This window comes from Amblyraja radiata, chromosome 2, assembly GCF_010909765.2.
Source record: "Amblyraja radiata isolate CabotCenter1 chromosome 2, sAmbRad1.1.pri, whole genome shotgun sequence".
Taxonomy (NCBI): Eukaryota; Metazoa; Chordata; class Chondrichthyes; order Rajiformes; family Rajidae; genus Amblyraja; species Amblyraja radiata.
In genome coordinates this window covers 74501664-74573752 of record NC_045957.1, presented here as the reverse complement: position 1 = coordinate 74573752, position 72089 = coordinate 74501664, and the positions used below count along the sequence as shown (strand labels likewise).

Below are 72089 nucleotides of genomic sequence, written 5' to 3'. Positions count from 1 at the left end.
TGCGATCTTCGGTTTCCTCCCACACTCCAAAGACGTGCAGGTTTGTAAGTTAATTGGCATGGTGTAAATGTAAAATTGTCCCTAGTATGTGTAGGGTTGTGTTAATATGCGGGGATAGTTGGTTGATGTGAACTCAGTGGGCCGAAGGGCCTGTTTCCGTGCCGCATCACTAAAACTGATTCCTGGGATGTCAGGACTTTCATATGAAGAAAGACTGGATAGACTCGGCTTGTACTCGCTAGAATTTAGAAGATTGAGGGGGGATCTTATAGAAACTCATAAAATTCTTAAGGAAGATTGTTCCCGATGTTGGGGAAGTCCAGGACAAGGGGTCACAGTTTAAGGATAAAGGGGAAATCCTTTAGGACCGAGATGAGAAAAACATTTTTCACACAGAGAGTGGTGAATCTCTGGAACTCTCTGCCACAGAAGGTAGTTGAGGCCAGCTCATTGGCTATATTTAAGAGGGAGTTAGATGTGGCCCTTGTGGCTAAAGGGATCAGTGGGTATGGAAAGAAGGCAGGTACAGGATATTGAGTTGGATGATCAGCCGTGATCATAGTGAATGGCGGTGCAGGCTTGAAGGGACGAATGGCCTACTCATGCATCTATTTTCTATGTTTCTATGTTTCTAAAACTAAAAAGCACTAGAACAAACTGGGAAAGTCCAATATAAAATGGATAGATTGGGGTAGGTGACAGTGAGGGAGATGTTATCAATTTAATTCAAATAGTTGGCAATTGCAAAGGCAACAGGTGAGGGTGATGAGTGGTAGAGATTGGTATGGAAGAAGAGTGTTGTTGTTTATTAGATTGGTGAGGATGGTGGGTAGCTTTACCGGCCCCAGGCTTGTGCAGGTATTAATTGCCTTACTATTGAATTATCCTTTAGTGGAGAGGTAACATGGCAAACCTGACATTTTGTATGTCCTTTTTTATTTTAGATTAAAATAGCCTAAGAAGATTTGCCATTATCATTGTAATTTTCAAAGAAGTCATCCAAAATTGAATAACTCTTTGTATCTTGTACAGCTTCCATTTTACAGTAACGTAGTCAAGGAAACTGAGTTAATGCAAGCCAAGTATATTAGATCAGAGACCTGAACATGCACGTCATTTATTTTAACACAGGAATGTTGGAGAGGTTGAGGGGTGAGTGGAGGCGTTTAATGAAGATAATGACATGATGTTGTAATGTTTGCTGTTTTTGGGCTCCTATGTGCAATCTATACCCAGTAGCCAGAGTTTAGAGACCTAATCAGTGATTCTCCTTCACGTTCTTCAGAAGTGCTTCCAATCTCAGTTCAAACTCTCTTTTTGATGACATGTTCTACGAGAGCTCCTACTGCTTGTTTATGTTCCTGTGGAAAAACCCCTTTATGCTAATTTGAAGAGCAGAGTATTATTACAAATTATCTGATTGGTATCTCATTGAGAATCAAGAGAGGTTGCAGTAAACAAATTGGTTGTTTCCTATACTAAAATGTGACTACATCAATGCCTTCCAGAGCATTAAAGTCGACATAACCCCAGGGTCTGTTGGGATCTATCCTAGGTTATTGAGAGAGACAAGAGAGGAGATTGCAGAGGCCTTGATAAATAATGTTTGCATCTTGTCTAGCCGCAGGTGAGGTCCTGGATGACTGGAGAGTACCTAATGTTGTTCATTTGTTTAAGAAGGGAAGTAAATATAATCCATAATATTATAGGCTGGTGAACCTCACTTCAGCAATAGGGAAGCAATTGGAGAGGATTATTTGGAGAAGGATTTATTTCTATTTGGAAGAGATATGGACAAGGTAAATTGTGTCTTATTAATGATCACATTTTTGGAGGAGGTGACCAAGGTGAACGATAGGGATATGGCGGTGGATGTTGACTTAATTGATATTAGTAAGACATTTGATAAAGTCCCCCATGGAAGGCTGATCCAGAAGATTAAATGCATGGGATTAAAAGTGATTAATGGATTTATAATTGGCTTACTGATAGAAGACAGAGGGTTCTGTTGGAAAGACAATATTCAGGCTGGAGGTGTGTGACTACTGGAGTTCTGGAGGGCTCTGTGCTGGGACCTCTGTTGTTCGGACATAGAAATGACTTGGTTGTAAACATAATGTTTAAGAATGAACTGCAGATGCTGGAAAATCGAAGGTAGACAAAAATGCTGGAGGAATTCAGTGGGTGAGGCAGCATCTATGGAGAGAAGGAATAGTTTGCAGATGATGCCAAGATTGCTGGAGCTGCACACTGTGTGGAAAGTGTACAGCAAGATATAGGCCACTACAGAAATGGATGGAGAAATGGCAGATTAAGTTTAATCCGAGCAAGTGTGAGGTGTTACGCTACGGGAGATTGAAAAGAAGGGGCAAACATACAATTATTGGAAAAATCCTCAACAGCATTTGGAGGATTTGGGGTCCAATGCCATAACTCTCTGAAGGTGGCAACAACAAGTAGTGGTAAAGAGGGTATATGGCATGCTTGCCTTCATAGGTAGACCTTTGAGTATAAGAGTCAGGAAGTCATGATGTTACTTTAGGGGTGTTTGGTAGGTGGCTTTGGAGAATTGCATACCAAGGATATGGAGGCCTTGGAAATGGTCATTAATATCTAGTTATTAAGGTATTTTGTACAAGGAGAGGTTGGGCAGACTTGGATTGTTTTCTCTGGGATGCTGGAGACCTGATAGACATAAATAAAATGATGAGAGGCATAGATAGGCTAGACAGGCAGAATATTTTTTTTAGGATGGAAATGGAAAGCACAAGCAGGCATAGCTTTAAGGTGAGAGGGACAAAGTTAAAGGAGATGTGTGGTGCAAGTGTTTTACACAGAAGGTGGTGAATGCCTGGAACACAGTGCCAGGGGAATGGTGGCTGAAGAAGATATGATAGTGCCATTTAGCGCAATGGATATACAGAGAAAGGATTATGTTCAGGCAAACAAATGTTGGTCTTAGCATCATATTCTGCACAGAATTTGTGGGCCGAAGGACCTGTTCCCATACCTGCTATATGTTCTATGATAGACACAAAATGCTGAAGTAGCTGGAGGATGGAGGAGGGAGAGGTTGAGTTGGCTGGCTCTCTATTCCATGGAGAGCAGGAGAATGAGGGGTGATCTTATAGAGGTATACAAAATCTTGAGAGGAATAGATCAGGTAAATGCACAGTCTCTTGCCCAAAGTATGGGAATCGATGACCCGAGGAAAATATTTAATAGGAATCCGAGGGGTAACTTTTTCACACAAAGTTTGGTGGGTATGGAACACGCTGCCAGATGAGGTAGTTGAGGCTGGGACTATCCCATCATTTTAGAAACAGTTAGACGGGTGCATGGATAGGACAGGCTTGGAGGGATATGGACCAAGCGCAAGCAAGCTGGGACATTGTAGGCCAGTGTGGGCCGAAGTAAGTTGGGCCGAAGGACCTGTTTCCACGCTGTATCACCCTTGACTAACTCAATGGGACAGGCAGCATCTCTGGAGAGAAGGAATGGGTGATGTTTCGGGTCGAGACCTTATGTTCTATGTTCTGTCACATATCATTTCAGGGATCATGACACAGCTTGGAGTTATCTAAGGTCATGAAAAGAACTGTGGAAATGCAAATCTTATACTTTTCGTCTGGGGAAGGGTGTTGAGTACTACATAACACAATGGTAAATTTCAATTGCTCTCCAGTCCTGACAATAAATTAAGAGGCTGATAATGAACAAGTAGACGTAAGACTATTTTCCCGGCCTTCAGGGAAAGACTGGTGAGTGGAACCAGTTGAACTGCTGATGGCATTGAATCAGCACGGACTCAAAAGGCCTATGGCTCTATGTTTCTACAAAGTCATTAACTTCTCATTATGGTATTAAAATGATTCTTTATTTTTCCTCCCACCACATCATCCCACCTTTTCTGAGAATCAAGGAAATGCATTCTCACATTTAAATGCAGAGGAATACCAGGGAGAAACCATGCAGAGAAAACCTCAAAAGTACATTTTCACAAACCAAATATAGTAATTTATGTTCACGTGAATTTAAATTCCTGAGGTTGCTTAGAATGTTGTTGAAGAGATTAACCACAATTGCATCAACAGTAGAGGCTGGAAATCCTAAACAAAAAACAGAAAATATTATCAGCCAAGCAACATCAGAGAGAAGAGAATCAGAGCCAGGTCAAGGATTCCACATCATAACTGGAAATTGATGCGGAGAGAACCGAAAGAATATCTATCATAGGAATTGGGAAAAAGTTGTCAAGGTACTTCCATTAAAGAGCGTTACGGGTGACAGAGAAGGAAAACGGAGGGGGCGGGTGAGCATTAAAAAAAGACAGTGCTGCCACATCTGTGGAGAAAATTTTTTAAGGTGAAAATCTAAAATGGTTACATTTAATATGAAGTACATAGAGCTGCAATATATGAAAGATTCAGTGCCATTTTGCAATGCACAACAATGGGAATGTTGGAGCAATGAAGAAGGTTAAAGACAGAGAGATCATAATGGGAATGGGATGCAAAGTTTCAGAGTAGGTGTTTGAATGCTGCTGATTTCTGACTAAATGGAGATGGTTTATGGAATGCTCACCCAAGCTTTGGTTTCCTCAATGTAGAAGAGGCCACATAATGACCACTGAATCTCTACCTAGCAATACGGAAATCAGATCAATTTGGTTCACTTGCTTTCATTTTAATATAAGATTTCATTTGTTTTGCACTGTTTTTTGTCTTTTTTTTTAAAGTTACAAATTTGTCCAGAGGAACTGAAAATTATTATTTAACACAGGCTAATTTATCCTAACAAATATTTTTGACTGTCAGCAGATTTGAACTAATATTTAATTGACTATGCAAAGTATTTTGGAACGACCAACAGGTACAAAAAATGTATTATTTTTAATACCATAGGTTGATGAAAGGACACCACCATTTTTTTAGATCCATGCATTACTCGTTGATCAAAATGTAAGTATCTTAGAAATGAAAAGAATGGACTCTCAGAAAGTGTTTGAACCTGATGGTATATGTGGTCACATTCTTAAAACCAATTTTGACCAACTGGCTGGGTTTTTTGTGGATTTTTGTGGATTTTTGTGGATATCTCCAACCTCTCGTTACTGAGTTCTGAGGTTCCCGCCTGCTTTAAAAGGGCCCAAGAAGAGTAAGATGTCGTGCCTCAATAACTACCCACCAGTGGCATTAACATCCATAGTGAACAAGTGCTTTGAGAGGTTGGTTATGATGCATATTTATTCCTACGTCAACAGGGAGGCAGGGTGGTGTAGTAGTAGAGTTGCTGCCTTACAGATCCAAAGCCCTGGGTTCGATCCTGACTATGGGCGCTGTCTGTCCGGAGTTTGTACGTTCTCCCCATGACCTGTGTGAATTTTCTCCAAGATCTTTGGTTCCTCCCATATTCCAAAGCCAACAGGTTTATAGGTTAATTAGCTTGGTGTCAATGTAAAAATTGTCCCTAGTGTGTGCATGTGCGGGGATCACTGCTCAGTGCGGTTTCCCCACTGTATCTCTAAAACTAAAAACTAAAACAGGTCAGCAGAGGATGCAATCTCACTGATTCACCACTTGCACTGGACCATTTGAACAATAAATACACATACTTCAGGCTGTTGTTCATAGACTACAGCTCAATGTTAAATGCCATCATCTCTATACTCATGATTGCGTAGCCAAACAAAGTTCCCACTACATCTTCAAAATCGCCGATGACACCACCACTGTTGGATGAATTACAGAGGACAATGAGTCAGAGTGCTGGAGGGAGATCGATAGGTTGACTAAATGGCGCCAGAATAACAACCTCACTCTCAATGTCAGCAAAATCAAGGATTTGTAGATTTTGTTGCTAATTGTTGACTTTGTAAGAGGAAAACTGTGGATCCACAACCTGTCTTCATTGCTGGGATGGTGGTACAAAGATTCAAAAGCTTCAATTCTCTGGGCATGCATTTCTCTGAAGACCTGTCCTGGACCCAGCACATTGATGCAATCATAAAGGAAGCTCATTAATGCCTCTACTTCCTTAGAAGATTGAGGAGATTCAGTATGTCAATGAATACTCTATTAAACTTTTGCAGGTGTGCACTAGAGAGTATATTGACTGGTTGCATCATGGTCTGGTTTGGCAACTCGAACACCCAGCAATTAAGAAGATTGGAAAAAGTGGTGAACATTGCCCAGTCCATCTTGGGTACTGGCCTCCCCACCATTTATAGGATCTACAGGAGTTGCTGTCTCAAAAAGGCAACTAACATCATCAGAGACACACACCACCCTGGCCACTCTCTCATTTTTCTCTTGCCATCTGGAGTAAGGTATCTGAAACAACAGCCTGAAAACTGTAACATCTAGGTTCAAGGGCAGCTTTTACTCAACAACCCTCAGTCTATTCAACTCTACAACTGCAAAAGAAGCTCCGAACTACATAGACTTGGGGGCGTTATTTTTGTATTTGCACTATTATTGTTTGTTTGTGTTATATGCAAATTGAGAGATGTTCACATGAGCCCTGATGTTTATGATAACAGGAAGGCCAAAAGTAAGCAATATTTGCACTGATGTTGGAGATGGGGTGGCCCTGCTGCGTTTGATGACAAAACCTTTGTTTGTTAACCCTCTCCCAAACAGTAAGATGACAAACATTGCCAATGGGAGATTCCTTATCCTACAATAAGGTTGTGGGGGACAGGGGTGTGTGATGCAGCTGAGTAACTCAGAAAACCAGCAATCTATATGCAATCCTGAACTCCGGTGTCATTTGTGTGCAGTTTCTACATTCTCCCCACAACCATGTTGTTTTCCCCCCATATTTCAAAGATGTGTGGATCGATAGGTTAAAGACAGGTGATGATAGGTGACAACACTGTAATATTACCCAAATGTGTAGGTGAGTGCGTGGTAGTAATTAGAATCCAGAGGAAGTTGAGGTGGGTGTGGGGAGAATAAAATGTGATAAATGTAGGATTAGTGCAAAAATTGTTGGTGCACATTTAGTGGGCTGAAGAACCTGTTTCCATGTGTTGGGAAGAGTAGCCCTTGTGAATCCATGAGCCATTCAATATGATTATGACAGATCCTTTACTTTGTTCATTTTGCAAACACTCTGGTTGTATTCAGGCTCACTATCTATTGAATTCAATTGCTTATGTATACTCAATGAATGAATATTCTCATTCCTTGGCTGAGAACTCACAAGATTTACAGTCCTCTGCCTAAAGTAATTTGCGTGATCTCCTTGCCCTTAGTCTGAGATTATACACTTCAAAGGCCTGTTTGAGTAGGGTGTTGATGTGTTAGTTTAATTAAAAAGAGTTAAGGAGTGCATGTCAAAGTCTGATTCACATTTTGAATATTCAGAAAATAATGCCTTAATTTCTACTGCTGAATCTGACCAATCAAGCATGACATTTAAATAGCAGTAAAATTATACATTTATTGTCATATGCATTTGAAAGCAATGTCTCTTCATCATTAGGTTTATACCAGAGGCAAAAACTGACTTTATAACCTTGATTAAGCGATAAATATGTCGAGAATTGAAAATTTAACTCTGCAGAGGGTAAAACCCTCAATAAACACACATCTTTCGAGGTGAAAAGGCAGCCTTGCTCATCATAAAACTAATAGGGTAATTTAAGAAGAAACATTTACCATTTTTATGCTTTCACAAAATTTAAATTTAATGTACTTTCATTCTTTATGCAGCTTGACTTAAAGAACCTATTTCAGACAATCTTTTCCACTTTCTCTCCCAAAGTCATGCTTGGGCATAAAGTGATGATGTAGAAACATGGAAACATAGAACATAGAAACATAGAAAATAGGTGCAGGAGGAGTCCATTTGCCCCATCTAGCCTGCACCGCCATTCATTCTGATTATGGCTGATCATCCGCAATCAGTAACCCGTGTCTGCCTTCTCCCCATATCCCTTGATTCCGCTGGCCCCTAGGGCTCTATCTAACTCTCTTTTAAATTCATCCAGTGAATTGGCCTCTACGGCCTTCTGTGGCAGAGAATTCCACAAATTCACAACTCTCTGGGTGAAAAGGTTTTTTCTTATCTCAGTTTTAAATGGCCTCCCCTTTATTCTGAGACTGTGCCCCTGGTTCTGGACTCCCCCAAAATTGGGAATATTTTTCCTGCATCTAGCTTGTCTAGTCCTTTTATAATGTTAGACATTTCTATAAGATTTCCTCTCATCCTTCTAAATTCCAGTGAATACAAGCACAGTCTTTCCAATCTTTCCTCATATAACAGTCCCGCCATCCCGGGGATTAACCTCGTGGGTACCCGGACGTGGCGTCAAAGGACGAGAAGTCGAAGCGAAGAAGCTGAAGCTAAATAACTGAACGGAAACGGCGCCGAAAAGTCAAATAACTGAAAGGGCGCAACGCCGAAGAGCCAACTAACTGAACGGATGCAACATCTAAAGGCCAAATAACCGAAAGGGCACTTCGCCAAATAGCCAAATAACCGAAAGGTCGCAACGCCGAAAAGCCAAATAACGGAGATGACGTCACGGGGGTGGGGATATGTCAGCGATTGGTCCAGATCCCTGTGTCCATCACATCATTGGCCGTGGGAGATGGGATGGTGGGGGTAATTTTCCCACACAAGACCGCCCAGGGCTGGAGAGTGACTGGGCACTCTGAACCTGAGCACCAAGGTGTAAGCGGCCGAAGGATCCAGGAAGCATCCCTCGGGACAGCCCCCACTCTCCCCCCGGGGTCAGCGATGTCTGGCCACGGCTGCCCTCCGTCTCGTCTCCACCGTGCGGCTGCACTGTGATGGGTTGTGGGTTGACAGCGCAAACACACAGGGAGCCGCGTGGAGCGGGTCCGCGTCTCCGGGCAGCGGACACACGGGGACGAAAACCCGGCAACGTCCACATTAGCTGCAGCAGAGTTGGGGATGGTCTGGTCCCTCCGCCCACCCAGAGTCACTGACCGCGATGCAATGCCACCGGCACCCAACCCCCACACTGAGCTGATTCACCCTGGGGGGGGGGGAATCACCCTGTGTGTGGGTCGGGGTCCGCGGGTCAGGGGGGTTGGTGAATCACCCTGGTGTGGGGATCGGGGGGGGGGGGGGGCATGAATGAGCCCAGTGTGGGGGTCGGGTGCAATTGGCAGTCTGAGCTGTGACTCTGGGTGGGCTGAAGGACCAGACTGTCCCCAAATCTGCTGCAGCTGACGGGGGCGTTGCCAGGTTTCCGTCCCCATATGTCCGCTGCCCCGCTCCACCTGGCCCGTGTGTGTGTGCGATGCCGACCCACAGCCCGACACAGTGCGGCTGCATGGGAGAGATGAGGCGGAGGGTGGCCGTGGCTGGACAGAGCCAACCCCGGGGGGAGAGTGGGGGCTGTCCTGAGGGATGCGTTCCTTCGGCCACTTACACCTTCGTGCTCAGGTTTAGAGTGCCCAGTCACCCTCCAGCGCTGGGCAGTCCTGTGTGGGACAATTACCTCCAACCTCCCGCCTCCCCCAGCCAGTGATGTGATGGACGCAGGGGTCCGGACCAATCGCTGACAAGTCCCGCCCCCCGGCCACGTCATGTCCGTTATTTGGCTTTTTGGCGTTGCGTCCATTCGGTTATTTGGCTTTTCGATGACGTACCCTTTCGGTTATTTGGCTTTTAGGCGTCTCGCACTTTCGGTTATTTGGTTTTTCAGCATTGCGTTCATTCAGTTATTTGGCTATCGGCATTGCGTCCATTCAGTTAGTTGGCTTTTCGGCGTCATTTCCGTTCGGTTATTTGGCTTCCACTTCATCACTTTGGCTTCTCGTCCTTCGACGCCACGTCCGCACACAAACCTCATGAACCTATATTGGCTCAATAGCAAGGATGTCCTTCCACAAATTAGGAGACCAAAACTGCACACAATACTCCAGATGTGGTCTCACCAGGGACCTGTACAGCTGCAGAAGGATCTCTTTAGCCCTATACTCAAATCCTCTCGTTATGAAGGCCAACATGTCATTTGCTTTCTTCACTGCCTGCTGGACCAGCGTGTTTACTTTCAGAGACACCCAGGTCTCGTTGCACTTCACTTTTCCCTAATCTGACACCATTGAGATAATAAATTGCCTCCTTGCTCTTGTCGCCAAAGTGGATAACCTCACATTTATCCACATTATACTGCATCTGCCATGCATCTGCCCACTCACTCAACCTATCCAAGTCACCCTGCAACCTCCTTCGCAGTTCACACTGCCACCATGCTTTGTGTCATCTGCAAATTTGCTAGTGTTACTTTTAATCCAATCATCTAAATCATTAATATCTATATTACTAAAAGCCTGATCGTGACCACTTCCTGTTCTGTATATTGATTTTAGAAAAAATGCTGCCAATCATGGCTGTGATTTTTGGCTATCCTACTCAGAGTCCCCCTCCGCTGCACAGGACAAAAGGATTTTTCCCATCAATGAAAAATAAAAGAGTTATCAGTGTTTAAAAAATGTTGAGATTCTCTCTCCGGAGGAACTGTAAAACCCGGAAGTGTCGAGTGCCTCAGTCAGTATCTGCAAGATGGGGGAAGCGAGAGGGTCATGTCTCTCAGTCTGAGCTGTGAATAAGACTGAACACATGTCCACTAAATTGTTAGTGTGGTTTTACTGACCTTGAGTGCCCTTAATTGAAAATGAAGGTTGGTTTGAACTAAAGCACAGCAAATGGTTGGTGGTGGTTGAGGTTTGAACTAAAGCACAGCAAATGGTTGGTGGTGGTTGAGGTTTGAACTAAAGCACGAATAAAATTCTAAACTTGACAACTTCCTGTTTGCACTGTATATTAATTTTAGATAAAACGCTACCACTTACGGCTGTGATTTTTGGCCATCTTACTCAGTCCTCCACTGCTCATCAGGTGCAGAAGATTATTCTCATCAATGAAATATAAGTGTTATTAGTGTTTAAAAAATGTTGAGAATCTCTCTCCTGTCAATCATGCAATGAATGCCACGCCCCTTCTGGTGGGAGGGGGGAGGGATTATAAAATCTAAATTGTGGGTGTGGCTCACTCTCTGCAAGATGGGGGAGCGAGAGGTCACGACTGTCTGAGCTGTGAATCAACTGACACACTGAATGTCTACTGAACTGTGAGTGTGGTCTTTATGTGGTGTTTATGTGGGTGGTTTCACCCTGCTTGAAATGGTATGAAACTGCATTTGAATGTGGTGGCCTTGCACCCTGCTTGAAGTGGTATGAAACTGCACTCGAATCTGGTGGCCTTGCACCCTGCTTGAATTGTCGGAAACTGCACTTGAGTTCGGTGGCCTTGCACCCTGCTTGAAATGGAATTTCAAGGAATAGCCGTGAGTGAGCTGCCTGCACATCAGGCTTGAGTGACTGAGCTGCCACCCCAATAATCCATTCAGCACACAATGTCCATTCTAACCCTCTGGAAACCAGTCCCTTCAGCCCACAAAACCCATACCAGCGCTCCAGAAAGCCTTCCCCCTTCCCCCCCCCGCCCCCCACTGGCCACCAATATTGGAATTGGTGGAGAGGTAGAATATTGCGTTGGGGGACCAGCCCTCCCGTGTGAACAAGGGACCCAAGGAGTCCCACTTAGTCTAGTAAATTGTAAATAGTTGCAGCCCCAGCACCGAGTCCTGTGTGGAACCTTATCAAAGGCTTTCTGAACGTCCAGATATTGGCTCTCCTTCATCCATTTTACCTGTCGCATCCTCAAAAATTCCAGAAAATTAGTCAAGCAGGATTTCCCCTTCATAAATCCATGCTGACTTGGACCAATCCTTTTACACTATCCAAACGTGCCATTATTACTCCCTTAATAATTGACTCCAGCATCTTCCCCACCACCGATGTCAGGCTAACTGGTCTTTAATTCCCCGTTTTCTCTCTTGCTCCTTTCTTGAAAAGTGGGATAACATTAGCTATCACCCAATCTACAGGAACAGATCCTGAATCTATAGAACATTGGATAATGATCACCAATGCATCCATGATTTCTAGAGCCACCTCCTTTGCATACCCTGGGATGCAGAACATAAGGCCCTGGGGATTTATCAGCCTTCAGTCCCATCAGTCTACCCAATTCTATTTCTCGCCTAATGCAAATTGTATTCAGTTCGTCTGTCTCCCTAGATCCTCTATCCTCTAGTACATTTAGGAGATTGTTTGTGTCTTCCTTAGTGAAGACAGAACCAAAGTACCTGTTGATCTCATCTGCCATTTCCTTGTTCCTCTATATATAGCTTGTCTTTTCTAACGTGTGGTAATGGCTGATGGTCTGTTTCAGTATTGTATATATGTAAAAACAATGGAATTGTGAATACAGATTAGATGAATTGTATTTCCGATATGTAAACAAGAAGACCCATAATGGACTCTGCCATTGACCATATTGTATGCATTTATCCTTTAATAATTTTTTATAGCATTTTTAACGGGCAAGGATAAAAGTAGAGTGCACATCCTCTTTTTTCAGTTAGATAGAGCTCTTAGAGATAGCAGAGTCAGGGGATATGGGGAGAAGGCAAGAATGGGGTACTGATTGTGGATGATCAGCCATGATCACTGTGAATGGCGGTGCTGGCTCGAAGGGCCAAATTGGCCTACTCCTGCACCTATTGTCTATTGTCCATCTCTTTCTGCAATGCTGTTTATTGTGAATGTATTTGTAATGTCTAGTGTATGGGTGATATTTATTGTGAATCCAGATGCAAAATTCTGCAGATGAGCAACACCCACTTCATCTTTCACAAAGACTCAACAAAATCAAGTCAAAAGTGTTTAAACCTATGCCGGACTTTAAATGAAACAGCAATCATCCTCTGAGCCAGAGTAACAAATCCCACTATCCCCGTGGAAGGGCGCTGCACTTAAGATTGTGAGCTTTAATATTTCCTAAGGACGGTGGAAACTTCCAATAGAATCCAAGTCATCCATGCTATTGTGGTGAGCTTCTCCACAAGTGGAGAATGTATTATCAGGACTCTGGACTCTGCCTCTGAAACCTGGTTCCATTGACATCAATGACATTTCAGAGGCGAAGTTAAGATATAGTGATCATATTTTCTATCCTACTTTGTGTTGCGTATCAGTGACAAACTTAAAGTTAATGTAGCTATTTTGAATGGTGTTAAATGCAAAAAATGAGTCATTCATTTGGATTGAATCTTCTCTGCTAATATATTTCGGAATCAGTTTTGTGGAATTTCATGAGTTCTATGAATCAGACCTTTTAGGCTGATGAACAAAGGTACAACTAATATTGTGACAGATGTGACATCTCTTACAGAGGCACTGAAATAATGTTTTGAACATTTTATATTTCAGTAAGTAGGAGCTAAAGCTTCGCAGTGTTCACTACCTGGATAATATATAATTTTCCGCAATGTGCCGAAGCTTTGAAGGGAGTCAGGTGAAATCTTTCCATTTGGAGGAGGTTTGGAGTTCTCTGCCTGAAAGGGTGGTAGAGACAGAAACCCACAATGTATTTAAAATGTGCTTAAATAAGCACTCAATGTGGTGGGACTGCTGCTAGAGACCTGCTGGAGGGTCACAGAGTCTGACAGTGTGGAAACAGGCCCTTTCGCCCAACTTGCCCACACCGGCCAACATGTCTATCTACACTAATCCCACCTGCTGGCATTTTGGCCAATATCCCTCTAAACCTGTCCTATCCATGTACCTGTCTAAATGTTGCTTAAATGTTGCGATAGTACCTGCCTCGACTGCCTCCTCTGGCAAATCATTCCATACACTTTGCATGAAAATGTTACCCCTCAGGATCCTATTAAATCTTTTCCCCCTCACCTTAAATCTATGTTCACTGGTTCTCAATTCCCCTACTCTGGGCAAGAGACTCTGTGTGCCTACCCGATCTATTCCTCTCATGATTTTGTACACGAGAGCTGGGAACTGGGATTAAACCAGGAAGCATTTGTTAAAGTAACACCAATATGATGGCATGAATTGCCTCCTATGCTATAAATAAGTATCATGATTCAATACTCAATGTTCTCCACTGCCCTTTCTTTCGAACTTGCAAGCTCTCAATTTGCAAGTTCCAAACTATTCGGCAATCTAACATACAATATGATGTGCAGGAATGAATAGAGTGCAAATATTGCTCCACAAGCTATTAACATGATGTCAAAATCAATCTGTCATGTTATGTAATATCAGTGGATGCTTTGGTCTGAATTCTATCACCATAATCAGGTAAAATGTTTAGCGAATATTATCGTGGGCACATAGGCAGTCTTCAAATGCAGACTGGCATTATAATATTTTTATAGTGACCTACATAATTCCAGCATCTTTGAAGGTTAATAAAGTTATTTTAAAGAGAAATGATTGTCTCAATATAGAAAAAAGTACCAATTATTGTTAGCAAGCTCTTCTAAACAGCAATATAGTGATGTCCAGATCATCTTTTTTTTTGTACTGTTGGGGCTGAGAAATAGTGAAAATGAGACTAGGAGGATTAGCCTGCTCGTGGTACCACAGTATTCTTATTGTCCAGCTGAGATGTGACTTTGACCCGGTGATGTTTTCATAGCAGTGTGCAGAGCTCTACCCTCTACCATATCTCATTGAGGCAGTCTGTGTATTCATGTATTCAGCATTGTATCAAAAATTCTCAGATTTTCCAGTTCAGCACAGGGAACAGTGAGGTCACTTTAGAACCTGTCACCAACCTCAACCCCTTACAACTTAGTCCATCCACTGTCGGCACAAACGATGTTGGAAAGAAAGGGATGAATAATCTTCAGTGTGACTTTAGAGAGCTCAGAAAAATACTGAAAAGCAGGCCCTCCAGGGTTGTTATCTCCGGTTTGCTTCCAGTTCCTCGTGCTGGCGAAAGCAGGAACAGGGAGATACGGGACATGAACGTGTGGCTGAGGAACTGGTGCATGGGGCAGGGAATTAGATTCTTAGATCACTGGGATCTGTTTTGGGGTAAGGGGGAACTGTACAAAAGGGACGGATTGCATCTTAACAGGTGGGGGACCAGCATTCTGGCAGGCAGGCACTGCTACACGGGTGGTTTTAAACTGAATAAGGGGGGTGGGGTGTCAAATGGGATAGTTGAGGATGGAGTTAAAGGGAAAGGGTTTCTTAAATGTGTGAGCGTAGAGACAGAGGGGTGTAAAATGAGGGTAGAAGCAATAGGTAGCAAGGTGAAATGTGGCAGGCAGACAAATCCAGGGCAAAAATCAAAAAGGGCCACTTTTCAACATAATAGTATAAGGGGTAAGAGTGTTGTAAAAACAAGCCTGAAGGCTTTGTGTCTCAATGCAAGGAGCATTCGTAATAAGGTGGATGAGTTGAATGTGCAGATAGCTATTAATGACTATGATATAGTTGGGATCATGGAGACATGGCTCCAGGGTGACCAAGGCTGGGAGCTGAACATCCAGGGATATTCAATATTCAGGAGGGATAGACAGAAAGGGAAAGGAGGTGGGGTAGCATTGCTGGTTAGAGAGCAGATTAACGCAATAGAAAGGAAGGACATTAGCTTGGAGGATGTGGAATCGATATGGGTAGAGCTGCGAAACACTAAGGGGCAGAAAACTCTAGTGGGAGCTGTGTACAGGCCACCTAACAGTAGTAGTGGAGTTGGGGATGGCATCAAACAGGAAATTAGAAATGTGTGCAACAAATGTAAAACAGTTATACTGGGTGACTTCAATCTACATATAGATTGGGTGAATCAAATTGGCAAGGGTGCTGAAGAAGAGGATTTCTTGGAATGTATGTGGGATAGTTTTCTAAACCAACATGTAGAGGAACCAACGAGAGAGCAGGCTATTCTAGACTGGGTATTGAGTAATGAGTTAGTTAGCAGTCTTGTTGTGCGTGGCCCCTTGGGCAAGAGTGACCTTAATATGGTTGAGTTCTTCATTAGGATGGAGAGTGACATTGTTAAGTCAGAAACAAGGGTCCTGAACTTAAAGAAAGGTAACTTTGAGGGTATGAGACGTGAATTGGCCAAGATAGACTGGCAATTGATTCTTAATGCGTTGACGGTGGATATGCAATGCAAGGCATTTAAAGACTGTATGGATGAACTACAACAATTGTTCATCCCAGTTTGGCAAAAAAAAAATCAGGGAAGGTAGTGCATCCGTGGATAACAAGGAAAATCAGGGATAGTATCAAAACAAAAGATGAAGCGTACAAATTAGCCAGAAAAAACAGCCTACCAGAGGACTGGGAGAAATTCAGAGTCCAGCAGAGGAGGACAAAGGGCTTAATTAGGAAAGGGAAAATAGATTATGAAAGCAAAATGGCAGGGAACATAAAAACTGACTGCAAAAGCTTTTATAGATATGTGAAGAGAAAAAGATTAGTTAAAACAAATGTAGGTCCCTTGCAGTCAGAAACAGATGAATTGGTCATGGGGAACAAGGACATGGCAGGCCAATTGAATAACTACTTTGGTTCTGTGTTCACTAAGGAAGACATAAATAATCTGCCGGAAATAGCAGGGGACCGGGGGTCAAATGAGATGGAGGAACTGAGTGAAATCCAGGTTAGCCGGGAAGTGGTGTTAGGTAAATTGAATGGATTAAAGGCCGATAAATCCCCGGGGCCAGATAGGCTGCATCCCAGAGTACTTAAGGAAGTAGCCCCAGAAATAGTGGCTGCATTAGTGATAATTTTTCAAAACTCTTTAGAATCTGGAGTAGTTCCTGAGGATTGGAGGGTAGCTAATGTAACCTCACTTTTTAAAAAGGGAGGGAGAGAGAAAACGGGGAATTACAGACCAGATAGTCTAACGTTGGTAGTGGGGAAACGGCTAGAATCAGTTATTAAAAATGGGATAGCAGCACATTTGGAAAGTGGTGAAATCATTGGACAAAGTCAGCATGGATTTATGAAAGGTAAATCATGTCTGACGAATCTTATAGAATTTTTCGAGGATGTAACTAGTAGAGTGGATAAGGGAGAACCAGTGGATGTGTTACATCTGGACTTTCAGAAGGCTTTCAACAAGGTCCCACATAAGAGATTAGTATACAAACTTAAAGCACACGGTATTGGTGGTTCAGTATTGATGTGGATAGAGAACTGGCTGGCAGACAGGAAGCAAAGACTAGGAGTAAACGGGTCCTTTTCACAATGGCAGGCAGTGACTAGTGGGGTACCGCAAGGCTCAGTGCTGGGACCCCAGCTATTTACGATATATATTAATGATTTGGACGAGGGAATTGAATGCAACATCTCCAAGTTTGCGGATGACACGAAGCTAGGGGGCAGTGTTAGCTGTGAGGAGGATGCTAGGAGGCTGCAAGGTGACTTGGATAGGCTGGGTGAGTGGGCAAATGCATGGCAGATGCAGTATAATGTGGATAAATGTGAGGTTAACCACTTTGGTGGCAAAAACAGGAAAGTAGACTATTATCTGAATGGTGGCCAATTAGGAAAGGGGGAGGTGCAATGAGACCTGGGTGTCATGGTACGCCAGTCATTAAAAGTAGGCATGCAGGCAGTGAAGAAGGCAAATGGTATGTTAGCATTCATAGGGGGCGCTGCTCTGGCAGCAGCCATGTCATGCAGCTCGTCAGTTTTTCAACCTTTTTTTATTTTGTTAGTATGTTTTAAAGTCTGTATTTAATGTTTCTTTGTGTGTTTTATGTGGGAGGTGGTGTGGGGGGGTGAGGGGGAAGAAGAAGCCATCACTGCCGGCCCGCAGCCGACTTCTACCGGGGGTCCGGCATGGACTTACCATCACCCCTGGAGGGGAGCTTCGACCGCCGGCCCTGCAGTCTACGGTGCTTCTGGCTGCGGCGGGGACTTTAAATCTTGACCGCCGGCCTGCGGCCTACAACAACTTAAAGCCGCGGTCTCCGGTGAGGAAGAGCCGATCCTGGACTGACTCTGGACTCTGGTCCTGACCACGGGGGGGAAATGGAGGAGGACTGGCCAAATTTTGTGCCTTCCACCACAGTGATGAATGCTGTGGTGGATGTTTGTGTTACATTTTTATTGTGGTTGTGTGTTCTTTATTATTGTATCGCTGCAGACAACCCAAATTTCCACCAGCCTGGCTGTGTGGCAATAAATTATATCTAATCTAATAGCAAAAGGATTTGAGTATAAGAGCAGGGAGGTTCTACTGCAGTTGTACAGGGTCTTGGTGAGACCACACCTGGAGTATTGCGTACAGTTTTGGTCTCCTAATCTGAGGAAAGACATTCTTGCCATAGAGGGAGTACAGAGAAGGTTCACCAGACTGATTCCTGGGATGTCAGGACTTTCATATGAAGAAAGACTGGATAGACTTGGTTTGTACTCGCTAGAATTTAGAAGATTGAGAGGGGATCTTATAGAAACTTACATAATTCTTAAGGGGTTGGACAGGCTAGATGCAGGAAGATTGTTTCCGATGTTGGGGAAGTCCAGAACAAGGGGTCACAGTTTAAGGATAAGGGGGAAGTCTTTTAGGACCGAGATGAGATAAACATTTTTCACACAGAGAGTGGTGAATCTGTGGAATTCTCTGCCACAGAAGGTAGTTGAGGCCAGTTCACTGGCTATATTTAAGAGGGAGTTAGATGTGGCCCTTGTGGTTAAGGGGATCAGGGGGTATGGGGAGAAGGCAGGTACGGGATACTGAGTTGGATGATCAGCCATGATCATATTGAATGGCGGTGCAGGCTCGAAGGGCCGAATGGCCTACTCCTGCACGTATTTTCTATGTTTCTATGTTTAGTCCCTGTCACTAACTTCAACCCCTTACAACTTAGTCCATCCACTTTTCAAGTCAAGTCAAGTCACATTTATTTATATAGCACATTTAAAAAACAACTCTCATTGGCCAAAGTGCTTTACATTTGTTATAAGAATAGCACTACAAAACAAGCTACATACATATATACATGTAGCCCTCACGCAGAGGACGTCAGGAAAGGCTTGGGAGTATAGATAAGTCTTTAGTCTTGACTTAAAAGAGCCGATGGAGGGGGCAGTTCTGATGGGAAAGGGGATGCTGTTCCACAGTCTAGGGGCTGCAACCGCAAAGGTGCAGTCGCCCCTGAGCTTATGCCTAGACCGTGGGATATTCAGCAACCCCAAGGCGGCCGATATTCAGTCAACCCCAAGTTTCAAGTTGCAGTTGGATGAATCAAATTATTTGTGATCTTCGGTTCATGTTCCTGATTATTTAGCTCCCTGGCATGATCTTTTCTTTATATTTGCACACAAATTAGCTTGGATCTGGGATTGCACGAGGCCAAAATGTTGACTTAAGTAACCCATGTAGCTGCTGTGTGCCTTAGTCAGTGAGTCATTGTATCATCTGTCTCACCAAATCCCATAAAACAGGCCAAAATCCTCGTCTCAAATGTTAAAATCTTTGCTTTGTACTTATTTAAGGCTGTCAGCATTTTTGATTTCCACAAAGTAGAATTTAAAGTCATGTTACTGGCCTTACCTTACAAAATACACTACTACATTCTCCTTAAATTACAGCTTTTCCGTTGTATTAACTTGCAACAAATGCTATTTCTGCACCAGGCGTGCTTTAGCTGATGAGTTGTATAAAGTATTCACTTCTGTGGAATTCTCTGCCACAGAAGGTAGTTGAGGCCAGTTCATTGGCTATATTTAAGATGGAGTTAGATGTGGCCCTTGTGGCTAAAGGGATCAGGGGTTATGGAGAGAAGGCAGGTACAGGATACTGAGTTGGATGATCAGCCATGATCATATTGAATGGCGGTGCAGGCTAGAAGGGCCGAATGGCCTACTCCTGCACCTATTTTCTATGTTTCTATGTCTATGTTTCAAATCCCCTAGCCTTGACCATTGACTCTTGGGTAGTCCAGCCCTATCCTGTCTACAATCGGTTAAACCCTGCCTTGAACTCTGAATTCTATTCTATGCATTTCCCTCTCTTTGTTGGTTTCCACTGTGACTGATCATTGCAACTTCTTCTTCACTCCTGCAGTTGGAATCCCTCTGCTTTTCCATCTAATTTCTCACTTTTCACCTTAAAGAGCTTCTGATTTCTCTTTTCTTAGGCTCAACTTTCATTATTCCAATGAAAGATGCTGTTTGTGGCATAATTAATAGCAGCAACAAATATGTTTAAATAATGGAAATGATCCCTTGTGTGAACAGTTGGCAAACAATTTCTTCAAGCTTTGCTTGATATCCTGGTAAAACTTGCTGAAGCATTTGTCAACACAGGAGAGATGGCATTTAAAAAACAATCAATACCTATATGAGAATGCTGGAAGACACACTTGGTCAGGCAGCATCTGTGGACAGAGAAGCACAGTTCCAGGTCAAAATTATTTCATCGGATGGATCACACTAAGGGTTTTCAACCTGGAACATTGATTGTTTTTCTTACCACAGATGCTACCTGATCATTTTCAAAATGTTCTGCTTTTATTTTTTTTTTTTTAATATATTTTTTTATTAAAGGTAATCAATTACAATGCTTCAAACAACTTTATATCAAATTAATTCAATTTGCATTAAGTAAAACACTAGTAATACTTATCTACTATTTTTTTAGAAATAATGATAGAGAAAGAATAGAACAGTTATAAATCATTAAGAGAGTGATTAAATAATAATTTGATTATATATAAGAAAGAAAAGAGAAACGAAAAAAAAAAAAAAAAAAAAAAAAAATTTTTAGTAACCACAATATGTATTATTAATAACACTACTACAAGTGATAGTATCAATAAAGACATATATGTTAATTCCAATATAAAAATGAATTATTCTCACCAAATCCCGCAGGGTGCACGCCGAGCTGTGTTGCCAAGAACAGCTACTTCTCTAAATACTGTATATATGGAGACCATATCTGTTCAAAAGAATTATACTTGTCCAATAGGACAAATCTAATTCTTTCCAGATGTAACGTCTCCATCATCTCTGTTGCCCACATTTTGGTTGTGGGGGATAATGTTCCCTTCCAAAATTTCAATATGATTTTTTTCCCAATTATCAAACAGTAATCAAAGAAATGTCTTTGATTTACTGTAAGTGATAGATGTAAATCCGGAATTCCAAATATTATTAGCTTTGGGTTAGGGTCCAATTTAACTTTGATGACTTCAGAAATAACTTTAAAAATTTCTGTCCAGTAATAATTCAATTTAGGACATGTAACGAAACTATGTATTAAATTTGCCTCTGCTTTCTTGCACTTATCACAAATAGCGGAGAGATTCGGAAAAATACTATTTAATTTAGTTTTCGAATAATGTAACCTATATAATACTTTAAATTGTATCAGTATATGTCTGGCGTTTAATGAACACCGGTGTATTCGTTGTAGACTTTCTTCCCAGTTTTCTTTTGTTATAGCCAATCCCATTTCATTTTCCCATGCTTGACGATATACTTCCGTTATTGGATTCTCCTTATCCAAAATGATGTTATATATATAGGCTATTAATTTTTCTGTATTTGGATATAAATTAAACAGTTCGTCTAACAATCCTGCTTCTTTATTTTTATAATCTTGTGTATTGGATTTAATATAATCTCTAATTTGTAAATACCTAAACAAATGTTGTGGAGACAATCCATAAATATCTTGTAACTCCTGGAATAAAAGAAATTTTCCTTTTCTATACAGGTGTTCTATCCTTGTAATTCCTAAATCATCCCATTGTTTAAACCCCCCATCTAATATAGCAGGTTTAAACGATGGATTATTCATAATTGGTAATCTAAATGAGAGATTATCCAAGTGTAGAGTCTTAACTATTTGTTTCCAAATACGTCTATTATTATATATTATTAGGTTGTCTTTATAATATTTTTTTTGTACTTCCGTTGGTGCAAAAATTATCGAACCTACATTGAAAGGTAGACAGTCCTCCTTTTCTATATTTAACCATGTCGGTTCATGATCCATATTTACCCACCAGAAATTCATATTCTTAATCTGAACAGCCCAAAAATAATATAAAAAGTTTGGAAGTGCTAATCCTCCATTTATCTTAGCTTTGCATAGATGTTTTTTATTTATTCTGTGATTTTTATAATCCCAAATAAAACTATTGACAATATTATCAATTTTTTAAAAAAAAGTTTTCGGAAGAAAAAAAGGAATAGCCTGAAACAAATATAACAACTGCGGTAGAAATACCATCTTTATGGCACTTATTCTACCAATCATAAAATTTTCTGCTTTTATTTTAGATTTCCAGCACGTGCAATTATTTGACTTCATTTTTGAAAAAAAAACAAACAAACTTGCATTGCTCTGGCACAATTTGCAGCCTCTGTCTATTGCGAAGCAGATTTGAAAAGTGGTCACTATTATAATATATAAAATATGGCAGCCATTATATGCAGAGGAAAATTCCAGAAACAACAAATGACAGGAGTTGCTACCAAGGACATTTTTTAATGGAAAACAAACAAAACTGTTGATGCTGGAAATTGACGCGAAAACAGAAATGCTGGAATTACTCAGGCGGTCAAGCAACATAGAATAGAATAAAAGAATAGAATGCCTTGCCATTCGAACAGACAAGGTTTGAACAAAATTTCATTCCTGCAGTCACAAAAAAACCAAGTCACACACTTAACACAATTTACACAGACATCCATCACAGTGAATCTCCAACATCTCCAACAGCACTGTGATGGAAGACAAAAGTCTTATCTCTTCCCTTTGTTCTTCTCTTGCGGTCCAGCAGTCCAACTGCAGCATCGATGCGACTGAGGCTCGCGATTTTAACGCCCCTGGCAGGCGATGGTAAGTTCTGCGGCCATTTAAGCTGCGCCAGGCGATGTTAGGCCCCGCTTCAAGTCATTTAAACCCCGCAATTCCGGCGGGAGAAGTTGCCGTTGCCGGAGCTCCGAAAAGCGTTTTCTCACCAGGGACCTGCGAGCTCCCGATGTTCATGTCCACCGGGCCTGCGGCCGGAGCCTCTGAAGCTCCGAAGTCGGGTTGCAACCGCGCGCCACCACAGCTCTCCCCGCTCCGAAGTCGGCCAGTTCCGTGATGGCGAGTCCGCAGGCTCCGCAACCGGAGCCCCCAGGTTAGTTCCGGTTGGAGGCCGCCGCCGGCTCCACGATGTTAGGCCCAACGACACCGGAGACCCGATTAAAAAACGGTCCCCCCCACCCCCCCCCCCCCCCACACACACACATATACACAGCTAAAAAATAATAAAAATTTAAACCAAAAACATACATCTAACGGGACAAATGTTTTGTTGCGGCATGCTGGAGTGAACCAGTTTATTGCAGAAGAATTGAGAATGGAATTAAGCATTGTGTTATTATCTGTGAACACCTCCACTTCTGAATCCATGATGAATGGAAGTCCTTGATAAAACAGCTAGATAATGATCTGTTTTGCTGGTCTTTTCAAGGGATTAATATTGTCCAGGACGTTAAAGGAACTTCTTTATTGAAATGGTGTGGTGGAGATTTTGTTCATGCCTTTTGTGGTGATTGGGATCCTGTATAAAATATCTCCACTGGAAGAATTAATTTCCCTACAATGCAGCTTACTCACAATGTTGCATTGGAATGTTAGCCAAAATCATGTTGATTGTCAATGTATAAACAATCACTGATTATTCCAAGAAAAAAAATGCAATAGCAGGTGGCACAGAAGTACAGCTAGTAGACCTGCTGCCTCACAGCTCCAGCATGTGGGTTCACTCCTGGCAGCCAGTGCTCTCTATGTGGAGTTTGCAAGTTCTCCCTGTGACTTCATGGGTCTCCTCACGTTGCTTCAGTCTTCCCCCACATGAAAACATGCAGGTCATAGAAACATAGAAACATAGAAATTAGGTGCAGGAGTAGGCCATTCGGCCCTTCGAGCCTGCACCGCCATTCAATATGATCATGGCTGATCATCCAACTCAGTATCCCGTACCTGCCTTCTCTCCATACCCTCTGATCCCCTTAGCCACAAGGGCCACATCTAACTCCCTCTTAAATATAGCCAATGAACTGGCCTCGACTACCCTCTGTGGCAGGGAGTTCCAGAGATTCACCACTCTCTGTGTGAAAAAAGTTCTTCTCAGTGAGTTAATTAGTTACTGTAAATTGTCCCTTCTGTGCAGGTGACTGCGAGGCGATGGTGGTGCAAGTTGAATAAAATGGAATAAAGTGGGATTTGTGTAAATGGGTTTTGTTGCATTGTGGACTTGATAAACTAATAATCTTGTTTCCTTGCCACACTAACTCAAATAAAAGTATCAAAAGTTAGTAACATGCAGCATTTTTGCTAATTTGGGTAAACTGTGGATTTTTAAAAGTAAAACCTCTCCTTAGTGGGCACTAAATCCTGCAGGCTCAGTGCTCAGCGCAGATTCAGTTGCAGACATTTAGTTATGCTGCGTTAATGTGGGGTGCAGCAACATGTAACAATCAAACTCCCAATGAAAGCAGTCAGGAAGAGAGAGCTGATCCAATTTACATTCGTTAAAGTTATCTAATGACTCATTGCTGAAAGTGCAAGTCTGCAAACGTTTGTGTTCAAACATTTTGAAATTGAACTGGAGGAGAGTCATAAGCCTGAGCAATGGGATAGTGACCATAGAAAAATTACATGAAAAAATGACAGGGCTCTTTGTTGGATGTGGCATATCAATATAGTTATTGATAATATCAAAGTTCTGGAGACAAATCTATGACAGAAATGGAGCTTCACTCATTCTGTCCATCTGTCAACAATAATATGGTTACATGGGTTAGTTCTGCTATTTTCTTAGTGCTGTGAGTGAATTGCAGGGTTATACTTATCACTATATTCATAGTTAGAACAGCAGAGGCCTCTACTCTGTAGTTCAATGTGTATATTGCCACAATTAAATGTTTGTAATGAATGAATAATGTGTTTTGTCTTTTCAGTGGTATTGTGATCTATTCTGAAGAAAACAAATAAAAAATAATTGGCCTTGATGACTAGTTCTTTTAAAGTATGTAGAATATATTTTTATAACTATCGTTGTAACGGTACATAAACCTTAGTTAAAAAAATACTGCTTCAATCAACATTTGAATTCTTCACATGTGAGCCGATAAAATATTTTACTTCATGATTTGGAAGGAGAAATAAATGTAATATCTTGAACTTTTTTAGGTGAAAGGAATTTGCCTACTTCAGCTCAAGAAACACAGGTAAGACAGAGTGTAAGACACCTGTAAAACACAGGTAAGACAGTTTTGTTTCTGCTTCTTTGATGAAAAGATGTATGCCCAAGAGTGCTTATAATCAAAACTTATCGGATTGAATCCTGCCACGGTTGGACTAGGCCTATGTCCACTACTATTTTAAAGAATGAGAATGGATAGCATTAAAGCAAACAAGATTCTGACAGTGAATCTGTGTGGAAAGAATGTTTCCCTTGACAATGTGCCTAGATTGAAGAGTCACAGTCAGGAGATTTAGAATTGAAGTGAGATGACATTTCCTCTCTGTGCTGGTGAACCTGTGGAATTCTTTTCAGAGGAGTGACTGCTAAAGAGAGAGATAACTTATTTACATATTCCTATTTTTAATTGTTTTATTTTTAAAATATGATTAATATTTAATAGTGTTTAGGGTTTCAGATTTCACAACATAGAAAGTAGGTCATCAATTCTGGGCAAGCCCTCACAGAAATCCTATTGGTTCCATTATTCTACATTTTTCCGTATTATGTCTTCTCTCTCACTTGCCCCTCAACTCCCACTGATTTCCTACCTACCACCCACCTGCACTGTAGCTAACTTACCATGGCTAAAAATATACCAGCCAATTCTGGGGATGTGGGAGAAATCCATTGCACTGAGACAGCGCAGGTATTCACTGGAAGGATGTGCAAACTCCATACAGACATAACTCAAGGTCAGAATGGAATCACTTTCACCAGATGTGTAATGGTTTTGAATGCCGGTAACAATGCTCTTTTTCTTCAACAGTTTTCAAAACCAGCTAAGCTTTGGATGAGGATTAACTAACTATCAAATCTTTTCTATGGGTGGCTTTTATTCAGATCCCACTATGTAAGTGGATTGATGGCTGCAAAGCTATTTGCTACATGTGACGCTGGCCATGATAAAGCTGTATTGGTCCTTCCTATGGGATCTACTTCCACGAGAACCTGCCAGGAATCTTTGGGCCAATGTTTCTTTTTTCTTCTCCCTGATTTACAATAAGAATTCTCCACATTTTTATTTTCAAACCACAATTTCAAATCAACCACATTTTCATTTTCATACCAACCACATTTTCATTTTCAAACCACATTTTCAAACCAACCACATTTTCAAACCAACCACATTTTCAATTTCAAACTTCATTTTCAAACCACATCAAGTGCACTCACAGGTCAGTAGAACCACACTCTCAGTTTAGTAGACATGTGTTCAGTGTTATTCACAGCTCAGACTGAGAATCGTGACCTCTCCCACCCCATCTTGCAGAGACTGAGGCACGTCTACACATCCGTGTTTATAGTCCCTCCCTCCTCCCACCGGAAGGGGCATAGCCTTCATGGCGTGATAGACAGGAGAAAGAATTTCAACATTTTAAAAACATTAATAAGTCTTTTATTTTTCATCGATGGGAAACATTTTCTGGCCCTGGGGGACTCTGAGTAAGATGGCCAAAAATCAGAGCCGTAAGTGGTAGCGTTTTTTAATTCTAAAATCAATATACAGTGCAAACAGGAAGTTTGGACTTTTAATTTTATATATATAATATATATATATATATATATGTGTGCGTGTGCGTGTGCGTGTGCGTGTGTGTGTGTGTGTGTGTGTGTGTGTGTGTATACTAGACTAAGTAGGACCCATTGGGTCCCATGTTCACATGGGTGGGCTGGTCTCCCAATGCAATATTCCACCTCTCCACCAATTCCAATATTGGTGGCCAGTGGGGGGGGGGGATCTTTCTGGAGTGCTAATATGGGTGTTGTGGGCCAAAAGGACTGGTTTCCAGAGGGCTAGTATGGACATTATGGGCCAAATGGATTCTTGGGCTAGCAGCTCAGTCACTCAGGCCTGGTGGGCTGGCCGCTCAGTCACTCAGGCCTGGTAAGCTGGCAGCTCAGTCACTCAGGCCTTGTGGGCTGGCAGCTCAGTCAATCAGGGCTGGTGAGCTGGCAGCTCAGTCACTCAAGGCTGGTGGGCTGGCAGATCAGTCACTCAGGTATGGTGGGCTGGCAGTTCACTCACGGCTATTCCTTGAAATTTCATTTCAAGCAGAGTGCAGGTCACCGAAATCAGTTTCATAGCATTTCATGCAGAGTGCAGGCCACCAAATTCCATATCATAGCATTTCAAGCAGAGTGCAGGCTAACAAATTCAATATCATAGCATTTTAAGCAGAGTGCAGGCCACCAAATTGCGAAACAACTCATTACATTGCCATTAATGGCTAACAAATCATTTATTGCAAGTACATTACAGACACAGTTAGATTAGATTAGATTAGATTAGATTAGATTAGACTTTATTAATCCCCTTATTCAGGGGAAATTCAGATGTCCTTGCAGCACACTAATAAAAAATACAACATAGCATTCAAGAAGAAGTTCAACACCAAAGCACAAAGTCCAGTCCCCATCCTCTTGTCCACCCAAAGTCGGGCCTATTGAGGCCTCCACAGTCGCCGCCACAGCGCCCGATGTTCTCGCCGGGTGATGGTGCTCCGGCGTCAGGAGAACCCCCAGCGGCTTGGGGTGCCAGGAACGGCCGCCTTCCCACCGGAGACCGCAGCTTCCAAGCCAACAGACCGCGCCGGACGGAGCTCCACACACTGGCGATCTCGGCAAGAGATCCCAGGCTCCGGGATGTAAAGTTCAGCGCCGCAGCTGGCCGCTCCACAGAACCGTGGCTCCACGATGTTCTCATCGGCGGTCCCAGCATACTGGAGTTCCAGCACGGCGACCCAGGAAAGGCATCGCCCGCTCCGCGACAGCGCTCCAGCGCTGCGCCGCCGCCAAAGCCGATGTTCTGGCCAGGTCCCCTCAGGGAAACGTCGCACCAGGACCCGCTGGTAGGCCGCGAGGACAGGTCGAAGACGCTGCTCGGAGGAAGGCAACCCCTCCGACCAGGTAGGGACTTGAAAAGCAGTTTCTCCCTTCCCCCCCACCACCCCACCACACATAAAAGATTTGACCCCCTGACTGCACACTTAACGTACTAAAAATAATAAAAAAGAAGGGAAAAAAACGGACAGCTGCAGGACAGGCAGCCGTTCAGGACAGCGCCTCCACAATTCACAGCTTAGAATCACAGTTGTGGACTCTTCCTCGCGATCTTCCAAAGTGACTGACTCACATCCAGGCACCCGCGGTTATATAGTCCTGCCCCCACCGTAAGGGGCGTTACCTTCATCGTAGTGATTGACAGTCGGGAGGACCAATCAGCTGATCTCAAAAAAATTTAAACACTCATAACTTTTTTATTTTTCATCGATCGGAAAAATCCTCGGGGCTGCCCCAGAAGAGGAGGGCTGGGAGTAAGATGGCCAAAAATCAAAGCGATATATGGTAGCATTTTCTTTTCTAAAATCAATATAGAGCGCAGACAGGAAGTGGTCAAGATGAGACTTTTAATTATATAGATTTTCCAACCACATTTTCATTTTCAAACCATATTTTCAAACCAACCACATTTTCAAACCAACCACAGTTTCAAACCACATTTTTATTTTCAAAGTGTCTGAAGAAAGGTTTCGGCCCGAAATGTTGCCTATTTCTTTCGCTCCATAGATGCTGCTGCACCCGCTGAGTTTCTCCAGCATTTTCGTGTACCTTCCTTTTTATTTTCAAACTTCATTTTCAAACCACATTTTCATTTTCTAACTTAATTTTCAAACCACATTTTCATTTTCAAACTTCATTTTCTAACCACATTTTCATTTTCAAACTTCATTTTCAAACCACATTTTCATTTTCTAACTTAATTTTCAAACCACATTTTCATTTTCAAACTTCATTTTCTAACCACATTTTCAAACCAACCACATTTTCATTTTCAAACAAACCACATTTTCATTTTCCGAACAACCAGTGGCAAAGAATGCCATGCCACTCATTGTCTCCTGGGATAGTGCACACCATCCTCTACACAGGCCCCCTCAATGTCTTGTGACAGAAGGACCTTGGGACTGCAGTCCTCCACATTAGGCTTTTGCATTGACTACACCAAGCTTCAGCACATTTCCTACCACATACTCCTTCAGCCTGGAATGTGCCAGTTGTCACATCTTGGCCTCAGATGTGGAATAATAATGATACTGACACAATATTTACAGGTTACATTCCTTGGTCTCTGTGTTTATTATCTCACTCAGACATGGCCTCCTGTCTTGGCTTACACAGTGCACATGCGATCTGACCTCCAAGTCATCTGATACAAAGGTCATGATATTTGCATATTATCATCGTGACTCATCGTCATAACACCAGTCAGCAGCGATCCTTTATGGACATCTCGTACAGGAAGACCAACAAGTTTCAGGCAGATCAAAGTGTGATGTTTACCTAGTTGTTGATCTGCCAAGAACACTTGATACTTGTTTCGGTACATCTTCTTGGGATCACCCCACAGTTTGGAGAGTCTACTGTTACACAAATTTATCATAATTATTGAAGTAAATACTGTTGATTTTATTAATGGGCTTGCAAGTTAGAAGGTTCTCTGTGAATCAACATTTCAATATTGTTGTGGCACATTCTTTTAATATATTTCATTTATAGGCCGTATGGAATTTATACTTTATCAAAAGCAGAGTTTTCATTCCACTGACTGTTCATGATAATGGTTAAATGTTAGAAAATGCACCATAGCAGAAAAAAAAATGTACATGAATAATAGCTTAAATGATAGTAGTATGATTTTGATGCCTGGTAGAGTCATCAGTGGTGTGTGCAGTCTGACAGTCTTGTTTGTGATGCATTTAACTGTCATTTCCATTAGGTAATCATTCACTCATAAAACAGTTTTTATTCTATAAAGGGCTTTCAGTGTGGAGGTGTGAGTGCAATAATCAATAACAGGATGAAAAAAATAATTTGTTTAATGGATTTCTGGTTCAGTTGATTTGGCTCACAAGGCCACCTGGAACTTTTGGCCCTCTTCATCATATACATTCTTGATCTGTCGGTATATTTTTTTACTTGAGCTTGAAAGGATATTTTGGGTCAGCTTGGGTTTGGATACTTTCTTACACACCAGTTAAAGATTAGGCATCACTGAATATGTAACTCAGTTACAGAGGTGCAACACCACAATTAAAACATCTTCTTAGATGTTTCACAGTCTGACGTTATTACAGATGAGGCATCAAAGAAAATTAACATATAAAAACCTAATCCAGGCACTGTCAAGGTTGTGCTTGAGCTTGGTCTCATAAATGTTTAGATAGTTTTATATAGGCCAAATTATGATCAAAATCATTTAGCTAGATGACACACTATCCTAGTAGTTAATTTAAATGAAAGTGCTTGCCGGATTTTCTGCACTGGAAATCACAGCACCTAGATTTTTGTTGACCTCTGTCAATGTAGAAAATGAATTCTAATTTGTCCTAGCTGATAGCAATAATATAACTGTAGAACAGTTTAATACCCATTATTTTCAAAATGTGCAGATGTGTTTTGGGTAGACACAAAATGCTGGGGTAACTCAGCGGGACAGGCAGAATCTCTGGAGAGAAGGAATGGGTGATGTTTTGGGTCGAGCCCCTTCTTCAGACTGTGTTTTGGGATTTATGAATTTCAGCAGCTGATTAGTTTGAAAATCGGAGATTAGACACCAAATATCTTGTGGGGTAATTGCTGAAAGGACGTGAAATCCGACAGTCTAAAGAGGAGGCCTACAGGAGCGGGGATGCAGACCTCAACAGGCAGGCCAAGTACAAGCTGAGAAGAGGAATCAGAGCTGCCAAGGAAAGGTACTCTGAGAAGTTGAGGAACAAGTTCTCAGCTAGTGACTCTTCTTCAGTTTGGAAGGGCTTGCAAGAAATTACCAGATACAAGAGGAAAGCCCCCCGCTCTTTGGACAATCGTCAGCTGACCAACAACCTGAATGAGTTTTACTGCAGGTTTGAAAATCAGAAACATAACCCTGGTACCCCCTCCCCCCCTGCCCAACCAACACATCCAGACCCCAGTCTACAAAGAATGGACCTTGCACCCTCTCCTTCCCATTCACCACTTCGCACCTACTTAAGGCAAGACTCCAGTATGAAAAGACGGGACTATTTCCCACCCCAACCAACACTTCACACCCACTCACAGCCTGACCTCAGTCTGCAAAGACTGTGCCTTTCTACACCCACCCCCCTCCAATCACCACTTCACACCCAATCACCCACACCCTCTGTGCTGCACAACATAACTTATCCAATATCAACAATAAAAATAGAGGAGGTGGAGAGGCTTTTCAGAGAACAAAAGAGCCGGAAATCTCCAGGACCTGACAACGTTTCCCCCTCTACTCTTAAACTCTGTGCCAAACAGCTGGCACCAGTCTATGCAGACATTTTTAACCAGTCCCTGCAAACAAAGAGTAGGAGTGAACGGGTCCTTTTCCGAATGGCAAGCAGTGGCGAGTGGAGTGCCGCAAGGCTCGGTGTTGGGGCCGCAACTGTTTACCATATATATTAATGATTTGGAAGAGGGAATTAGGAGCAACACTAGCAAGTTTGCGGATGACACAAAGCTGGGTGGCAGTGTGAACTGTGAAGAGCATGTTATGAGGTTGCAGGGTGACCTGGACAGGTTGAGTGAGTGGGCAGATCCATGGCAGATGCAGTATAATATAGACAAATGTGAGGTTATCCACTTTGGTGGCAAAAACAAGGGGGCAGATTATTATCTCAATGGGGTTAGGTTAGGTAAGGGGGAGGTACAGCGAGACCTGGGTGTCCTTGTACACCGGTCACTGAAAGTTGGCGTTCAGGTAGAGCAGGCAGTGAAGAAAGCTAATGGAATGTTGGCCTTCATAACAAGAGGATTTCAGTATAGGAGTAAAAAGGTTCTTCTGCAGTTGTATAGGGCTCTGGTGAGACCACATCTGGAGTATTGTGTGCAGTTTTGGTCTCCTAATTTGAGGAAGGACATCCTTGTGATTGAAGCAGTGCAGCGTAGGTTCACGAGATTGATCCCTGGGATAGCGGGACTGTCATATGAGGAAAGATTGAAAAGACTAGGCTTGTATTCACTGGAGTTTAGAAGGATAAGGGGGGATCTTATAGAAACATATAAAATTATATAAGGACTGGACAAGCTAGATGCAGGAAATATGTTCCCAATGTTGGGCGAGTCCAGAACTAGGGGCCACAGTCTTAGAATAAAGGAGAGGTCATTTAAGACTGAGGTGAGAAAACAACTTTTTCAACCAGAGAGTTGTGAATTTGTGGAATTCCCTGCCACAGAGGGCAGTGGAGGCCAAGTCACTGGATGGATTTAAGAGAGAGTTAGATAGAGCTCTAGTGGCTAGTGGAGTCAAGGGATATGGGGAGAAGGCAGGCACGGGTTATTGATAGGGGATGATCAGCCATGATCACAATGAATGGTGGTGCTGGCTCGAAGGGCCGAATGGCCTCATCCTGCACCTATTTTCTATGTGTCTATGTTTCTATGTAACATGTCCTGTCCCTGCCTGCATCAAAGTCTCCACTATTGTCACTGTACTCAAAAAGGCAAGGATTATTTGTATTAATGACTACAGGCCTGTCACACTGATCTCTGTAGCCATGAAGACACTCGAACGACGTGCTGACCAAGCTGAAAAATATCACAAACTCCCTGCTGGACCCTCTGCAGTTTGCATACTGGGCCAATAGATCTGTGGATGATGCAGTTAACCTGGGCCTGCACTTCATCCTACAGCACCTAGACCACCAGGGGACCTTTGCGAGGATCCTGTTTGTTGATTTTAGCTCTGCAATCAACACCATTGTGCCAGAGCTACTACACTCATAACTTTCCGAGTTGACTGTGCCTGAACCCCTCTGTCAGTGGATCACCAACTTCCTGACAGACAGGAAGCAGCATGTGAGGCTGGGAAAGCACATCTCAGACCTGCAAACACTCAGCATAGGAGCACTGCAAGGCTGCGTACTCTCCCCTCTCCTCTACTCTCTCTACACCAACGACTGCACCTCCACAGGCACATCTGTCAAGCTTCTCATGTGATTGGACTGATCCAGGATGGGAAGGAATCTGCCTACAGACCGGAAGTGTGACGGCTGGCGTCCTGGTGCCATCGCAACAACCTAGAGATCAATGCGCGTAAGACAGTGGAACTGGTTGTAGACTTTAGGAGAGCCCCCCCTCCCCTCACCCCACTCACCATCAACAACACCACAGTCACATCTGTGGAGTCTTTTAAGTTCCTGGGAACCATCATCACCAAGGACCTTAAGTGGGGGGCTACCATCGACTCCACAGTCAAAAAGGCACAACAGAGGATGTACTCCTGCGGCAGCTGAGGAAGCACAATCTGCCATAGGCAATGATGGTCCAATTCTACACGGCCACCGTAGAGTCTGTTCTCACCTTCTCCATCATGGTCTGGTTTGGCACAGCCACCAAGCACGACACCTGGAGGCTGCAGCAAATCGTCCCATCAGCAGAGAAGATTATTGGCTGCAACCTTCCCTCCATTGATGAACTGTACACTGCAAGGGCCAGGAAGCGAGTGGGCAAGATCATCTCTGACCCCTCTCACCCTGGCCACAAACTCTTTGAATCACTTCCCTCTGGAAGGCAACTCCGGACTGTCAAAGCTGCCACAGCCAGACTTAAAACAGTTTTTATCCACGAGTAGTTGCTCTACTCAACAGCCAAAAATCTGTAGCCTCCCTTTGATCTGGTATTTTGTTGATCAATGGTGTTTTATTATTAATGTTTTATTATTATTAATTGTATTGTATTGTATTGTATTGTATTCAATTTATTGTCATTGTCTCAATTAGAGACAACGAAATGAATTTCCCTTACAGGCAGTATCATAAAATAAATAAATAATAAATAATAAAACATATTAAAAATAAAATTGAATTTTAAAAAAAGCACAAACACAGAAAGTCCACGACACAACATAACATAAATGGCACCAAGGTGAGGAAGGCACCATAGTCCAGCCAGCCTCCCCTCCATTCTTCCCAGATGTTCATCCGTGGTCTGGGCCTTCCGGGCACCCGCAGTCGCCGCCCCGGGTGGCCCGATGTTCAGGCCCTCACGCCGGGCTGGTGGAATGCCGACGCCGAACCCCGACGGTGAACATCCTCCTCCTCAGCGGCCCGGACCTCCAGATCAGCCGCCTCCCGCAGCCGGAGTCCGCAGCTCCCGAGTCCGCAGGCCGAGCTTGGCAGAGTCGCAGGACCCCGCGCTGTCCATCAGCGCCGCCCTCGTCGGGACCTCCGCAAACCGCAGCTCCATGATGTCGGTGCCGCAGGTCCAGCACTCCGATCTCCAGACGGCGACCCCCGGTAAGGCATCGCCAGCGCCGCGATGTTACAGCGCTGTCCCGCCGCTGCTGGAGCTCCGGTCGATCCCGGCAGGAAAGGCCGCACCAATCCAGGTAGGCCGCTGGGGGGGGGGGGGGGGGGTGAGGACGCGACTCGAATAATAGTCGCGTCCTCTCCAGGAAGCGACTGAAGACCGGTATCCCCCGCACCGTACCCTCATCCCCCACATAAAAACACCAAAAAAACACAAAAAAACACACTTTAACATAACTGAATAAACAAAAAAACAAAAAGATACCGGGCTGTAGGTGGAGGCTGCTGACACCAGCGCCACCGGAAGTACAATAATGTTTAGTGTTTTCCGAGTCATTCGTAGCTGTCACTGTATGTCATGTTGTTACTTGTGAGTGGAGCACCAAACCAGTCAAATCTTACTATACGTGAGAACAATCAAGTCACACTGAAGAATAACCGGTTGTGCCATAAAAAAAGACTAGAATGCAAAATATATTGTTACAGCATTATTGCATTACAGTTACAGATAACGTACAGATGAAAATAAGTTTAAGGTCCACAATATGGTAATTTGGGAGATCAGGACTACATGCTATCTTATGGGAGGACCATTCCTAGTTTGATAACAGAGAGGAATAAGTTATTCCTGAATCTGCTGGTACATGCTTTCAAGCTTTTGTATATTCTGCCCAATGGGTGAGGGGAGGAGAGGGAATGACTAGGATGAAAATAGTGTTTTCAGAAAATAAAGATTATGTTGGCTGCTTCCCTAAGGTGGGTTTGTGTTAACAACTCTATGCAGATTCTTGCTGCCTTGGACAGCCCTGTTACCAAACTTAGCTGTGCTGCATCCCAATAAGATGTTTTCTACAGTACATCTGTATTTGGAAGCAGAGTTGCTGATGGCTTTTTAATACATGTCTCATCAAACATAGAAACATAGAAACATAGAAAATAGGTGCAGGAGTAGGCCATTTGGCCCTTCGAGCCTGCACCGCCATTCGATATGATCATGGCTGATCATCCAACTCAGTATCCCATCCCTGCCTTCTCTCCATACCGCCTGATACCTTTAGCCACAAGGGCCACATCTATCTCCCTCTTAAATATAGCCAATGAACTGGCCTCAACTACCTTCTGTGACAGAGAATTCCACAGATTCATCACTCTCTGTGTAAAAAATTATTTTCTCATCTCGGTCCTAAAATACTTCCCTCTTATCCTTAAACTGTGACCCCTAGTTCTGGACTGTATACTAATCTCTTATGTGGGACCTTGTTGAAAAACTTCTGAAAGTCCAGATATGACACATCCACTGGTTCTCCCTTATCTACTCTACTAGTTACATCCTCGAAAAATTCTATAAGATTCGTCAGACATGATTTACCTTTCATAAATCCATGCTGACTTTGTCCAATGAATTAACCACTTTCCAAATGTGCTACCATCCCATCTTTAATAACCGACTACAGAATTTTCCCCACCACCGATGTTCGACTAACTGGTCTGTAATTCCCCATTTTCTCTCTCCCTCCCTTTTTAAAAAGTGGGGTTACATTAGCTACCCTCCAGTCCTCAGGAACTACTCCAGAATCTAAATAGTCTTGAAAAATTATCACTAATGCATCCATTCAATTTACCTAACACCACTTCCCTGCTAACCTGGATTTCACTCAGTTCCTCCATCTCATTTGACCCCCGGTCCCTTGCTATTTCCGGCAGATTATTTATGTCTACCTTAGTGAAGACAGAACCAAAGTAGTTATTCAATTGGTCTGCCATGTCCTTGTTCCCCATGATCAATTCACCTGTTTCTGACTGCAAGGGACCTACATTTGTTTTAACTAATCTTTTTCTCTTCACATATCTATAAAAACCTTTGCAGTCAGTTTTTATGTTCCCTGCCATTTTTCTTTCATAATCTATTTTCCCGTTCCTAATTAAGCCCTTTGTCCTCCTCTGCTGGACTCTGAATTTCTCCCAGTCCTCTGATAGGTTGTTTTTTCTGATCCCTGATTTCCCTTGTTATCCACGGATGCACTACCTTCCCTGACTTTTTCTTTTGATAAACTGGGATGAACAATTGTTGTAGTTCATCCATGCAGTTTTTAAATGCCTTCCATTGTATATCCACCGTCAACCCATTAAGAATCATTTGCCAGTCTATCTTGGCCAATTCACGTCTCATACCCACAAAGTCACCTTTCTTTAAGTTCAGGACCCTTGTTTCTGAATTAACAATGTCACTCTCCATCCTAATGAAGAACTCAACCAAATTATGGTCACTCTTGCCCAAGGGGCCACGCACAACAAGACTGCTAACTAACCCTTCCTCATTACTCAATACCTAGTCTAGAATAGCCTGCTCTCTCGTTGGTTCCTCTACATGTTGGTTTAGAAAACTATCCCGCATACATTCCAAGAGATCCTCTTCCTCAGCACCCCTGCCAATTTGATTCACCCAATCTATATGTAGATTGAAATCATCCATTATAATGGTTTTACCTTTGTTGCACGCATTTCTAATTTCCTGTTTGATGCCATCCCCAACTCCACTACTACTGTTAGGTGGCCTTTACACAACTCCCACTAGCGTTTTCTGCCCCTTAGTGTTTCGCAGCTCTACCCATATCGATTCCACATCCTCCAAGCTAATGTCCTTCCTTTCTATTGCGTTAATCTCCTCTCTAACCAGCTTTAATTCCCGGGGCACAGAAGGCTGTGGATCCAATACTGGAAGAGGGATTAGGACAGATGGGTGCCCACTAGATAGCGTGTATGTGGTTGGCTGAATGGACTGCTTCTAAGCTGTATTCCCATGACCTGCAAGTAGTTGTCAATCGCCAGTAACCTCTTGCAATAGAATACAGTTCACATCAGTAAGTCGTCTTCAGAATATTTTTACTTGCAGCAATGAGACCATGTGAGGTCTGAACGCAGGTGTTTTGAGAGATCTGTGCTTTGCCTCTTCATTTCTGCACTTGTCTACATTTGGTGAGGTTGCACCGCATCACGTTCTTCAAACATCACCATAAAACCTGCTTGTCCATCCATTCGCAGTTTCTGTGGTTTTGCTGAAAGCAAATGTTTGCTTGGATGTTGTCAATGGCTAAAATGTAAGAGTAATTAAATTAGAATACTTTCGAGGGTTTAAGCTGCAGAGGGAATGAAAGGTTATATAAATACTTCTTCTGACCAGAAGAAGACAGAATAAGTTTCAAACTCTCATGAAGCAAAAGCCTTTGCCACAAGCCAGGTCATCAATTTGATAGAACTATTATCTTGATGACCAGTTCCTTGCATAGTTTTGTGACCCTCCTTTTCCACTGCACAATAGACAGGAGGTAATCACATAAAGAAGTCCTAATATTAAACCTGAGGGTGGACCTGATCATTGGCAGATTGCAGCATTTCACCTACCCTCTCCGACTTGAGATAAATTTCAAGCTGTGTCTGTGGGAATGAATGAGACACTCAGGGCTAATACTTATGTCAACAGGCTGAGTTACACCATGATAGCACAATATTGTTAAATGTTCTTTTTGTCAGGATGGCTGGAAGAGCAGAGTAATGTGGTTCATGTGAGAAGAGCATCTTTGTCTGACTTCACAGAAGACTAAATCTCGGAAATAGTGGAGAATTAGAAGTCTGTGAAGAGAAACTTGAAAAGAATTAGCACTAGTTTAAAACAAAAAGTATTGGAGAAATTAATGGGATAGAAAGCCAACAAATCTTCAAGATCTAATCACCTATATCCCAAAGATTTAAAAGAAGTGCCAAGGAGATAATGGATGTACTTTTGCAATGATCCATAGGTTCTAGGACAGTTTCTATGGATTGGAAGTTGTTGAATGTTACCCCACCTGTTGGGAAAAGAGAGAGGGAAAAAGAGGGACTACAGACCAGTTAGTTGGGGATGAGGGGTGGGGGAACACTGGAATCTGCCGTATACAAGGTCAATATAAACTAATAGGCTTGGGCTACATCAACACCGACTTATAAAAGTAGTCATATTTAATGCATCCAATCGTTTCTGTGACAACCAGAATAGATAAGGGGAGACCAGTGTGTCTGGACATTCAGAAGACCTTTAATAAGATCCCACAGGTTGTTAAACGACAGTAGAGTGGACATGGGTCGCCTGGGTTGATAAATGGATAGCTGACAAAATACAGAGAATGAAATGGGCGTTTTTGGTTTGGGAGTGTGACTCATGAGACACTGCAGCGAACAATGCTGGGGCCACAGCTGTTTGGAATTGCAATGATTTGCATGAAGGAATCAAGTATAATGTATCCAGCTTGGCCGATGATACGAGACTGGATGACAATGTGAGTTGTCATGATAACGAAGAGAGACGATAAGGAGAAATGAATAGTCTAAGTGAGTGGACATGACAGATAGAATATAAAGTGTAAACTTATGAAGTCATCCATTGAGGGAGAAAAACAGAAATGTTTTTAAATATTTAAGTGTCGCTGTTTGCAGGTACCCGTGAGCCTTTGCATACATGTCATAGAAATTCGACATTCATATATTTTATTGCAAGAAAATTTTAATACAAATTATAAAGTCTGCAGTTGCATAACTAGGCCAGGGATATCGTCACAGAGTTATACAGTTTGGAAACATGGCCTTCAGCCCACCAAGTCTGCAACATCCACTAAGCAGTCATTTACATTAATCCTGCCTGAACCAATTTTATTTCTTCTATGTTCCCTCCCTTGGGGTGGGGGAGGAAACCCATGGGATCACAGGGAGAAAGTGTAAGCTTTACACAGACATCTGTGTCATGATGATGAGTCATGATGATGATATGCAAATGTAATGACCTTTGTATCAGATGAATTGGAGGTCAGATTGCATGTGCACTGTGTAAGCCAAAGGCAGGAAGCCATGGCTGAGTGAGATGATAAACATGGAGACCAAGGAATGTAACCTCTAAATATTGTGTCAGTATCATTATTATTCCACATCTGAGGCCAGGATGTGACATTGGCGACAAGGATATTTCGGATATTTTCGATATTTTGGATTCTGAATCCGTGGCTATGAGCTGGAAAAATATATATTTTTAAAAATGGCGGTCGCTGGAGCTGATTTCTTAGCACTTCGTGGAGTTCCACACTTCGATCCAACGGATGATGCAACAAACCATCAGCGTGAAGTGGAATGCTTGGCTGGAGGAATTCGAAGCTTACGCCGACAATCGAGGGCTCTTTCTTGAGGAGAGTACGCCAGGGCAGAAGGTGCTGCGGATAGCATTGCTTCTTTTCACCGCGGGGCCAGCAGTTCGAGAAATGTTTAAAACACTCCCTGATACCGGAATGAAGGAAGACAATAAGCAAGCTGTTGATGCTTTGAACTGTCATTATGTGCTGGTGCCGAATGCTACATTTCCACGCCATTTATCCCGTAAAACAATGCAGGAAGAGGGCGAGACTTTGGGAATGCTTGAAACAGCAGAAAATCAAGTGCACGTCAAGGAGGTTTAGGACAAAGTTATATCCATACACCACAACTAAACCATTGCTGATCATTGGATGTTTTACAACTAAAGTAGAAGTCGGAGATAGAGAAACTGAAGCAGAATTCATGGTGATAGAGGAGAAGGGACAATCTCTGCTGTGTAGAAATACAGCTCGTGAGCTGGGAGTGCTTCATATTGGAGTGCATGTCAATTCAGTGCAGCCAGATGATGACATGAGGCAGGAATTTCATTCAGTATTCCAAGCGGTTGGAAAATTGAAAGGCCGGCAAGTGAAGTTAGCCATTGATGAAAATGTCAAGCCAATAGCTCAACCAGTGCAGAGAACGCCATTGGGACTTCGTGGGAAAGTAGAAGCTAAAATCAAGGAGTTCATTTTTCAGGACGTTATTGAACCAGTTGAACGTTCAACACCATGGGTGAGTCCAGTTGTGATTGTACCAAAACCAAATGACGATATTAGACTGTGCATTGACATGAGGAGAGACAATGAGGCAATAATCAGAGAAAGACACCCAATTCCTACGGTTGATGAGGTGCTACAAGAGTTATCAACAAGTAAAGTGTTTTCCAAAATTTACCCCAAGTGGGGATACCATCAGTTGGTATTACATCATAGAATCAAGAGAGGTGACAACATTCATCACTCACTGCGGATTGTACCGATACAAAAGACTGATGTTTGGAATCATTGCTGCTCCCGAGATCTATCGGTACGAAATCCACGGAGTGATTCAAGGTGTACCAGGTGCAGCAAACACATCAGATTACATCATCGTCCATGCATCGTCGTGAAGAGCATGACAGGAGATTGAAGCTAGTGCTGACTAAACTTTAAGAAGCAGGTCTCACTGTGTATGAAGATAAGTGCAAGTTTATTGTCTCTGAGATGGATGTCATGGGACACAGACTCACAAGTGAAGGGCTGAACACAGCCAAAGCAAATGTGAAAGCTGTTGCAGATGCACGTGAACCCCAGAATGCAACCGAGATGAGTAGCTTTCTAGGACTGGTCAATTACTGTGCAAAATGTATTCAAAATTTTGCTATACTGGCAGATCCACTGAGAAAGTCGACCAGGAAAGAAGTACCATTCCAGTTTGTTAGTGAACAGAGACGGGCATTCAAATCACTGAAACAGAGTCTAATAAGTGCAGAAACCCTTGGATATTATGATCCAGCTGCACCAACAAAAGTCATAGCGGATGCTAGTCCGGTCGGCTGAGGAGCAGTGTTGGTACAGACACATGCAGATGGACCCAGAATCATAGCATATGCCAGCCGATCGTTAACCAGCGTGGAGAGAAGGTATTCTCAAACAGAGAAAGAAGTACTGGGACTAGTGTGGGCCTGTGAAAGGTTCCATGCATACTTGTAGTTGGATGATCAGCCATGATCATATTGAATGGCGGTGCAGGCTCGATGGGCCGAATGGCCTCCTCCTGCACCTATTTTCTATGTTTCTATGTTTCTATGTTTTTGTACGGCATTGAATTTGAACTTGTTACAGATCACAAGCCACTGGAAGTTATCTATTCGACAAAGTCTAAGCCATGTGCCAGAATAGAACGTTGGTTGCTGAGACTCCAACAGTACAAGTACAAAGTAGTCCGCATTTCTGGGAAAGCAAACATCGCGGACCCGCTGTCGAGACTGTTGAAGGATGAACAGCCGGGAGCAACATCCACGCTAGAGATGGAAGCGGAGAATTTTGTCGCAATTCGTCGCCATTCAGTTAACGCCAAGAGCCGTGACAATGAAGGAAGTTAAAAGGGAATCAGAACATGATCCTGAACTCAAAGATATCAGAGAGTATACACAGTGGGCAATGGGATCTATGCTCTTACATGCATATGTTCCCATAAAAGATGAATTTTGTGTAATTGGTCAATGTGTGCTGAGAGGTAGCAGATTGGTGGTCCCGCAGGCGCTACGAGCAAGGATCGTGTCATTAGCTCATGAAGGACATTTAGGCATCGTCGGTACTAAACAGAATTTGCGGAGCGAAGTGTGGTGGCCAGGTTGTGGGAAAGATGCCGGAAAATTTGTCAAGACATGTCACTGATGCCAAATCACAAGCAGGAGCAACCCACCAGAACCAATTAGAAGTACAAAGTTGCCAACAGGACCATGGGTTGACATAGCTGTTGACTTTGTTAGACCACTTCCAACAGGTGAATCAATTATGGTAGTGGTAGACTACTATAGTAGGTACTATGAGTATGCAGTGATGAAGTCAACTACAGCAGAAAAGACTGTACAGGCATTAGCAGAGATCTTCACCAGACATGGGTTGCCTGTTACATTGTATTCTGACAATGGACCACAGTTTGTTTCTGAGATGTTTGCTGAATACATGGGCATCACAGGCATCCATCATCACAAAGTGACTCCGAAATGGCCACAAGTTAACGGAGAAGTAGAGAGACAAAACCAGTCCTTAGAGAAGAGGATAAGAATCGCCCATGCCGAAGGGAAAAACTGGAAGGAGGAACTGTTAGCATACGTAGCTGTATATCGGGCGATCACTCACTCAACGACAGGGAAAAGTCCAGCAGATGCTTTATTTGGAAGGAAAATTTGCACTTAAATACCAGAAGTGTGAGAGATCGTGGAAGACCAGGAGCTGAGAGACTGTGATGTCGAAAAGAAAGGTTCGGCAAAATGGTAAGGATGAAAACTCCATTCCTTGAGTTGTGAGGCTGTGAGCTCCCCCGACATACGGAGGGAAATGCTGGAGTAGTGATTCCTGCAACAGTGAGGGGAAGGGGCAGGATTTCTCAAAGGGGAAAGTTGAAGCAGACTGGGCTGCTACTCTGGTGTTTAGAAGAATGAGAGGTAATATCATTTAAATCTACCAAATTATTACAAGACATGACAGGGTAGGTGAAGGAATTACTTTTTCCCCCAACTGGGTAGCACCAGGATCACAGTCTGAAAATAAGGCATTGGCCATTCAAGAAGAAATGAGAAGATTTTTTTTTCAACCAAAGGGTAATGGATCATTGGAATTCTCTCCCCAGGATAGCTGTGGAGGACTAGTCGTTCAGTAAATTCAACATGGATTTACAGATTTTTAGATATTAAAAGTCAAATGTCGATAAAGTTCAATTGCCATAAGTGCCAACAACAGAAAAATGAAATTCTTACTTGATGCAGTTTAACAAATCCATTAATGCAATAACATGCAGAGATACATAATAATCAATGATGCAAAAATTAATAACAGTAATACTAGGTAACCATAATAGTGCAAAACTGAAGTTCGTAGCACAACCAAAAACACAGTCTATAGAAGGTCATAGTTGTGCTGTGTTCCAGAGCCTGATGGTTGCTGGAAGAAGCTGTTGTTGAACCACGGTGAACAATGTTTCAGACCCCTATACCTTCTTCCCAATGGTGGTAGCAACATGAGAGTGTGGCCAGGATGAAATTGGTTGTGCCTTTTTGAGGCAGCGCGTCCATTAGATCCCTTCAATAGTGGGAACGTCAGTACCTGTGATGGATCGGGCAATATCTACAACTTACTGCAGCCTCCTTCAATTGTTAGCACCCGAGTCACCTACAGAACCAGGCTAAGATGCCTTCCTGAGGGTGAACCTATGGAAAGCAATTGGCCCGGATGGAGTTCCTGGCTGCACCCTTAGAAGCTGCTGATCAACTAGTGGTAATATCCACGGACATCTTTAATCTCTGTCTACTCCATTCTGAGGTACTCACCTGCTTCAAGAAGACCACTATCATCCCGATGCCAAAGAAAAGCAAGATCTCATGCCTTAATGACTATGCCGCAGAAAGCATTTCATCAGGATGCATCACAGCATGGTTTGGGAACAGCTGCAGCCAAGACTGCAATAAATTGCAAAGAATTGTGGACGCAGCCCAGACCATTACACAAACCAACCTCTCTTCCATTGACTCTATTTCCTCATCACACTGCCTCGGCAAGGCCAGCAGCATAATCAAGGATGAGTCTCACCCCATTCACTCCCTCTTCCCCCTTTCCCATCAGGCAAGAGGTACAGAAGTGTGAAAACGCATACCTCCAGATTCAGGGACAGTTACATGAAGATATAAGATTATTAAGGGTTTGGACATGCTAGAGGCAGGAAACATGTTCCCGATGTTGGGGAAGTCCAGAGCCAGCGGCCACAGTTCAAGAATAAGGGGTAAACCATTTAGAACGGAGACGAGAAAACACTTTTTCTCACAGAGAGTTGTGAGTCTGTGGAATTCACTGCCTCAGAGGTGGAGGCCGGTTCTCTGGATACTTTTAAGAGAGAGCTAGATAGGGCTCTTAAAGATAGTGGAGTCAGGGGATACGGGGAGAAGGCAAGAATGGGGTACAGATGGGGCATGATCAGCCATGATCACATTGAATGGAGGTGCTGGCTCGAAGGGCTGTATGGCCTACTATTGTCTATTGCCTATTGCCTATTGTCTATTGTCTTCCTAGCCATAATTAGGCAACTGAACCATCTTCTCAACAACTAGAGAACAGTCCTGGGCTGCTATCTACCTTATTGGAGACCCCTAGATTATCTTTAATTGGACTTTACTGGAGTTTTTATTGCACTCAACGTTATTCCCTTTATCATGTATCTGTACACTGTAGATGGCTCAAATGCAATCATGTATAATCTTTCAGCTGATTGCTTAGCATGGTACAAAAGCTTTTCACTGTACATCTGTACTCACAAAAATAAAATAAACTACAATAGTCAATATGCTTTCTACTGTAAACTATATTCGGCAACATAATGCATCTCCTCAATCTTCTTGGGAAGTAGAGGAGCTGGTGAGTTTTCTTTGTTATTGCATCAATATACTGAACCCAGGACAGGCCATGAAGGATATGCATGCCCAGAATCTAGAGGGGATCGATGGTGCAGGCAAGTGCTGAGGTAAAAAGTCAGCATGAGTCTACTGAATTGTGAAACAGCTACACACAACTGAATGGCCCGCCACTACTATTTCTTATGTTCTTAAATCACTGGGTTATAAATCAGATGCCTGGAATAATCACAGTTTTAAATATTTCCAGAATAGCAGGGGGATTAACAGAGGTCGCAGAGCATTTTTGAAAGTGGGGGGGCTGAGTGATCACTGATCATTGGCCTTAGGGGAGGGAGTGGAGCGATCGAGAGGGGGGAGGGAGTGGACAATTCTCAACACAAAACACCGAGCGCTGGAGGGACTCAGCGGGTCGGGCAGCATCTATGCAGAGAAGGAATGGGTCGAAAAAGGGTCTCGACCCGAAACGTCGCCCATTCCTTTTCTCCAGAAATGCTGCCTGTCCCACTGAGTTACTGCAAGATGTTGTGTCTATCTTTGGTTTAAACCAGTTCAGTTGCGTTTAGTTTATTGTCACGTGTACCAAGGTACAGTGTAAAGCTTTTGTTGCATACTAACCAGTCAGCGGAAAGACATTACATGTTTACACTCAAGCCATTTTCAGTGTATGGACACATAATATGGGAATAATGTCGGCATCTGCAGTTCCTTCCTACACTTAAACAAGAGGGCGTGGTTTTAAGGTGAGAGGGGTCAGGTTCAATACGTATGTGAGCGGTAATGTTTTCATGCGGGTGGTGAAGCAGGCAGGTACAATGACCATGTTGTGTTGCAGGCCTCCACACTGCGGCTCTGTGCAGAGCATGTGCGGCAGCTATCGTGGGCTCCATCACCACCGTCCCCATGGGTGGAAATGTGAGCTTTGCCCTCCTACATTACACAGAGGCCGCGGAGTGGGGGGGTTGAGCGATCACCGATCACTGGCCTTGGGGGTACCCGGCGAGGGAGTGGAGTGACTGAGTGGGGGGAGGCTGTGGGAGGGGTTCGCTCCTCCTCCCACGGTAGGGACGTTTTTCAATTTGATGTACTAAAATCATGTTTCAGTGCATAGTAGAAGTATGATTTCGATGTTTTCTGTTTGAAGTATTTTCAAGATAATGTAGGTAGATGAGAGATAGGAGCAGGTGATTATTATTTTTGTTATTGCTCGACCTCCAAAAACTGGGTAATAATAATACAGACCATTCCCCACCTCATAAAGTGGGGGGATATATCCCCCATCCCCCCACACCCCCCCTCGGATCGACGCCAGTGCCTTCCATGGTACAGAAAATTTGACAAAATATTTTTAAGTGTGTTATAATCTCAAGTGCTATTTTTTTTGTTTGTAGTTGGAAAAAGGGACATGAAATAATCATAACATTTCCTGTTTTGCAAAGTCATAAAAATTATGTTTTGCTTGGGGAATAAATCGGAGTAGTCAAGTCAAGTGAGTTTATTGTCATGTGTCCCTGTATAGGACAATGAAATTCTTGCTTTGCTTCAGCACACAGAACATAGTAGGCATTTACTACAAAACAGATAAGTGTGTCCATATACCATGATATAAATATATACACACATGAATAAATAAACTGATAAAGTGCAAATAACAGAAAATGGTTATTAATAATCAGAGTTTTGTCCGAGCCAGGTTTAATAGCCTGTTGGCTGTGGGGAAGTAGCTATTCCTGAACCTGGTTGTTGCAGTCTTCAGGCTCCTGTACCTTCTACCTGAAGGTAGCAGGGAGATGAGTGTGTGGCCAGGATGGTGTGGGTCTTTGATGATACTGCCAGCCTTTTTGAGGCAGCGACTGCGATGAATCCCTTCGATGGAAGGAAGGTCAGAGCCGATGATGGACTGGGAAGTGTTTACTACTTTTTGTAGTCTTTTCCTCTCCAGGGCGCTCAAATTGCCGAACCAAGCCATGATGGAACTGGTCAGCATGCTCTCTACTGTGCACCTGTAGAAGTTAGAGAGAGTCTTCCTTGACAAACCGACTCTCCGTAATCTTCTCAGGAAGTAGAGGCGCTGATGAGCTTTCTTGATAATTGCATTAGTGTTTTCGGACCAGGAAAGATCTTCAGAGATGTGCACGCCCAGGAATTTGAAGCTCTTGACCATTTCAACCATCGACCCGTTGATATAAATGGGGCTGTGGGTCCCCCTCCTACTCCTTCCAAAGTCCACAATCAGTTCCTTGGTTTTACTGGTGTTGAGGGCCAGGTTATTGCGCTGGCACCATATGGATATTGCTCGATCTCTCTTCTATACTCTGACTCATCCCCATCAGTGATACGCCCCACAACAGTGGTGTTGTCAGCGAACTTGATGATGGAGTTTGCACTGTGATTGGCTGTGCAGTCATGGGTATAGAGTGAGTACAGCAGGGGGCTGAGCACGCAGCCTTGAGGTGCTCCCGTGCTGATTGTTATCGAGGCTGCCACATTTCCACCAATACAAAGAGACTGTGGTCTGTGAATGAGGAAGTCGAGGATCCAATTGCAGAGGGATGCGCAGAGACCCAGTTCTGCGAGTTTGGTAGCCAGCTTGGAGGGGATGATTGTGTTAAATGCCGAGCTGTAATCGATTAATAACAGCCTGACATATGAGTTTTTGTTGTCCAAGTGGTCCAGAGCGGAGTGGAGGGCCAGCACGATCGCATCCACCGTTGATCTGTTGTGGCGGTAAGCGAACTGCAGTGGGTCCAGGTTTTTGTCGAGGTAGGAGTTGATTTGCTCCATGATCAACCTCTCAGAGTATTTTGAAAGTATGCATTCTTCTTTTAATTTGAATTTAGAATCATCAAACCATGGCCTGAGTCTCTTGCCCAGAGTTGGTGAACTGAGGACCAGAGGACAGATTTAAGGTGAAGGGGAAAAGATTTCATAGGAATCTGAGGGGTAACTTTTTCCATACAAAGGGTGGTAGGTGTTTGGAACAAGCTGCCAGAGGAGGTAGTTGAGGCAGGGACAATCCCAACATTTAAGAAATAGTTAGACTGATACATGGATAGGACAGGTTCAGAGGGAAATGGACCAAATGCAGGTAGTGTAGCTGGGACATGTTGGCGGGTATGGGCAAGTTGGGCAGAAGGGCCTGTTTTTACATTGTATCACTCCATGACTACATTATACCTCCATCATGCATGAATGCTTCAAAACCAAGTGGTTGAGTTTTATTGGTATATACTCAAGCATAGAAAATAGGTGCAGGAATAGGCCATTCAGCCCTACGAGCCAGCACTGCCATTCAATATGATCATGGCTGTTCATCTAAAATCAGTACCACTTTCCTGTTTTTTTCCCCCATATCCCTTGGGTTCGCTAGCCCCAAGAGCTAAATGTAACTCCCTCTTTGCACTGAGCCGCAGCCTGGTCCATGCCGGTTACCAAGGCGAATTTGGCGCAGAGACTCTCACGGCAGCGGCGCAACGCTTCCGGCGCCTCTGACTGCCCGGCACTCTTGCACTGAGGCTGCTCCATGGCCGGAGCTGCAGCGAGCAACTCGCCAGCCTGGCAAACACTCCCAGCCCTGGCTCCCCACCCGCATCTGCCCCTGCCACTGCTTTTACTTCAATCCATCCCTCCGCCCCGGCTCTCCAACACCCACGACCAGGTTGCTCAGAACACAACAGCACCTCGTCCAATGCCGGAGACATTGAAACATGTCTAGCCAAAAAAGTGGAGCGGGGGGGGGTGTGTATGCCCCCCCAGCCCCTCCCCCCCCCCCCCCCCCCCCCCCCCCCGGTTCCGTGGCCCATGATTAAGATTCTGTTAAATTTCTGGAGGCCGTAATGTTGAGTGATATTGAAATTGTGTGAATGAATTGAAGAAGAAATCTCTATTGTTGGTCGTGAATTTACCCACCATTTGTTCTACTCTCTGTATTACCTTCTGAGGCCTACTTGTCCCTTGTGGTCCCACTTCTCCCTTGTATATTTTATGTAAGTATTTCCTGCTCTGCCTGGAAGGGTCCAGGGCAACGTTATCACTTCTCATCGCTTTTGTGGTTTTGATTGAGCACACAAGCAATGTTGTTGAAATTTACCTCATACCATGAAAGTTTGGTCACAGAATCATGGTACAGTTCCAACTGAGTTCAATTATTCTAAATTGCAGTGTGTAAGTTATCATGAGTATTGCTACAACTGGAAATTCATGATATGTCAGCTCATTTAGAAAGTGAGGCTTTTTTTAAATTGTGAACTATAGGCAAAGGGATTGTGTCTCACTCACCAAGATCTCCCTGAAAGGACATACTGCCCTTCTCTTTTCTCCCTTCTCCCTTCTCCCTTCTCCCTGTAAACACATTTGGATCAGCAAATTAATGGTGTGTGAGTGATTCTGTGCTTTGAAGTTGTACATTGAATACGATCTTCCCAGTGGTGCAGTAAAGATGTGTTGACAATTAAGCAAGATGTATTGTGTCAATGCATGTGGTGCCGACTTGCTGCTTTGCCACAGTGTATTAGAGGTGTATAAAATCATGACAGGGATAGATCGGGTAGATGCACACAGTCTCTTGCCCAGAGTATGCGAATCGACGACCAGAGGACATAGGTTTAAGGTGAACGGGAAAAGATATGAATCTGAGGGGTAACTTTTTCACACCAAAGGTGGTGGGTGTATGGAACAAGCTGCCAGAGGAGGTAGTTGAGGCTGGGGCTATCCCAACATTTAAGAAACAGTTAGACAGGTACATGGATAGGACAGGTTTGGAGGAATATGGACGAAACGCAGGCAGGTAAAAATAGTGTAGCTGGGACATGTTGGCCGGTGTGGAAAGTTGGGCCGAAGGGCCTGTTTCCACACTGTAGCACTCTATCACTCTCTGACTCTATGATTAGTGATACAATTTGAATCCTGCCTTAACAAATGATTGGGTACCTATTTTCGCTTGTCCAGTTCAACATTTATTCCCAACCTAACATCACTGCCACAGATATTACGATTGTTAGTTTATTGCTGTTGTAGCAGTATGCAGCAGTAAATTCTGTGTTTCCTGCATCACAGCTGAGACATGGTGTTAAATGTACTTCATTGACTGTAGGGTGATTCCATTTTTCTTTTTTCAATATGGCACCATGCGATAGAAACATAGAAACATAGAAAATAGGTGCAGGAGTAGGCCATTCGGCCCTTCGAGCCTGCACCACCATTCAATATGATCATGGCTGATCATCCAACTCAGTGTCCTGTACCTGTCTTTTCTGTATACCCCCTGACCCCTTTAGCCACAAGTACCACATCTAACTCCCTCTTAAATATAGCCAATGAACTGGCCTCAACTACCTTCTGTGGCAGAGAATTCCACAGATTCACCACCCTCTGTGTGATTTTTTTTTTCTCATCTCAGTCCTAAAAGACTTCCCCCTTATCCTTAAATTGTGACCCCTTGTTCTGGATTTCCCCAACATCGGAAACAATCTTCCTGCATCTAGCCTGTCCAACCCCTTAAGAATTTTGTAAGTTTCTATAATTCAATTCAATTCAATTCAATTCAAATCAATTCAACTTTATTGTCATTGCACAGATACAAGTATGGGTACAACGAAATGCAGATTAGCGTCAGTCCGTAGTAATAGTGCAATATAGAAATAAAAATACAGAATAAGCAAACAATGTGGACGGAGAGACTGGAGAAATCTATCGGCGGGACTCCGAGTTCAGCAATGTGATAGTGTTGTTGTAGAAGCTGTTCCTCATCCCACAAGTACGAGACCTGAGGCTCCTGTACCGCCTCCCTGATGGGAGAAGGGCAAACAGTCCATGGTTAGGGTGGGAGGGGTCTTTGATGATCTTCCCGGCCCGTCTCAGACACCGTTTTCGGTGTAGGGCATCCATGGCAGGGAGCGGGGCACCGATGATGTACTGAGCGGTTTTCACCACCCGTTGTAGTGCCCCTCTGTTCTTCCTGAAGTCAACAATAATTTCCTTCGTCTTCTTGGAGTTGAGGACGAGGTTATTGTTGGCACACCAGGCTGTCAGGTGCTGGACCTCATCCCTGTAGGCTGACTCGTCGTTGTCACTGATCAGTCCTACCACCGTGGTGTCGTCAGCAAATTTAATTGGAGTCAAGTTTAATTGGCGTTGGAGCCATTCTTAGGGATGCAGTCATGGGTGAAGAGGGAGTAGAGGAGAGGGCTGAGCACACAGCCCTGTGGCATGCCGGTATTCAGTGTTATAGTGGAGGAGGTGAGGTTGTTGACCCTAACAGACTGTGGTCTGTTGGTGAGGAAATCCAGTGTCCAATTGCAGAGGGAGGTGGAGATGCCAAGTCCGCTGAGTTTGGTGATCAAGCTGGCGGGGATGACAGTGTTAAAGGCAGAGCTGAAATCAATGAACAGCAACCTGATGTAGGTGTTATTGCTGTCCAGGTGGGTCAGGGCAGATTGTAGAGCCGCCGATATGGCGTCCTCTGTAGACCTGTTGGTCCGGTAGGCTAACTGGTGGGGGTCCAGTGTGGGGGGGAGACTGGCTTTGAGGTGAGCCAAGATCAGCCACTCAAAGCACTTTGCGATGACAGGGGTGAGTGCCACTGGGCGGAAGTCGTTGAGACTCCCTGTAGCTGATTGTTTGGGCACTGGCACAATGGTTGAGGTCTTGAGGCAAGTGGGGACAACACCCTGGGCCAGTGACAGATTGAAAATGTCAGTGAAGACCAGGGATAGTTGTCCAGCACATGCCCTGAGCACACACCCGGGGATGCCATCGGGGCCGGCAGCTTTGTGCTCATTTACTCTGCTCAGTGCACCTTGTACAGCAGAGGTGGAGAGACTGAGGGGTTGTTCATTCGGGGGTGGAGCAACTTTGATGGCTGGAGTTTAGTTGTCGCGGTCAAAGCGAGCATAGAAATGATTTAGCTCGTCAGGAAGGGTGGCGTTGTCTGGGGGGGGGGGGTGTTAACTTTATGATAATCGGCAATGGATTTGATTCCTTGCCACATGCGCCTGGGGTCGGAGTTGTTTTGGAAATGCTCCTCAATCCGCCGTTTGTGATTGAGTTTCTATAAGATCCCCTCTCAATCTTCTAAATTCTAGCGAGTACAAGCCGAGTCTATCCAGTCTTTCTTCATATGAAAGTCCTGCTATCCCAGGAATCAGTCTGGTGAACCTTCTCTATACTCCCTCTATGGCAAGAATGTCTTTCCTCAGATTAAGAGACCAAAACTGTACACAATACTCCAGGTTTGGTCTCACCAAGGCCCTGTATAACTGCAGCAGAACATCCCTGCTCCTATACTCAAATCCTTTTGCTATGAATGCCAACATACCATTCGCTTTCTTCACTGCATGCTGCACCTGCATGCATACTTTCAATGACTGGTGTACCATGACACCCAGGTCTCGTTGCATCTCCCATTTTCCTCCATTCGCTTTCTTCACTGCCTGCTGCACCTGCTCCAGCTTAGTGTCATCCACAAACTTGGAGATGTTGCATTCAATTCCCTCATCCAAATCATTAATATATATTGTAAATAGCTGGGGTCCCAGCACTGAGTCTTGCGGTACCCCACTAGTCACTGCCTGCCATTCTGAAAAGGACCCGTTTACGCCTAGTCTTTGCTTCATGTCTGCCAGCCAGTTCTCTATCCACATCAATACTGAAGCCCCAATACCGTGTGCTTCAAGTTTGCATACTAATCACTTATGTGGGAGCTTGTCGAAAGCCTTCTGAAAATCAAGATATAACATATCCACTGGTTCTCCCTTATCCACTCTACTAGTTACATCCTCGAAAAATTCGTCAGACATAATTTACCTTTCATAGATCCATGCTGACTTTGCCCAATGATTTCACCACTTTCCAAATGTGCTGCAACCCATCTTTAATATCTGACTCTAGCATTTTCCCCACTACCGTTGTTAGACTAACTGGTCTGTAATTCCCCGTTTTCTTTCTCCCTCCCTTTTTAAAAAGTTTGGCTACATTAGCTACCCTCCAATCCTCAGGAACTACTCCAGAATCTAAAGAGGTTTGAAAAATTATCACTAATGCATCCACTATTTCTGGGGCTACTTGCTTAAGTACTCTGGGATGCAGCCTATCTGTCCCTGGGGATATATCGGCCTTTAATCCATTCAATTTACCTAACACCACTTCCCAACTAACCTGGATTTCACTCAGTTCCTCCATCTCATTTGACCCCCGGTCCCCTGCTATTTCCGGCAGATTATTTATGTCTTCCTTAGTGAAGACTAAACCAAAGTAGTTATTCAATTGGTCTGCCATGTCCTTGTTCCCCATGATCAATTCACCTGTTTCTGACTGCAAGGGACCTACATTTGTTTTAACTAATCTTTTTCTCTTCACATATCTATAAAAACATTTGCAGTCAGTTTTTATGTTCCCTGACATTTTTCTTTCATAATCTATTTTCCCGTTCCTAATTAAGCCCTTTATCCTCCTCTGCTGGACTCTGAATTTCTCCCAGTCCTCTGGTAGGCTGTTTTTTCTGGCTAATTTGTATGCTTCATCTTTTGTTTTGATACTATCCCTAATTTCCCTTGTTATCCACGGATGCACTACCTTCCCTGATTTATTATTTTGCCAAACTGGGATGAACAATTGTTGTAGTTCAACCATGCAGTCTTTAAATGCCTTCCATTGCATATCCACCGTCAACCCTTCACATCATTCACATCGGCTTAATAGGGCAGATAGTATAATGCTAAAATGGTCAAAAAGTGCTGAAGTAACTCAGCATATCAAGCAGCATCTCTGGAGAACATGGATAGTTGATATTTCAGGTAAAAACTCTTCTTCACACTAATAGTACACAAAGTGCTGGAGTAACTCAGCAGGTCAGGCAGCAACCCTGAAGAACAAGGATATGAAATCGATCAAAATGGCGGCGGCGCGGGCACACCGCGACGCCCTGTGTCTCCCTAGAATGGGAAAAATAGCGACGATCCCCTTGAATCTGAATGAAGCAGTATAATCTTACCTCCAATAGATTGCAACTTCTACCCTATTTGCCCTATTTCGGTATTTCAAGTTTGCGGCAGGGGGGTTGGAGCAGTGCATATTTTGCTTCACTTTGGCATTCTGGCAGTTTGTACATGTCCCTGAACTGGAGAACCCTGTTTTTTTTTTTCCATCAAGAATCTCCAGGACAAATACCGTTTTAGAATTATGAAGCTCGGGACCAGCCGGATTGATATTATTGGTTGACTATTAGTTTAAAATTTGTAAAATCCCATTCAATATTGGACTGACAGAATTACCTCTAAATGTGCTGTTGTCAGCATTGAAACATCACTCCAGATTTCTGTGATCAAGGGGTGGCACAGTGGCGCAGCAGTAGATTTGCAGTGCCACAGACCCGGGCTTGATCCGTTCTACAGGTGCTGTCTGTATGGAGTTTGTACGTTCCTCCCGTGATCACATATTTTATTCACCTGTGCTCCGGTTTCCTCCCACATTCCAAAGGCGTACAGGTTTGTAGGTTAATTTGCTTCGGTAAAGAATGTAAATTGCCCCTAGTAAAGTATATCACTGACATGCTTCCACTATATAAGCCTTCTAGACCGCTAAGATCTTCTGAAACCAATCTGCTAGTGATTCCCAGAGTACATACAAAACATGGGAAAGCAGGATTTAGTTACTATGCAACAAATAGCTGGAATAAACTTCCTGAAGATTTAAGACTTGCCTCAACTTTGACCACTTTTAAAACAAGACTGAAAACTTTTATGTTTACTTTAGCTTTCAGCTAAATCTTAACTACATTGCACTTTTAACTTTTGCACTTTTTATAATGCATTTTTAATTTTGTTTTTCTTTTCTTTTAGTTCTTCTATTTTATTTCATTTTATTATTTCATTTATTGTATGACATGTTTTTATGTGAAGCACTTTGAGTCTGCCTCGTGTATGAAATGTGCTATATAAATAAAGTTGCCTTGCCTTGCCTTGCCTAGTGTGAAGGGAGTACTTGTGTACGGGAGTCGCTGCTCGGCGTGAACTCGGTGGGCCGAAAAGCCTGTATTCTTGCTGTATTTCTAAACAAAACAAACTATAATTTGACTTGAAACACACCACCTGCTAATTCAGAGCAAATGCTGCTACACGCTGAACTACAACTGGTAGTTAGTTATGAAAAAACCTCCAGGAATATCCAGCAGCCAGGTTTGCAATTTGTTCTCACAGCCAGAAAGGGAGCTTTTTTCTGGGAATATTAGTTACAACAACCCTGTTGTTCCAGAATAAAATGATATTCCTTAAATGTGTCTTCTGAACCGTTGTTACTGGTGACCATGTAATTTCTGTTGCTACTATTGCATATCTACACTGGATGAGACACCACGAGTGTCTCCAAATTCTGTCATAGTTCATTGCAACTATACTTGATGGAACAATAATAATAATAATAATAATAATAATACATTTTATTTATGGGCGCCTTTCAAGAGTCTCAAGGACACCATACAAAAATTTAGCAGGTAGAGGAAAAACATGTAAGGGGAATGAAATAAATAGTAGAGACATGGCTAGTACACAAAGTAAAGACAGAATTCAATACAAAACACAATATGAGGCAATTAATGCACAGATGAAAAGGGAGGGGGACGTGGGGCTAAGGATAGGCAGAGGTGAAGAGATGGGTCTTGAGGCGGGACTGGAAGATGGTGAGGGACACGGAATTGCGGATCAGTTGGGGGAGGGAACAATGTAAAGATGTATCAGACTCAAGCAAGTATTCAAGTAATTTATTTACCTGTAAGGGATTTTAAATTAAACCATAACATTCCGAAAAGAATGATACCGAAAAGAATAACTGAGACTAAAACAATGGATAAAGTATAAGTGGAAGAGAAAGTTTACAAATAAATGGTGAAATTTCATTTTGTTTAAGATGGAACTGCAGATGCTGGAAAATTGAAGGTAAATAAAAATGCTGGAGAAACTCAGCGGGTGAGGCAGCATCTATGGAGCGAAGGAAATAGGCAACTTTTCGGGTAGAAACCCTTTGAAAACTATTTACTTTGACTACACAAAAGAAAACGTAAAATAGAGATTTTCTTACCACGATGTATTTGTATAAAACAGGAATATTTTTTTCCAGGATGTTTTCCTTGTTGACATCTCAGTAGATTCAGGGTTAAAACTGAATTATTCCTGCAAGCTGTGCAGTAAAATGCATTGCAATCTGTCTACTAATCACACCTCAAGGTGCGTTGCGCAGGAAGGCTTTGATGTTCCCGGTTTGATTGCTGCTATTTTACATTGAAGAAATAACAGATCGTTTAAGGACCAATGAGTCACACATATTAATTTCAAGCACCACATGTACCCAGCAACAGACGACAGCTAACATTGGGACACTTGTTTGTCACTTCCTCCTAAGTCTGTATTGCAAAAGCAATTCACCGGCAGGATATTTATGATTTTAGATAATTCAGTGAAATGGTACTATAATTAAACTATATTTGTCAATTTGCTGAAAAAAATCAAAAACAAATATTTTACTTTATAGTCCAAAGTCCTAATAATGCCAATGATCTTAAACTGTACCAGTTCAGTGTATCTTTCAGTAACCTGAAGGGGACTAAATACATCTTTACAAACATCTGCTTGCATCTTTTCACTGTAAGCTGAAACTTTTCACTGTACCTCAGTACACATGACAATAAATTAAACTAAACTATCTTTTCCCTCAGGACGTGAACTTCAGTGGCAAGACTGCACTCTTCTTATTCCTTTGTGATGCAAGAGCAAACAATGTAAAAAAAATGCATTTTAAAATTGCACATCATATTCATAACCAATTAATATCATCACTCTTAAATAGATTGTCTAATTCACCTCCATTTTCTGGACCTAGTGGTCACCCCACTCAACTACACACCACTGCATAGTGAGTTTGCACAATTTGTGTTGTCGCATGTCGCTGAGCATATTTCCATCACTGGAATAAATGAGACTCAATGCAAACACAAAAAGTAGGAGGAAATTCAGGAGAAGAGTTCAGTCCTCTTCATGTGTGGGAGGGGAGGGGGAGAGGGAAGTGGGGCGCGTGGCGGGGTGTGGGGTGGGAAGGGAGGTGGGGTGTGTGTGGACGGAGAGGTGTAGGAGGGGGTGTAGAGGGTGGTATGGTGGGTGGGGGTGTGACGAGGGGGTGTGGGGGAGGGGGTTGTGTGGCGGGGTTGTGTGGGGTGGGGCGGCGCAGTGTATATGGGCGGGAGAGTTGTGGGGGATTGGGGTGTGGGAGGAGGAATGTGGGAGGGGGGAATGTGTGGGGGAGGGTGTGTGTGGGAGGGGGGTGTGTGTGGGTGGGGGGTGTGGGGGTGTGTATGGGCGGGGAGGTGTGCGGGTGCAGGGGCTGTGGGGGGGAAGGTGTGTGTCGGGGGAGGGGGTTGTGGGGGCTGGGGGGAGCTTTGTGAGGGCAGAGGGGTTATGGGGGTGCGGGGGTTGTGGGGGAGGTTGTGTGGGCGGGGGTGGTTATGGGGGTGGGGGGGTTGTGGGGTGTAATGAGTCGAGTCGTACACATGTCAAGCTACAACACATATTTATTAAAGTCCACTTACAGCATTGGCCTGCAGGACATTACAATAACTAGAAGCTACTCAGACTGAATTACGTAAGCAAGCTCTTGGTAATATAAATTGCATATTATGCGGAACTACTACTAACAACCACTACAATTGGTTAGTAGGAAATAACCAATCTACATCTTTCCTTGTAGCAACAAAATTAAGCATAGGTACGTGGAAACATGGTGGCTAAACAATACAGTAGCCGAAACATTCATAATGCATATGGGGAAATACAAAATCACCGTGTCTAATGGGTGGCCTGCTGACCCATCCGGCGCGTGTGCGGTACAAATCTCCTCCTTTCAGCAGTGAAGTGATTGGGGAGGGGACCGGGGATGTGACAGAGGACGGCACCGGAGATCCGCTGGGTGGAGGTGGTGAAGTAGGCGAGCTGGGCATTGAACGCCGTGGAGAGGCCACGGGGGACACAGTCTCTGGCAGTGGAGCAGTCGGCCCGGTAGTGGGAGGGTATACAAAATGCGAGACCTCTGGATACGGAGTAGCAGGACGCGGTTCCTTAACATGGTTCCTTAACATGGTTCCTTAGCATCATCATTGCAGGCGAGCAGGAGAAGCGTGACTGGGTTTATTAACGAGGGTTACCAGCGACTGGAGGTCTGTTTCTATAGTCACAGACTTCCCAAAAGTAAAGTCTTTGAATTTTGCATAGGCAAAAAAATTGATTGGCATGGCAAACAGTACTTGGTGCTCGTTGATTCTTATTCAGGATGGTTTGACATTGATTTTCTTAGCAGCCCCACTTCCAGCGGAGTGATTTCGAAGTTATCTCACCACTTTTCAGTCCACGGTTCTCCGGGCAGACTGTTAACTGACAACGGCAGTCAATTCACCAGCCACCAATTCAAGGAGTTCGCTAGACACTGGAATTTGCACCACGTCACCAGCAGCCCTGAATATCCCCAGTCTAACCGGGTGGCTGAACGGACTGTCAAAAGTGCTAAACAGCTCATGGAACGATCTTACAGAGCTAAATCTGACGTATTCCTGGATCTGCTCAACTTACACAACATTTGACTAGGCGGCACGACCAACGTTGCAGCGGCCTCTGTAGTCCATCTGTCTTTTTTTTGTCCCGTGGAGTGTTTAGTTTGTAGTGGTTTATATATTGTTTTTAACTGTGTATATGTGGGGAGCGGGAGGGATGGGGGGGGGGTGGGGAAAACTTTAAAATCTCTTCCCTGTACTGGGGACCCGACTTTTTCTCTGTCGGGTCTCCATTGTCGTTTGGGGCCTAGCACCGTGGCGCCGCCTCCAACCGGAATGACCTGGGTGCTCCAGTCATGGAGCCTGCGGACTTACCATCGTGGAGCTGGCCGGCTTCGGTGCGTGAAGAGCTGTGGTGGCGTGCGGCTGTGACACGACTCCAGAGCTTCGGAGGTTCCAGCCGCAGGCACAGTGGATGGTAATATCGGGAACTCAACAGTGGGTCCCTGGTGGGAGACCGCTTTTCAGAGCTCCCGCAACGGCAACTTCTCCCGCCCAAATTGTGGGGTTGAAGGTGACCAGGAGCAGGGTCTTACATTGCCCGGCGCAGCTTTAACGGCCACGGGACTTGCCAGCGCCCGCCGGGAGCTCCAGCATCAAGATCCGGAGCAGGGCCTTACATCGCCTGGCTCGGCCTTAACGGCCGCGGGACTTACCATCGCCCACCGGGGGCTTTGACATTGGGAGAAGAATGGAGAGCAGGGAAGAGACAAGACTTTGCCTTCCATCATACTGAGGAGGAGATTCACTATAATGGATGTTTGTGTGAACTGTGTTGGTGTGTGTCTTGTTAATTGTTTCTTTTTGTTGTATGACTGCAGAAACCAAATTTTGTTTGAACTTCATTTGAGGTTAAAATGACAATAAAATAAATTGTAATTGTAATTGTAATCTCCCGTGACTCCATCTTGGGTTCACCCGCTCAATGTTTATTGTCAAGACAAATCCGTGCCACAGTGCCTGTAGCAGATCAGGCATTCATCCCACAAGTGATTCCACCCGAGGAGGTTCAATCCAGGTTGCAACAGAAGCGTGACATTCACAAACAATGGTTTGACAAGACACGTAGGCCACTGCCACCGCTGACCAAAGGGCAGGTGGTCTGTTTGCAGACTGACAAAGGCCACGACCGTTTTGGGGTAATTTCTGGAATTGCTTCGGAGCCGCGCTCATATATCGTCAGTGCCGATTGCGGCACCTGCAGGCGTAACAGGCAACATATCCAGCCTGTGAATGAGCCAGTTCCTCCTCCGTATTATCCAGATTGTACAAGTTCACTTCCGTCTGCGTCTAGTGGCACTCTCATGCTTCTGCCAGCACAACAATCTATGTCTGCAACGGCTCCTCTGCCTGTACCGTCTTCGCCTGCACCACAGTCTCCTGCTTCATCTCCAGGGACGTTGATCCAGTCTCCCTCGTCTATGAAATCACCTGCTCTCTCCCCGGGGAAAAAGAACGGAGATGGTCTCTATCGTACACGTGCTGGTCGTGTTTGTAAGCCGGTTGTGAAGTACCCAGATTATGTTTGACATTCCTCCAGTTTGTCATCGATTGCTATACATGGTTATATTTACATAGTTTATGGGATTGTATTGTTGTTGATTCTTTAAGAGGGAGGATGTAGATCAGTGTCACTCATATTATGAGTCATGCTTTTGTAGTTACGACCACAAGCTTTACAGTAACTGCTCCTTGCCTGATTCCCGTAGAATTAGAGAGACGTGCAAGTGTGAAGTCATATTTGCTATATAGTTAATAAAGTCTTTGGATCTTTATCTGGTGTAATAGCCCTGTCCCATGGTACGAGTTCATTCCAAGAGCTCTCCCGAGTTTTAAAAAAACCTCATGGTAAGCACGGAGAATGAACGTAGCGGGTACGTCGGAGCTCGGGGATGTCTCTTAGCGGCTCATAACGCGAACGGCAGATACTCGAGAAAACTCGCTAATGGCAGGTAAGCACGGGAAGACTCGTGAAGATTTTTGAACATGTTGTAAAATGTCCACGAGAGCCCTGAGTACCGACGAGTGGCCATTACCGTAAATCTCCGATTTCGAATCAGGGCAAACTCGGGAGAGCTCTTGGAATGAACTCATACCGTGGGACAGGGCTTTTAGGCTCCAGTTATTTATAACAGCCGAAACATAACACATACCTTTGCTGCTGCCAGGCAGGGGAAGGCTGCGGACGCTTGTTACGACAGGAGGTGTTTGTAAGGTTAACACTATACTGGGAGCACTGCTCAGAGGTCACAGACTTAAGGGCCTGTCCCACGAGCATGCGACTCCATGCGGCAAGCGCGACCTAAAGGGCCGGTCCCACCAGCATGCGACTGCATGCGGCAAGCGTGACGTAATGTGATCGCTTGAGCCATATGGCCTCGCGGAGCCGATCCCACTTCGATTGCCGGAACCGTATGGAGTTGTGCGGAGCTGGTCCCGACATCGCGCGGGGCTCTGAAAAACTGACCGGGTTCAAAAATTCCGCGCGGCAACGGCCTGCCGGCCTGCAGACACCTCAACGCCGTACGCACCGCCTCAATGCTGTACGCCCGTCGGACTTCGCTCAAACTTCACGTCACTCACTCGACCTCCGTGCGTATGGCGTCGAGGCGGCTGCGGGCTTTAGTTCGTGGGACAGGCCCGTTAGTGTGAGAAGCCGTTATCTCAGCAATCCGACAGACGTGTTTGGCTTGATTTAGTCAGTTCAGTGTTACGAAGTAATTCGTCTCTCACCTTGTCACTGAGCATACCTCCAACGAGCTTGCCGCGGGTCAGTTCATCGCAAATATTTTCAAAATGAGAGCGCGCAACCATGTGTTACAAGTCACAGATAAAGCACTCTATTGGTTCGCCAACTTGTTGCATACGTGCAAAAAACTTGGTACATTCGATAATAGAGTTCGAGGGGAGGTCACACAACTGTGGGGGCAGGGGGAGGGTTGTGGGGCGGGTGGGTTGTGGGGGCGGTGGGGGTTGTGGGGGCAGGGGTGTTCTGAGGGTGGGGGGGTGTGGGCGGGGGGGGGTGTGTGTGTGTGTGGGTGGGAGGGGTGTGGGCAGATGGATGTATGGGGGGAAGGGTGTGTTGTCGGGGGAATTGTGGGAGCAGAGGGGTGGGTGTGTGTGCGGGGGGGGGGGGTGAGAAGCAGACAAAAGAAGGGGGGAAGAGCCAAGGGGGAGAGAGGGGCATCACGGGGAGGAGCCATCAAGGGGGACCAGAGGGGTAGTGACTGGAATTAGCAGTGTGATGGGGACTCACAGCAGGCACTGGTCATTCTCCTCTCCCTGGGCTGTGCCGGGTCTCCGACACCGGGCTGCTGCTTGGGGCAGGGTTGCTACTTGGGGCGGGGCTCTTATGACATTCAACCGATCGGAACGAAACGTGGTGCATTCACAGCATAGGAGTGAACTGGCGGAAAATCGTAGCACTAACGCAAACTGTTTTTGCGCAAATAGAAAGACCACCAAACTGGAAGATAACAAGACCAGAGTTTTAGTTATGTAAAGAAGATAGATGCCGTTTTCGACCAACAGTGAGGAGCCTGCATTAGTCTTAACATTGGGGGAAAACCTTCCTCTCATGCTGCACATGGTCCTCCTGAGGAAACTTGTGGATCAGTCTGCATTCCTCACTGCCTGCCATTGTTTATTTGCAGGAGCTTTAGTAAAAAGCAAAAGGCATCACACAGTTGGATGCAACCAGATGGGTGTTTGGGAGGGGTCGAGGGTGTTGCAATTGATTTGTATGCAGAGCAAGATGGATAAAGTTGGCATATTAGTATTTCCCCATGCTCTTCTCACTGTCCTCCACGCCATTCCCTTGGTAAATACTGATGCAAAGTACTTGTTTAGTTGCTTGCCTACATCCCCTGACTCCAAGCACTTTTCATTGAGCAGTTCTATCTTCTCCCTGGTTACCCTTTAGTTTTTAATGTACATATAGAGACCTTGGGTTTTTCATTCATCCAACTCGCCAATGACATTTCATGCCCCTTTGGCCCTTCTCATTGCCCGCTTGAGTTCTTTCCTCCCTGATTTATATTCCTTAAAGGCCCCGTCTGATTTTTTCTTTATAAGCCTTACTTATGCTTCGTTTTCCTTTTTCAGTGAATTTACAACCGCTTTATTCATTCAAGGTTCCTTCACCTTGCTATCATTATCCTTCCTGCTTACTGGATCATGCTGGTCATAAACTCTGATCAGCTGGCCTGTAAACGTCAAAGGTGGGCTTCCCCAATAATAGCTGCTCCCAAATACTCTCCCCAGTTCTCACCTCATAATGCAGTGATCTGCCTTACGCAAGGTTCAGGTTTATCCTCATTCATAACTAGCTTAAAACGTACGGAGATATGATAATGGTTCCCAAAGTGCTCTTCTACTGATAGGCTAGTCACCTGGTTAGGCTCATTTCCCAATACAAGGTCCAGTATGGTGCCTCCTTGAGATGGGTATGCACATGCTGTTTCTGGAAACCACCTTGGATACACCTTAACAAATTCTGCTCCTCCTAAAATTTTGGCACAGAGTAAGTGCCAGTCAATATTAGGGAAGTTGAAGTCACCCACCATAACAACCCTGCTGCTTTTGCATCTTTCCATAATCTGTCTACATATCTGTTCCTCTGTCTCATGCTGTCGATTGTAATGCTGTAAAAAACGATAAAAGTCTTAAACGAATTAAAAATAAGCATAAAATCCCAATATATCTTCCTGATCTGTTGTGTTTCCAGCATTTTCCACATTTATCCCAGATTAATGCCAAAGAGTATTTTAGTGAATTGACAAATTCAACAGCTTGTGAAATTTTATACCGTATCTATCGATATGCAGCCAGATGACAACGGCAAGTGTAAGAACAGTTCTGTTGCAATTGCACAGGCACGAGAGGCAGCTGTTTATGTGATGGAGCGATAAATCGACAAGCTCATCGTAAGATGCCCTCAGAGGTACAACATTTTTAAGAATGAAATGCTGTAGCAGATGCACAGCACCATTAGATAAACATTTACATTTGCAATTGATGAAAATATAATTTAAATGGAGCCAAACCATTTTGGGTAGTGGAATTACGTTCTGCCTATCAACTGATCCTTGAAAAGTCCACTTCCACCTGAATATCTTTGTATCAGTATCTCATACAAAGTGGCCCCACCATGACAATTGGCTTAATCTCATGTTTTAATCCTCCTTCTGCTCACTGATACCTTGTGCCACAACCACTCTTTCTCGTCAGACTGTTGTGTAAAATACTATACCTACGTTCGACGGATCTGGTATATGTCCCAAAGAGAAAAGTCAAATGCACTTTATATTAACTAATCTAATTTAGTACTTGGAAGCAACTTAACATTGATACTATAAATTATGAGACTAATTTATAGTTGTAAGTTGCACCCACTCTGCTCATCAAGGTCTGCCGATTTTGATGGCTGTTCTGGAGAACTCGAGGGTCCTGGCACTGTTCCGATCCAGGTCCAAGGTGAAGTCCAATGTTGGAAAGTCCCTCGTCTGTGACATACCCGATGTTATGTGTGAGTCAGCAGATGTTTGTTTAGTCTGTTTATTGCCATAATGTACTTTTGCACGCAGTTGGTCCTTGCCATATTATCCTCACCACCCTCTCAATCACTAAGTCATCTGAGCATGGCATGACGGTCCAAGGAATCATTAGTTAAACCTTTTCTCATACATGACCAGCACGTGTTATTGTAGCTTGCTGTGATATTAAGGCAAGTGACTGGACAGCAATTGCATAAGCTGAGGCTTGGCGAATGATGTTTTTCTCTAATGGTGTAATCTTCCCACTTCATTCAAACCAAAATTATGTATGTCTTTGAATTTCTGTCCTGCATTTTTACCTGTAATTTTCTGGATCAAGATCTCATTGCCTCTATCACTGTTCCCAAAATGCTCTTCCACCGATACACCAGTCACCCGGCTAGGCTTGTTTCCCTCTACAAGGTCTAATGTCATCCTCCTTGAGTTGGCTATCCACATACTGTTTCAGGAAACAACTTTGGACACACCTTACAATAAGTGCCAGTCAATATTAAGAACGTTGAAGTCTCCCACCATGACAATCCTGTGTGACCCACCATGACAAGATGCTTTTGCATCTTTCCATAATCAGTCTACATGTCTGTTCCTCTCTCTCACACTGGCTAATGGTATGCTGTTAAAAACTCAGGAAAAACCTGAAACAGATTAAAAATAAGAATAAACATACCGTAATGGTAGTATTGTGATCAGTTTTGGTCATCCTACTATAAGCAAGATGGCAATTGAGATGTAGAGAAGGTTTACAAGGATGCTGCCAGGATGCAATGGTCTGAGCCATAGGGAGAGGTTGAGCAGACAATGACTTCATTCCTTGGTGTGCAGGAGACTGAAGGGTGGTCATATAAAAGTGATCAGAGGGAGGTGTATAAAATTATGAGGGGAATATATAGGGTGAATCCACAAAGTACTTTTCTCCCATGGGATCAAGAATTGGGGGGTATGTTTAAGGTTTAGTTTAGAGATACAGTTTTGAGATACGGCACAGAAACAGGGCCTTCTGCCCACCAAGTCCATGCCGACCAGTGATCCCCACATGTTAACACTATCCTACACACACTAGGGACATTTTTTTACATTTACCAAGCCAATTAGCCTACATACCTGTATGTAGAGGGGAATAATTTAATAGGAACCTGATAGGCACATTTTTATACAGGAAGTGGTGGGATTTTGGACCAAGCTGCTAGAAGAGTTGAGGCAAGTACAATAAGAACATTTTAAAGGCAAATTTGCAGAGGCAAGTGGATTGGAAAGGTTTTGAAGGATATGGGTCAAATGCAGGTAAATGGGGACCCAAGGAACTGCAGATACTGGTTTACAAAATACGACACACAATAACTTAGCGGGTCATGCAACTTCTCTGGAGAACATGGATTGGCAGCGTGTTAGATATGTGAAATCTCACTCTGACAATGGAAGAGGTCGAGGACAGAAAGGTCAGTATCAGAATGGAAATGGAAGTTAAAATGGTTAGCAAACTTGGGATGCTTAGGCCTTAGAGTCACAGAGTCACACAGTGTGGAAACAGGTCCTTTGGACCAACTTGCCCACGCTGACCAACATGCCCTAGTCTCATCTGCCTCTATTTGGCACATATCCCTCTAAACTTATCCTATCCTTGTACCTGTCTAAATGTTTCTTAAACATTACGATAGTACCTGCCTCATCTATTTCCTCTGGCAGCTTGTCCAAACACCCATCATCCTTTGTGTAAAAAGGTTATCTCTCAGATTCTTATTAAATCTTTCACCCCTCCCCTTAACCCTATGTCCTTTGGTTCTTGATAGCCCTACTTTGGGGAAAAAGACTCTCTGCATTTACCCAATCTATTCCTCACATGATTTTGTACACCTCTATAAGATCACCCCTCATCTGCCTGTGCTCCAAGGAATAAAGTCCTAGCCTGCTCAACCTTTCAATATATATCTCAAACCATCAAGCTCTGGCAATATCCTTATAAATTTTCTCTGCACCCTTACCAACGACAACATCTTTCCTATAACATGATGATCAAAACGGAACACGTGACCTTAAATGTGGCCTCACCAATGTTTTATATAACTGTAACATGACCTCCCAAATTCTATACTCAATACTCTGACTCATGAAGGCCAATGTGCCGAAAGCCTTTTTGACCACCCTATTTACCTGTGACGCTATTTTCAAGCAACTCGGCCTTGGCAGACCGAAAGCAAGTATTCAGTGATACGGTCACCATGTCTATGCACTATGACGGAGAAATTGAGAGTAGGGGATAGCGCCTTTTCAAGAGGCAGGTTGGGATCACAAGTCATGCAGATAACTATGGGAGTTGGTGGGTTTGGAGTAGAAACTACAAATTGGTTTTGCTGATGTACAGGAGACCAAATTGTTTTAGATGAGGTTAGAGGAGGTGCATGTGAACCTCTATCTCATCTAGAAGGATAGCTAGGATCTCTGTATGGACATAAGAGAGTAATAAAGAAAGCAAATGCAATGCTAGCATTTATTTCAAGAGGTCTTGTATAGAGCTGAGATATGAAAGATATTTGTTGTATATTTCTCTATATCACCACCTATATCTCTCATTTCCCTTTCCCCTGACTCAGTCTGAAGAAGAGTCGACCTGAAACATCACCTATTCCTTTTCTCCAGAGATGATGAGTTACTCCAACTTTCTGTGTCTATCTTCGGATTAAACCAGCATCTGCAGTTTGTTCCTACACACTATATTTTTAAAATTGTTCTCAGTAGCACAGATTATGTTCTCAGTAGCCCACTTATTGCCTGTTTTCAATCTTTCGGCAAAGTAATCTTCAATCGTTGAAATAAAGGTTTGAAACGCTGTATGTGACAAGCTTTACAAGTAATGTAAAAAAGGTTGTAACTGACTTCATCCACTTCACCACTAACTTCCATCCGGCACTCAAATACACCTGGACCATTTCCGACACTTCCCTACCATTTCTTGAAATATAAACCTACTGACTCCCATGGCTATCTAGACTACTCTTCTTCCCACCCTGCTTCCTGTAAGGACTCCATCCCCTACTCCCAGTTCCACCGTCTACGCCGCATCTGCTCCCAGGATGAGGTGTTCCACACCAGGGCATCTGAAATGTCCTCATTCTTCAGGGAACGGGGGTTCCCCTCCCCTACCATAGATGAGGCTCTCACCATGGTCTCTTCCATACCCCACAGCACTGCTCTCTCTCCCCATCCCCCCACTCGTAACAAGGGCAGAGTCCCCCTAGTCCTCACCTTTCACCCCACTAGCCATCACATACAACAGATAGTCCTCCGTCATTTTCATCAAACTCCAACGAGACCCCACCACTCGCCACATCTGCCCATCTCCCCCCCTGTCTGCTTTCCGCAAAGACCACTCCCTCCATAACTCCTTGGTCAATTCTTCCCTTCCCTCCCGCACCACCCCCTCCCCGGGCACTTTCCCTTGCAACCGCAAAGGGTGCTACACCTATCGCTTTACCTGCCCCCTCGACTCCATTCAAGGACCCAAGCAGTCGTTCCAGGTGCGACGGAGGTTCACCTGCATCTCCTCCAACCTCATCTATTGCATCCTCTGCTCTAGATGTCAGCTGATCTACATCGGTGAGACCAAGATTAGGCTTGGTGATCGTTTCGCTGAACACCTCCGCTCGGTCCGCACTAACCAACCTGATCTCCCGGTGGCTCAGCACTTCAACTCCCCCTTCCATTCCGAATCCGACCTCTCTGTCCTGGGCCTCCTCCATGGCCAGAGTGAGCACCACTGGAAATTGGAGGATGAGCACCTCATATTCCACTTGGGCAGTCTGCAACCTAGTGGCATAAACATTGAATTCACCAATTTCCGGTAGCCCTTGCTGTCTCCTTCCCTTCTCAGCTCTCCCTCAGCCCTTGGGCTCCACCTCTTCCTTTTTCCTTTTTCCTTTCTTCTCCCCCCTCTCCCCCCCCCTGAAACATTGCCTATTTCCTTCGCTCCATAGATGCTGCTGCACCCGCTGAGTTTCTCCAGCACTTTTGTCCAAGGAAGAAAGATGAAGACATGAACAATATTAATTTGGATTGAGACAGTTTTTTTTTTACCTTTGTAAAACCTCCCAAATTGCTTTATTGATGAACAAGCGAAAATATGTGTTTTATAAAAAAAAGTTATTGGAATTGCTTGGGAAAAATAAACGGCTTAAAAATGAATCTCAAAGGAACTGAGAGAGCTGGAGGAGCATGCTAAAACTATCTATGGATAACTTTGACACTTCTTCTCATACAGACCTGAAATGTAAAAATTCTCATAGGGGGAGCACAGATGTTTAAATCATGAGTTTCAGAGATTATAGTGTTGACAGCTGCAGGCACAGCAGGCAATGGAAGGGCCAAAGAAATTAGGCATGCACAAGAGGGCAAATTTGAGGGAATAGAGTTGGACAGAAATGTGGTAGAGTTAATGTTAACTGTGGCAGAGTTAAGGCAGAGGCTAGGGAGAAATTTGGTAACAAGGATGAGAATTTTTATATTTGACGTCTGAATGAGAATAAATGTCAAAGGTGTCTTTAGATGTTTTAGTGTTGCTCGGAATCCAAAGCACTTTCCCGAAGCTGGACTCCATCCACTATATTTTTACATTAATTTGCATATTGAAATTACCTGTAATGTAAACTGACAGTGAATGTAAGATCGAACTGTGAGGGACGAGTTACTTTCCTACACAAAAAATGATACAGGGTTTGCTCTCAAGACTCAGATTAATTTGTTTGACGTACTGTGAATGTGAATTGCAGTAACTTAGTTACAAAGATGGATCGCTTTCAAGCTGGCTTGTTAATGTATCAGGAGTGTTAGAGACGAGGCTTAGATACCAAATCAAAGATTGTTATCATCTTTCCTGTAATGCAGATAAACTAATTATAAATAATACTAACTTGAATAAATATTCACTGATCTTAAACTACAGGGTATTATGTAATCCATCTCTTATCCCAAGGTGAACAGCAATTCAGAGGAACTGGGAGGTGGAATCGAAAGGATGTCGAGATATCTGCAAGATCAAAATGTAAGTAATTTGCAGAACTGCCAAAATGTTGGTGATGATTGCATTGAATATTTGTTCTCCATCATTCCTCAATTTCAAGGCAATTATATTTAACCACCTTCTATAATTTTCATTTTTGCCATTTCCTTTGCTAAAGCAGGTGACCCACATTCAAATCAAACCATTTGACAAAAATAGATATTGTCAGCATTTGTTGATGGGGAGCAATATCAATATATATCTTAGTTGTTGTACAGAGAAATATCAAACTTTCTGTCTTTACATATAGCACTTAATTCGCTGTCTGACACAGGAAATACAACAGTCTTCCTGGATAGTAAACTAACTAATAAATCTGAGCAGACAATGTATCCTCCACTTGAAGGGGATGAACACCACTCAGCTAATCACTTAAATACATTTGAATTTCATTGCGTACATAGTTTAAATCTTTGGGCTCAGATACTGGGTCTGCCTCAATATGTGAAAGAACTGCAGGCAAATCAACTACCATATTTGCTGTATGTGAAAGAATGAGAGGGCACGAGAAAAAGATTGATGAGCAGCAGTGGAATTTCTAGGAGGAGCCGGTTAAATTTGGACTGGCCCTTTTTTTCTTTAATGGTAAAATGAAACTTCTTTCATCAATTGTGTGGAGTTAATTATGTGTAGGAGTCTAAATGCTTGTGAAGCAAGACAGGGCTGAAACAGACATCTTTATCTGTGGCTAATAATTTGCTTTGGTCTTCTGCTTCTCATCTACTTTTTCATGGAACATACTTTTCATTACCAACTGTTCTGAAAGATTGCATTTTCTCTGTGAAACCAACATTTCATTGGAAACTGCTAATTACTTGTCAGTAACAGCTTCCAGAAGGGTACTCCAGCTGGAAAGCAGGTAGGAGTGAGAAATACAGTAAATTGCTAGAATGGGACTCCTGAATTTTATTACTTATCAACACACTGAAATGTTGTTTCTCAAGAATCAGTTTTCAAGAATATTAAAAAAGGTAGACACATGTATTAAAAAAATGTTTGAATTAAGCACATCCACTTGAGGAGAGGAATTGTTTTCAATAAGAGGAATTGCACCCTATTGCTTTGTAAAAAATAATTAAGAAGGATTTTCTGTTGTAAAATCTTTTGTGTTGCATAGACTTTTCCAAGAGAAGAAAATGCTCCCTCCAAGTGTATATTCTCCTTGATGCACTGACTCGTCCTGGGAAGGTGTGGCCTGTGTGTGAAGGATCATCAGCAACTCAAGCTCGGTGGGTGATTGCAGAAGCACAAGGAGATTTTGCTGTTGGCCTGAGGTGTTCTTAGGTTGAGCCATCAGGCAGTAATTATGACATGTTCTTGCTTGTTAGAAACATGGAAATATTAATTGTAACTCTCCAATTCACTAAATGAGCTCAACCTTTTGACCATGACTTGATTTAAATTACGTGTCTGGTTCTGCATAGTTCAGTTTGACACTGGAGGGCATTTTAGAATTCACTTAAAGTAAAGAATTGATGGAATTATTAACTACAGGCGAACCCCACATAATGGCCATTCAGGTTACAGAAATTCTACCTTACAAAATTCACAAATCACTACCCCAAACATTGAGATCCGGAATAAAATTCACTCCCATGGGATTTGAGTATGAAAAACGAAGTAAATAAATCAACCACAATTATTTTAAACTTGTGTGTCTTGACACATGCACAGACTGTGCGAGAGAAAATTGTGATACGGCCCATTCTCTAGAAGCCTGTACAGTGGTGATCACCTGTATATGCTAGGCTTCAATGCCTGAAATATAGTTCTTGAAACTCTAACTCAACATTTTCCATTTTGCATTTGTAGCAATCTATGAGCTGGAGGGGACAGATGGATAATTTGTGTAATATACTTGCTGATGCTTAATGTATCTGGTGACAGGAATAATCCAGGTCATTTTTAGCCGTCCTTTCATTCACTAGACGCTGTAATCTTTAGCTTTTTCAAAATTCACCAATCCATCATTTACGATGTGCCATTTACCCAGCAGTGCTGCCCCACATTGGCTCCCAATTGTCCTTCAGTATGACCTTCAGTTTAAAAAAAATCAATCTTATGTATACAGGCTGTCCCCAAGTTATGAACACCTGGTTTATGGACACCCCCTTCACACAAACATTATCCCAGAATGTTATTAAATTCAAATGTTAATTGTTAATATAAATGTTTATTCTCTCCTGCTCTCCCTACCTCCCTCTCAGCCCTCCTCTCCTGCTAGTAAGTATACTGATCAGTCTTGTGTTGATTTGATATCATTTATTACAGTACCATGGGGGGATGGTTACCATTTCAATTGTTCTTTATACATGTTCCAATTCATGGACAAAATCAATTTTGGATATCTGTAAAAACAGAACCTGGTCATTACCTGCGTATGGCCTACAATTGGATTTGTGGTTTTGGTGTTCTTATCAATCCTATAAATCATCCTTTTAAACTCTTCATCTTATTGACTGTGGTCTTTGTGCATCTCCTGTTGGCAGCTGTTTTTGCTTCACAATTTGTAATTCTACCCCCCACCTCCATATGCTCATCCATCTATCACCACCCTCTTCTACGAGGCTCTCCATTGAACCCATCTATTTGACTAAGCTTTTCATAGAAACATAGAAAATAGGTGCAGGAGTAAGCCATTCGGCCCTTCAAGCCAGCACCGCCATTCAATATGATCATGACTGATCATCCAAAATCAGTACCCCGTTCCTGCTTTCTCCTCATATCTGTGTGCTTTCTCCATATATTTTCATTGCTTTTCCCCATCTCCTCTTCTAATCTCCTCTTTTCATCTCGTCGGCTTGGGGATTGTTGCAGAGGTCCCAGATGTTCATTATTAATATCAATAATTCCAAAGGCGGATTAAGTACAATGTGCATAAGTTTACAAATGCTACAAAGCTAGGTGGCAGTGTGAGCTCTGATAAGGTGCAGAGAGGCTCAGGGAGATAGAGAAAGAGTAAATGAATGGGCAAGGATGTGACAGGTGGAGTGTTAAATGTGCAAAAGTGTGAGGTCATCCACTTTGGTAGAAAAATAGGAAGTTGAAGTGTTTTTGAAATGATGAGCTGCAGAGGTTGGTAATGTTCAAATGGGCATGGGTGTCCATGTACACAAATCATCAGACGTTAACGTTGTTACATCAAGCAATTAGAAAGACAAATAATATAACGGGTTTTACTGGAAGAAGATT

General features: G+C 43.5%; 1 long non-coding RNA gene across 1 annotated transcript; it reads left to right on the top strand.

Annotated features, from left to right (window-relative positions):
* The first annotated feature begins 41644 nt into the window (after nucleotides 1-41644).
* Nucleotides 41645-47558, top strand: LOC116984459. Its single transcript, XR_004415038.1, has 3 exons — nucleotides 41645-41678; nucleotides 45456-45459; nucleotides 47548-47558. It is a non-coding gene; the product is annotated as an uncharacterized LOC116984459 (long non-coding RNA).
* The last annotated feature ends 24531 nt before the right edge of the window (nucleotides 47559-72089 follow it).